Source organism: Hirundo rustica, chromosome 28 (assembly GCF_015227805.2).
Source record: "Hirundo rustica isolate bHirRus1 chromosome 28, bHirRus1.pri.v3, whole genome shotgun sequence".
Lineage (NCBI taxonomy): Eukaryota > Metazoa > Chordata > Aves > Passeriformes > Hirundinidae > Hirundo > Hirundo rustica.
In genome coordinates this window covers 81,016-142,950 of record NC_053477.1, presented here as the reverse complement: position 1 = coordinate 142,950, position 61,935 = coordinate 81,016, and the positions used below count along the sequence as shown (strand labels likewise).

General features: G+C 62.0%; 6 protein-coding genes across 6 annotated transcripts in view; 3 read left to right on the top strand and 3 right to left on the bottom strand.

Moving 5' to 3' along the window:
* C28H2orf42 (chromosome 28 C2orf42 homolog) overlaps positions 1-4,747 on the top strand; it is an 11,071-nt gene extending 6,324 nt beyond the window's left edge. Inside the window, exon 5 of the mRNA XM_040087583.2 lies at positions 4,707-4,747. Within this exon, the coding sequence (XP_039943517.1) occupies positions 4,707-4,747 (41 nt within the window). The remainder of the gene's footprint in view (positions 1-4,706) is intronic.
* Positions 4,748-4,990: 243 nt separating this feature from the next.
* Positions 4,991-8,993, bottom strand: LMAN2L (lectin, mannose binding 2 like). The gene is made up of 4 exons (XM_040087923.2): positions 8,863-8,993; positions 8,658-8,776; positions 6,948-7,065; positions 4,991-5,085 (listed from the first exon to the last, which is right to left on the bottom strand). The coding sequence occupies exons 1-4, from the start codon at positions 8,990-8,992 to the stop codon at positions 4,991-4,993; spliced, it is 462 nt and encodes a 153-aa protein (XP_039943857.1). The 5' UTR covers position 8,993.
* Positions 8,994-10,440: 1,447 nt separating this feature from the next.
* On the top strand, positions 10,441-27,553 carry CNNM4 (cyclin and CBS domain divalent metal cation transport mediator 4). The gene is made up of 7 exons (XM_040087921.2): positions 10,441-11,857; positions 16,265-16,408; positions 16,484-16,621; positions 18,612-18,781; positions 19,522-19,621; positions 23,526-23,704; positions 25,423-27,553. Exons 1-7 carry the CDS (start codon positions 10,441-10,443, stop codon positions 25,630-25,632), a joined length of 2,358 nt encoding a protein of 785 aa, XP_039943855.2. The 3' UTR covers positions 25,633-27,553.
* A 215-nt stretch (positions 27,554-27,768) lies between these two features.
* ANKRD39 (ankyrin repeat domain 39) lies at positions 27,769-30,118 on the bottom strand. The gene is made up of 4 exons (XM_040087922.2): positions 29,758-30,118; positions 29,371-29,474; positions 28,801-29,004; positions 27,769-28,533 (listed from the first exon to the last, which is right to left on the bottom strand). The coding sequence occupies exons 1-4, from the start codon at positions 29,888-29,890 to the stop codon at positions 28,396-28,398; spliced, it is 579 nt and encodes a 192-aa protein (XP_039943856.1). The 5' UTR covers positions 29,891-30,118; the 3' UTR covers positions 27,769-28,395.
* A 1,991-nt stretch (positions 30,119-32,109) lies between these two features.
* On the bottom strand, positions 32,110-49,624 carry SEMA4C (semaphorin 4C). Its single transcript, XM_040087752.1, has 14 exons — positions 49,513-49,624; positions 46,331-46,479; positions 46,185-46,247; positions 44,419-44,517; positions 41,790-41,886; positions 41,594-41,710; positions 40,596-40,747; positions 37,764-37,939; positions 36,381-36,525; positions 34,822-35,044; positions 34,202-34,317; positions 33,960-34,117; positions 33,296-33,366; positions 32,110-32,951 (listed from the first exon to the last, which is right to left on the bottom strand). Exons 1-14 carry the CDS (start codon positions 49,622-49,624, stop codon positions 32,110-32,112), a joined length of 2,520 nt encoding a protein of 839 aa, XP_039943686.1.
* Positions 49,625-56,350: 6,726 nt separating this feature from the next.
* Positions 56,351-61,935, top strand: part of SNRNP200 (small nuclear ribonucleoprotein U5 subunit 200) — an 83,647-nt gene continuing 78,062 nt past the window's right edge. Inside the window, exons 1-3 of the mRNA XM_040087582.2 lie at positions 56,351-56,495; positions 57,948-58,111; positions 61,910-61,934. Coding sequence (XP_039943516.1) covers positions 56,451-56,495; positions 57,948-58,111; positions 61,910-61,934 — 234 coding nt within the window. The 5' untranslated portion in view covers positions 56,351-56,450. The remainder of the gene's footprint in view (positions 56,496-57,947; positions 58,112-61,909; position 61,935) is intronic.

Sequence of the window (61,935 nt, the reverse complement as noted above, 5' to 3'; positions counted from 1 at the left end):
GATCGGCACCCCAGGAACCCCCCGGAGAAACCGGGATCAGCGCCCCAAAAACCCCCTGGAGAAACCGGGATCAGCGCCCCGGGAACCCCCTGGAGAAACCGGGATCAGCGCCCCAAAACCCCCTGGAGAAACCGGGATCAGTGCCACAAAACCCCCCCCGAGGAACCGGGATCAGCGCCCCAGGAACCCCCTGGAGAAACTGGGATCAGCGCCCCGGGAACCCCCCAAGGAACCGGGATCAGTGCCCCAAAAATCCCCCCGAGGAACTGGGAACGGCGCCCCAAAAACCCCCTGGAGAAACCGGGATCAGCGCCCCGGGAACCCCCCGAGGAACTGGGATCGGTGCCGCAAAACCCGCCCCGAGGAACCGGGATCAGGGCCCCAAAAATGCCCGGAGAAACCGGGATCAGCGCCCCGGGAACCCCCTGGAGAAACCGGGATCGGCGCCCCAAAACCCCCTGGAGAAACCGGGATCAGCGCCCCAGGAACCCCCTGGAGAAACCGGGATCAGCACCCCAAAAATCCTGGCAAAATCCCCCGGAGCAGGGAGGGATCAGAGCCACAAAATCCTGGGAAATCCCCCAGAGCAGCCGGGGATCAGCGCCCCAAAAATCCCGGGAAAATTCCCTGGAGAAACCAGGATCAGAGACCCAAAAATTCCGGGAAAATTCCCTGGAGAAACCAAGATCAGTGCCCCAAAAACTCCCCAGAGAAACCAGGATCAGCGCGCCAAAAATCCCAGGGAAATCCCCCGGAGAAACCGGGATCAGCGCCCCAAAAGTCCCGGAAAAATCCCCCAGAGAAACAGGGATCAGCGCCCCAAAAACCTCCCGGAGAAACCGGGATCAACGCCCCAAAAATCCCGGGAAAATGCCGGGAAAATGCCGGGAAAATGCCGGGAAAATCCCGGGAGCGGCGTGGGGCCGGCCCAGCTTCCCTCGGGAACGAAATCCCGCTTTTTATCCTTTCTCAGGGCTTTTTATCCTTTTGGAGGTGTTTTTAGAGCTCTTTTTGGCCTTTTTAAAGTTTTTTTGGCTTTTGGGAGCTCTTTTTGATCTTTCTGGAGGTTTTTTTTTTCCCTTTTTGGAGCTTTTTTTTTTGTTTTTTTAGAGGGCTTTTTTGACCTTCTTGGAGCTCTTTTTTCCTTTCTGGAGGTTTTTTGTCTTGTTTTGAGCTTTTTTCCTTCTTTTTGGAGCTCTTTTCCCACTTTTCGAAGCTCTTTTCCACCTTTCAGAGCTCTTTTCCCACTTTTTGGAGCTCTTTTTGGAGCTCTTTTCCCCCTTTTTGGAGCTCTTTTCCCACCTTCTGGAGCTCTTTTCCCACTTTCAGAGCTCTTTTCCCCCTTTTTGGAGCTTTTTTTCCCCTTTTTGGAGCTCTTTTCCCCCTTTTCAGAGAATTTTTCCCCCTTTTTGGAGCTCTTTTCCCCCTTTCAGAGCTCTTTTCCACCTTTTTGGAGCTCTTTTCCCCCTTTTTGGAGCTCTTTTTCTCCTTTCAGAGCTCTTTTCCCCGTTTTTGGAGCTCTTTTTCTCCTTTTTTGAGCTCTTTTCCCCCTTTCAGAGCTCTTTTCCCTCTTTTTGGAGCTCTTTTCCCCCTTTCAGAGCCCTTTCCCACCTTTTTGGAGCTCTTTTTCCCCTTTTTGGAGCTCTTTTCCTCCTTTCAGAGCTCTTTTCCCTCTTTTTGGAGCTCTTTTCCCCCTTTCAGAGCTCTTTTCCCCATTTTTGGAGCTCTTTTCCCCCTTTTTTGAGCTCTTTTTCCCCTTTTTGGAGCTCTTTTTCCCCTTTTTGGAGCTCTTTTTTTCCTTTTTGGAGCTCTCTTCCCCCTTTTTGGAGGTGGGAACGAGCAGCTGGGAACTTCCCCAGCAGCTTCTCCCAGACCCTGACCCTCCTGCAGCTCCTGCTGCCACATCCCATTAATTATTTCCTCTAATTAAACCCTTCCTGAGCCCCTTTATCCCAGAAAAGCCTTGGAAAAAGCTTTTCCCAGCACAGGGATAAAAGCTGGGAGTTGCTCCAAATACCAAATATCAGGGGGGAAAACGTCGGTTTTTAGGGGAAATCGGGAATCAGGGCAAGGTTTTGGAGCGGGGACGTTTCCAGCAGCGGATTTCCCAGGGAAGCTGAGGCTGGGAAGGTCCAAGGCCGGGCCGGAGCGCCCTGGGGCAGCGGGAGCTGTCCCTGCCCGAGGGCTGGCACCGCTGCCAAGGCCCCTCCGGCTGGATTCACCCCGGAACGACAGCGCTGAATTCCACAGAAATCGGGAGTGTGGCGAGTTTTACACCTTTTCCATAGGAATGACAGCGCTGAATTCCACAGAAATCGGGAGTGTGGCGACTTTCACACCTTTTCCACAGGAATGACAGCGCTGAATTCCACAGAAATCGGGAATGTGGCGACTTTCACACCTTTTCCACAGGAATGACAGCGCTGAATTCCACAGAAATCGGGAATGTGATGAGTTTTAGACCTTTTCCACAGGAATGACAGCGCTAAATTCCACAGAAATCGGGAGTGTGACGAGTTTCACACCTTTTCCACAGGACTCACAGCGCCAAATTCTCCCAAAATCGGGAATGTGACGACTTTTACACCTTTTCCACAGGACTCACAGCGCTAAATTCTCCCAAAATTGGGAATGTGACGAGTTTTACACCTTTTCCACAGGAATGACAGCGCTAAATTCTCCCAAAATTGGGAATGTGACGATTTTTACACCTTCTCCACAGGACTCACAGCACTAAATTCCCCCAAAAATCAGGAATGTGGCAATTTTTAGACCTTCTCCACAGGAATGACAACACTAAATTCTCCCAAAATCACGAATGTGACGACTTTCAGACCTTTTCCACAGGACTCACAGCACTAAATTCCCCCAAAAATCGGGAATGTGGCAATTTTGAGACCTTTTCCACAGGAATGACAGCGCTAAATTCCCCCAAAAATCAGGAATGTGATGACTTTTACACCTTCTCCACAGGAATGACAACACCAAATTCCCCCAAAAATCTGGAATGTGGTGACTTTTACACCTTTTCCACAGGAATGACAGCGCTAAATTCCACAGAAATCGGGAATGTGACGACTTTTACACCTTTTCCACAGGAACGACAGCACCAAATTCCACAAAAATTGGGAATGTGACAACTTTTACACCTTATCCATAGGAATGACAGCACCAAATTCTCCCAAAATCACAAATGTGACGATTTTCAGACCTTTTCCACAGGACTCACAGCACTAAATTCCCCCCAAAATCTGGAATGTGACGACTTTCACACCTTTTTCACAGGACTCGCAGCACCAAATTCCCCAAAAATCTGGAATGTGGCAATTTTGAGACTTTTTCCACAGGACTGACAACACTAAATTCTCCCAAAATCACAAATGTGACGACTTTCAGACCTTTTCCACAGGACTCAAAGCACTACATTCCACAAAAATCAGGAATGTGACGACTTTCAGACCTTCTCCATAGGAATGACAACACTAAACCTCCAAAAATCAGGAATGTGATGATTTTTACACCTTCTCCACAGGAATGACAGCACCAAATTCCCCAAAAATCGGGAATGTGGCAATTTTGAGACCTTTTCCATAGGAATGACAACACCAAATTCTCCCAAAATCACGAATGTGATGACTTTTACACCTTTTCCACGGGACTCACAGCACTAAATTCTCCCAAAATCACGAATGTGACGACTTTCAGATCTTTTCCACAGGACTCACAGCACCAAATTCCCCAAAAATCAGGAAGGTGACAATTTTTAGACCTTCTCCACAGGAATGACAGCACTAAACCTCCAAAAATCGGGAATGTGGCAATTTTTACACCTTTTCCATAGGAATGACAACACTAAATTCTCCCAAAAACACGAATGTGACGACTTTCAGACCTTTTCCACAGGACTGACAACACTAAATTCCCCCAAAAATCTGGAATGTGACAAATTTGAGACCTTTTCCACAGGAATGACAACACCAAATTCTCCCAAAATCGGGAATGTGACAACTTTTACACCTTATCCATAGGAATGACAGCGCCAAATTCTCCCAAAATCACAAATGTGATGACTTTTACACCTTCTCCACAGGACTCACAGCACTAAATTCCCCCAAAAATCAGGAAGGTGACAATTTTTAGACCTTCTCCACAGGAATGACAGCACTAAACCTCAAAAAATCTGGAATGTAGCGATTTTTACACCTTTCCCACAGGACTCACAGCAGTAAATTCTCCCAAAATCAGGAATGTGACGACTTTTACACCTTTCCCACAGGACTGACAACACTAAATTCCACAAAAATCAGGAATGTGACAACTTTCAGATCTTTTCCACAGGACTGACAACACCAAATTCCCCAAAATCAGGAAAGTGACAATTTTGAGACCTTTTCCACAGGAATGACAGTGCTAAATTCTCCCAAAATCACGAATGTGACGATCTTTACACCTTTTCCATAGGAATGACGGCACCAAATTCCACAAAAATCAGGAATGTGACAATTTTTAGACCTTCTCCACAGGACTCACAGCACTAAACCTCCAAAAATCGGGAATGTGGCGATTTTTACACCTTTCCCACAGGACTCACAGCACTAAATTCCCAAAAATCAGCAATGTGACAATTTTCAGACCTTTTCCACAGGAATGACAACACTAAACCTCCAAAAATCAGCAATGTGACGATTTTTACACCTTTTCCACAGGAACGACACCACCAAATCCCCCCCAAAAACCAGCAATGTGACGACTTTCAGACCTTTCCAAGACGCAGAGCAGCACCCTGGAGGAAGTCCAAGCTCCTCAGGCTCTACTCAGTCCCCACTCCTGGTGCAGAACTCCCAGCTCAGCTGGAAAACGCTCTCCCCACAAACCCACCCCACAAACCCACCCCCAGCTCCTCCCTCTTTCCCCGACAAAGAACCTGTGGAAAAGGAACGGGAGGAGGAGGAGGAGGAGGAGGAGGAGGATGAAGAGCCGCGCGTGACGTTCAGGGTCTCACCTCCTGCTGCTTCTCCTCGTTGGGATACGTGTCCACGAACACTCCCAGCCCCAGGAAGTTGTCCTTGCTCCCAAACACAGGTCCTGGCAGGGAAAAGGAAAGCTGGGAGGAGGTCGGGAAGCTCGGGCAAGGAGTTTGTCCCTCGTTATGAGGGGATGTGTTATTGTCATCTACTGCTGGCCCCACGGAGATGTTCCATGAGTCCAGGTGTCCCCAAGCCCTGTCCAAGGTGTCCCAGGTGTCCCCAAGCCCAGTCCCAGGTGTCTCCAAGCCCTGTCCCAGGTGTCCCAAAGCCCTGTCCCAGGTGTCCCCCAAGCCCAGTCCAAGGAGTCCCAGGTGTCCCCAAGCCCTGTCCCAGGTGTCCCAGCTGTCCCCAAGCCCAGTCCCAGGTGTCTCCAAGCCCTGTCCCCAAGCCCAGTCCCAGCTGTCCCCAAGCCCAGTCCCAGGCGTCCCCAAGCCCTGTCCAAGGTGTCCCAGCTGTCCCCCAAGCCCTGTCCAAGGTGCCCAAGGTGTCCCCAAGCCCTGTCCCAGGTGTCCCCAAGCCCTGTCCCAGGTGTCCCCCAAGCCCAGTCCAAGGTGTGCCAGGTGTCCCCAAGCCCTGTCCCAGGTGTCCCCAAGCCCTGTCCCAGGTGTGCCAGGTGTCCCCAAGCCCAGTCCCAGGTGTGCCAGGTGTCCCCAAGCCCTGTCCCAGGTGTCCCAGGTGTCTCCAAGCCCTGTCCCAGGTGTCCCAGGTGTCCCCAAGCCCTGTCCCAGGTGTCCCAGGTGTCCCCAAGCCCAGTCCCAGGTGTCCCCAAGCCCTGTCCCAGGTGTGCCAGGTGTACCCAGGCCCAGTCCCAGGTGTCCCCAAGCCCTGTCCCAGGTGTGCCAGGTGTACCCAGGCCCAGTCCCAGGTGTGCCAGGTGTCCCCAAGCCCTGTCCCAGGTGTCCCAGGTGTCCCCCAAACCCTGTCCAAGGTATCCCAGGTGTCCTCAAGCCCAGTCCAAGGTGTCCCAGGTGTCCCCAAGCCCTGTCCCAGGTGTCCCAGGTGTCCCCAAGCCCAGTCCCTGGTGTGCCAGCTGTCCCAAAGCCCTGTCCAAGGTGTCCCAGGTGTCCCCAAGCCCTGTCCCAGGTGTGCCAGGTGTCCCCCAAGCCCAGTCCAAGGTGTCCCAGGTGTCCCCAAGCCCTGTCCCAGGTGTGCCAGGTGTCCCCCAAGCCCAGTCCAAGGTGTCCCAGGTGTCCCCAAGCCCAGTCCAAGGTGTCCCAAAGCCCTGTCCCAGGTGTCCCAGGTGTCCCCAAGCCCTGTCCCAGGTGTCCCCAAGCCCTGTCCCAGGTGTCCCCAAGCCCTGTCCCAGGTGTCCCCAAGCCCTGTCCCAGGTGTCCAAGGTGTCCCCCAAGCCCTGTCCCAGCTGTCCCCCAAGCCCAGTCCAAGGTGCCCAAGGTGTCCCCAAGCCCTGTCCAAGGTGTCCCAGCTGTCCCCCAAGCCCAGTCCAAGGTGTCCCCAAGCCCTGTCCCAGGTGTCCCAAAGCCCAGTCCAAGGTGTCCCCAAGCCCTGTCCCCAGTGTCTCAGGTGTCCCCAAGCCCTGTCCCCAGTGTCCCCAAGCCCTGTCCCCAGTGTCCCCAGACCCTCTCCCAGTTGCCCCCAGTGTCCCCAAGCCCTGTCCCCGGTGTCTCAGGTGTTCTCAAGCCCTGTCCCCGGTGTCCCCGGTGTCTCCAAGCCCTGTCCCCGGTGTCCCCAAGCCCTGTCCCCGGTGTCCCCAGTGTCCCCAAGCCCTGTCCCCAGTGTCCCCAGGCCCTCTCCCAGTTGCCCCCAGTGTCCCCAGACCCTCTCCCAGTTGCCCCCGGTGTCCCCAAGCCCTGTCCCCAGTGTCCCCGGTGTCCCCAAGCCCTGTCCCCAGTGTCCCCAAGCCCTGTCCCCGGTGTCCCCGGTGTCCCCAAGCCCTCTTCCCGAGGCAGGGACGCCCTTTACCCGGCTGCATCCTGTCCTTGGTGTACCAGATGGCGAAACCGTCCCCGTTCAGGTTCTTCTTGCCTTGCCCGTGGATTTTGAAGTGCACCTGCATCTCCCAATCCCGCAGGTAACAGGGCTGGGAGAGGGGAGGAAAGGTGGGAAAGGAGGAAAGGAGGAAACTCCCTCCCTGCTCCCCTCACCTCCCTTCGCCGTCCTGATCCTGAACCCAGGAGAATTAATCCCAAAAAAATTATCATTTTGGGGATTAATTATCCGTGGATATAGACCCGTTCTTGTGGATCCCAAAAACGTAATAATTAATCCCAAAAAAGCTTCGTTAATCCCAAGGAATTGGTTGTCACCCAAGGGTTGGACACCGAGGGAGCGACTCCAACGAAAGCAACGCTCACACCGGGGAAAGCAAAACTTTAGGAAAAGCAAAACTTTTGGGCAAAACTCAATCCCTTCTCCTGATTGATCACTGCAATTATTGCTCAGCTGCCAATTAATTCCCGGCGCTGAGGGAGTCACAGCGGGTTTGTGGGAAGCAGAATTCCCAAAGGAAGAAGGGTCCCTCTGCGTTTTAGGGCAACCAGAGTTGAGAGCAGGATTGTTTCCCACAGCAATGGATTCCGAAATCCACAGATTTCATGGAACCAGGGAATTCTTTGGGGTTGGAAGACATCATCCAGCTCAGGCTCCCCAAATTGCCAAGGGAAAACGGGGAGCTGAAGCGCTGAAAGCTCCCCATGGTTCCCCCACCCAGCGGTGTGTACCCCATCGGGTCTCCTCCAGCCTCCCCCCTTCTCCTGGTGCCTTTCCTGACCCCAATCCCCTCCTGCCCCAATCCCAACCCTCCCTTCTCCCATTCCAGCGACCCCCTGATCCCAAACTTCTGCTCCAAATCCTGACCCCCTTCTCCAGCTCCCCAAAAACCCATCCTGATGCCATCCCATGGATCCCATCCCATCATTCCCATTGATCCTATCCCATCCCATTGATCCCACTGTGTCCTCCCCGTTCCCAGTTCCCTCTTGTCCCGATCCTGACCCTGTCCTCCAGCTCATCCCATCCCATCCCATCGTTACCCTTGATCTCAGCCCTTGTTCCCATTGATCCCATCCCACCGATCCCACTGTTCCCACTCCGATGCCCACCTCAATCCTGGCCTTTTCCCATCCTAATCCCAGAGCCTCTCCCTCAGCCATCCTGTCCTCCTCCTTATCCCAAAATCCTCCCAATCCCGACCCTCTCCTGCCCTGATCCCCATCCTGACCTTCTCCTGATCTTCCCTCTCTCCTAACCCTAACCCTAGCCCTGCCCCAGCCCCAGCCCCAGTCCCAGTCCTGATCCTGATCATCCCATCCCATCTTCTCCCCGGTCCCTGCCTGTCCCGATCCCAATCCTGTCCCCTCCTTCATTCCCCTGTCCCGGTCCCCTCCTGTCACAAACCCAATCCTGCTCCCTCTTTCCTTCCCCTGCCCTGTCCTGGTCCTTGTCCCCTCCTGTCCCGATCCCGACCCTGTCCCCTCTTTCATTCCCGTGTCCCGGTCCCCTCCTGTCCCGATCCCGACCCTGTCCTCTCTTTCATTCCCGTGTCCCGGTCCCCTCGTATCCCGATCCCGACCCCGTCCCGGTCCCCTCCCGTCCCGATCCCGACCCCGTCCCGGTCCCCTCCCGTCCCGATCCCGCCGCTGTCCCCCGGTGTCCCCGGTGCCCCCCGCTCACCACTCGGTTCCACACGGCTCCCTGCTTGCTCTGCACGTCGGGGGTGAGGCGGATGAACTGGGTCATGACCATGGCGTTGCCCAGCAGGTCCCACAGCCCCGAGCTGGCCGAGCCCACACCTGCGGCCCACACGCACCGTCGGCACCGGGCACCGGCACCGGGCACAGGGCACCGTCCGCCAGCGCCGCCCGCCCGCCCCGCTCACCCTGGTACGGTTTGGACAGCGAGTGCTCGCGTTTGAGGTGCTCCTCGGTCTGCTCGGCCCCCGCCCCGCCGAGCGCCAGCGCCACGGCCAGCAGCGCCAGCCCGGCCCGCCACCGGCCCGCCGCCGCCATCTTCCCCCGCCGCGCCGGGCCCCGCCCCACGGGCCCATTGGCGGATCCTCACCGCCGTTCCCGCCCACTGGCAGGAGCTGCCAATGCTGATTGGTCGCTTGAGCTGTCTGTCAACTGGGGTGCGCGAGGGGTGATGGGTAATGAAGTTCCGCCGCCGGGTGATGGCAGCCGCCACTGAGCCGTGTGACCTCCTTCTCCAGGGTCCTAGTGCCACCCCCCGGAGCTCCTGGTGTCACCCCAGGTCCTAGTGCCACCCCCGGGAGCGCCTGGTGCCACGCCGGGTCCTAGTGCCCCTCCATCGGGTCTTCGTGCTCACCTTCGCGTCTTAATGCCCTCCCCTAGGTCCCGGTGCGCCCCCAGCCCCCGGTGCTCCTCAAAATCCTGATGTCCTCCAAGTCCTGGGGCTCCTCAAGATGCTGATGTCCCTCAGATGCGGGTGTTCCTCAAAATCCTGATATCTCCTAGGTCCTGGCGCTCCTCAAGACACCGATGTCCCTCAGGTCCTGATGCCCCCCTCAGGTTCTGGTGCCACCCCAAGTCCTGGTGCCCCCCTATGTCCCATTCCCCCCCCGGATCCCGGTGTTCCCACAGATCCGCTAACCTGATTCCGCACCCCCCACCAGACCCCAGCGCCTCCTGTCCCATCTTTGGGGCCGCCCTCCGGAGCCACGCCGCCATCGGCCCCTTTAAGACGCGGGCTGAGGGGCGGGGCCAGGGGGTGACACCCCCAAGGGTGGAGCGGGCGAGGTCACGTGGGTGGTGCAATGGAGGGGCGTGGTCACGTGTGAGTGCCCCGTGGGGGCGTGGGTTTTGTGTGATGTCATAAAGGGGCGTGAGAATCCATACTGAAAAGGGGCGTGGTAGTGTGCGTGTGACGTCACGCGGGGCGTGCCCTTGTCTGTGCCCCCCCCCGGGAGCGTGGCCAGCCACGTGACTGCCCCAACATGGGCGTGGTCTGCCAGGTGACGTCACGCAGGGTTGCCCCCCAAGCTCGCTCCCCCTTGCTGAGAGGCGGAGCCCAGGGGCTGTGACGTCACATCAAAGCTGTCACCGAGGGGGTGCGGCCAGAGGGGCGACCAGGGGCGTGGTCCCGTGTGTGACGTCACATCTGGGAGAGTACCCCCGCAGTAGTCCCGCCCATGGGGCGCAGTCACGGTCACTGCACCCCGCGGGGAGGGGACGCGTCTCTGTGTGACGTAGCCCCCGGGGGCGTGGCCTGTGACATCTGGGGCGTGGCCAGAGCGTCCCACTTCTGGGGCGCGTTCTCCGTGTGACGTCACCCTGGGCGTGACCTCACCGCCCCCTCCGGGGCGTGCCGGAGTGACGTCACCCCGGGGGGGGAAGGCGTGTCCCAGAGCGCGCGCCTCTCCGGGAGGGGCGTGCCCCTCGGGCGTGACGTCACCGCGTGGGCGCGTCCGCCGTGCGTGACGCTCCCGCCAGTGCCCAACATGGCGGCGGGCGGCGGCGGCGGCGGGAGCGCCGGCGGCGGCTGCGGCGTCGCCCCGCTCTCCCCGGGCCCGTTCCTGCCGCCGCTGCTGCTGCTGCTGGCGCTGCCCGGCGGCGCCGTGCCCGCGGCCGACACCGTGGTGCTGGGGCTGCGCCTGGAGGAGAGCACGAAGCCCGCGGCGGCGGCGGCGGCGGGGGCGGCCCGCGGGCCCATCCGCCTCACGGAGGGCAGCGAGGCCCTGCTGCGGCTCTACGGGCTGGGGCTGGGCCCGCGGGCCGCCGAGCGCGTGGCCTTCGCCGAGCTGCGGCCGGGCGGCAACGCCTCGAGCGGCAACGCCACGTGCCAGGAGCGCTCGCAGGACCTGGTGGTGCGGCCGGGCCCCGCCGAGCCCCGCGACACCTCGGCGCTGCTGCGGGTGCGGGTGCAGCCGCTGCGCAAGGACGAGCGGGCCAAGACCTACGTGCTGTGCTCGCAGCGCCGGCCCGGCCAGCCCTGGCTGCCGCACCAGGGGCCCGACGGGCACGTGCTGGTGCTGGAGGAGAAGAAGTCGCTGCTGCCGCTGTGGCTGCAGGTGATCCTGATCGCGGGGCTGCTGGTGCTGTCGGGGATGTTCAGCGGGCTCAACCTGGGCCTGATGGCGCTGGACCCCATGGAGCTGCGCATCGTGCAGAACTGCGGCACCGACAAGGAGAAGCGCTACGCGCGCAGGATCGAGCCCATCCGCAGGAAAGGGAACTACCTGCTGTGCTCGCTGCTGCTGGGCAACGTGCTGGTCAACACCACGCTCACCATCCTGCTGGACGACCTGACGGGCTCCGGCATCGGCGCCGTGGTGGCCTCCACCGTCGGCATCGTCATCTTCGGAGAGATCGTGCCGCAGGCGCTCTGCTCCCGGCACGGGCTGGCCGTGGGCGCCAACACCATCGTGGTCACCAAGTTCTTCATGCTGGTGACGTTCCCGCTGTCCTACCCCATCAGCAAGCTGCTGGACTGCGTCCTGGGCCAGGAGATCGGCACCGTCTACAACCGGGAGAAGCTGGTGGAGATGCTGAAGGTGACGGAGCCCTACAACGACCTGGTGAGGGAGGAGCTCAACATGATCCAGGGAGCGCTGGAGCTGCGCACCAAGACGGTGGAGGACGTGATGACCCCGCTGCAGAACTGCTTCATGATCAACAGCGACGCCATCCTGGACTTCAACACCATGTCCGAGATCATGGAGAGCGGCTACACGCGCATCCCGGTCTACGAGGACGAGAGGTCCAACATCATGGACATCCTCTACGTCAAGGACCTGGCCTTCGTGGACCCCGACGACTGCACGCCCCTCAAGACCATCACCAAGTTCTACAACCACCCCGTGCACGTCGTCTTCCACGACACCAAGCTGGACGCCATGCTGGAGGAGTTCAAAAAGGGTGAGGAGGGCTCGTGGAGCTGCTGCTTCCTTCTTTCCTTCCTTCTTTCCTTCCTGGTGGAAGCAAAAATCCGGGGGGTTTTCTCCCCCCGGAGCTGGGGCTGGCCGTGCCGGGGGTCTCCAGAGCGATCTCGCCATCCCAAGGGAATGAGGGACACGGGCAGGGAGGGGTCACCAAACTTTAATCCCAAACCCAGATTTCCTGGATTTGGAGCTTTGCTTGCTCCTCGGTTTTGGCTATTAGCCCCGGAGGCTTTTGGAGAGGTGCTGGACAACCTCTGGGCTCCTGGATTTGGGTTTGGCTCCCTCCTCCGGGCTTTTTTCCCTGGAGCTGGGAGCAGCCGGGGCTGCTCGGAGCCGGCTCCGTCCTCGCTCCGCTTCCCGAAAAGCGGGAGCAGGAGGGAGGAGTGGGATGCGGGCTGCCTGTGGGAGGCTCCCAGGTGGGGTTTCGCCCTTCCCGGGGTCTTTTCCCAAGGTTTTCCAGCTCCTGCGCCGGGCGGGGATGAAGGGAAGCTCCCGGCTGTGGAGCAGCTGTGCGAGCCGTGACCCCGGGCGCTCCGCGGCTCCCGGGAGGCTCGGACGGAGCTTTGTGCCACGTTCCCGGGACGTTTAGGGATTCCTAAACCCCTCCTGCGGCAGGAGCTGGGCTCCAGCCTGATGGGGGGAGATTTTGGGAGACGCTGGCGGGGCTGGAGTTATCCCGGCTGCTGGCAGCGGCTTTTCCCTGCCCAGATCCCGATTAAGGGATTTAAGCTCCCTCCTTCCTTCCGGGCACAAAGCCTGGCGCTGTTATTTTTCCACGGCCGGCTCAGGAGCCGGGAATTTGCGGGGCTGGGCTTTGGAGGTGAGCCCCGCAAATTCCTGCTGGGTTCAGGACCTGGTCGCCCCGGTCAGGACCTGGATCGTCGGAGGCAGGAGATGCGTCCCGAGGGAATCATTAGCAGGCTGTGCTAATTGCGGGGTTCGAGCTCTGCCCAGGGCCACGGGGATGTGCCAGGTGCTGCCCTCGGGGTGACAATTCCCACACCCGGCCCCTTCCCGTCTCGGCTGTGCCCGGAGCGAGGCTTTGAGCGGGGAAATTCCCTCTGGGAATGTTCACCTGGAGAAGGGAAGGATCCGGGGAGAGCTCAGAGCCCGGAGGGGGCTCCAGGAGAGATGGAGAGGGGCTGGGGACAAGGGATGGAGGCACAGGACACAGGGAACGGCTTCAGATGGAGAAATGGAGGTTTAGATGGGATATTGGGCAGGAATTCCTGGCTGGGATGGAATTCCCAGAGCAGCTGTGGCTGCCCCTGGATCCCTGGCAGTGCCCAAGGCCAGGCTGGAGCACCCTGGGACGCTGGGAATTGTCCCTGCTCATGGTGGCACTGGATGAGCTTTGAGGTCCTTTCCACCCCAAACCATTCCAGGATTCCACGTGCTGGTTTAGATGGGATTTTGGGAAGGAATTCCTGGCTGGGCTGGAATTCCCAGAGCAGCTGTGGCAGCGTCCCCAAGGCCAGGCTGGAGCACCCTGGGGACAGTGGGACCTTCAGGGGGTGGCACTGGATGAGCCCTGAGTTCCCTCCCAGCCACTCCAGAATTCCGTGGGGAGCCCAGACCAGCGGGGTTTGGAGCTTCTGGAATCCCCTGGCGGCATCTCCAACCCAGGGACCCCCGGCAGTGTCCCCAAGGCCGGGTTGGAGCCGCGCTGGGGACAGTGGAACGTTTAGGGGGCGGCACTGGGGGAAGCCCTCAGATCCCTGCCGACCACCCCGGCGTTCCGTGATGCCCAGGTCGGGGCGCAGAGCCGTGTCCCCCCGCCCCGGGTGACCCCATCCCGGCCTCCCGGTGCCCTTTGGGCTGGTGGGGCCGTGTTTGCCGTGCCAGGGCCGCTCCCTGCCCGCTCCCCCCGCGGGGAGCAGCTCCTGACTCACCTGTCCCCAGACACCCCACCCAGGGCACGGGGTCGCCGCCTTGTCCCGGCGCCGCGGCGCGGGAGCGAGGGAAAAGGGGATCTGGGAGCGCCGGGCCCTAAAGGAGCTGGGCCCTGGGCGAGCAGGAGCCCCTGGGTGCTGGCTCTGGAGCTAGAGAGTGCGGAGCGTCAGCGAGGGCAGGAGTGGGGTGAGGGCAGGACACGGGGGACAGCCTGGAGGAGGGAGAGGGGGTTTGTTTTGGGATGGAGCTGGAGCAGGACAGGGTCAGGACACTCTGGGAAAAGCCTTGAGGAAGCAGAGTGGGTTTATTTTGGGGTGAGGGCAGGTTTGGGATGGGGTCAGGACACTCTGGGAAAAGCCTTGAGGAGGGAGAGTGGGTTTATTTCGGGGTGAGGGCAGGTTTGGGATGGAGCTGGAGCAGGACGAGGTCAGGACACTCTGGGGAAAGCCTTGAGGAAGCAGAGTGGGTTTGTTTTGGGATGGAGGCAGGTTTGGGATGAGGTCAGGACACTCCGGTGGAAGCCTTGAGGACAGAGAGTGGATTTAATTTGGGCTGAGGGCAGGGAGGTGCCTCAGGTTCTCCCAGGCTAAGGATACCACTCCTGTGGGTGCAGTTTCCCACGTGCCTCCTTCTCCCTGGAGCAGAACTCCTCCCGAAATTCCCGTCGATTTTGGGAGCAGCCAGGAGCCGAGGAGGGTCGGGGTTGAGGCGGATCCAGCCCCGCTCCGTCCCGCCAGGGCGAGGCTCCCGGACCCGGGGCTGGAAGGTTCTGCTGCCATCCTGGAGCCTCGGTGGGATGTTCTGGCTCCGGGTGTCCCCGAGTGTCCCCTGCAGCCTGGCACGGGGAGCTGGCACAGAGCCAGGGTGTCCCCAGGGCCCGGTGACATCCCGGGAGTGCCAGGACAATCCCAGGGCAGCTCCAGGAGCCTCGCTGGCGCCTCTGCCCCAGCCTTAATGGGCTTAATGAGCGTCATTACCCTGGGAGTTAATTAGTGCCATTACCCGGGGAGTGAGCGCTCAGCCCCGGGGCTCGTTTAGGTTTTAATGAGTTTATTGCTCCAGGGAGGGACTGGATGGGCTGGGACTTCCAGGAGACACCCCAGGGCTGGGGACATCCAGGGAACACCCCAGGGCTGGGGACACCCCAGGGCTGGGGACATCTGGGGACACCCCAGGGCTGGGGCATCCAGGGGACATCCCAGCGCTGGGGCATCCAGGGGACATCCCAGCGCTGGGGACATCCAGGGGACACCCCAGGGCTGGGGACACCCCAGGGCTGGGGACATCTTGGGACACCCCAGGGGTGGGGACACCCCAGGGCTGGGGCATCCAGGGGACATCCCAGGCCTGGGGACATCTTGGGACATCCCAGGGCTGGGACATCCAGGGCTGGGGACATTTTGGGAGATCCAAGGGACACCCCAGGGCTGGGGACATCTCAGGGCTGGGAGATCCAGGGGACATCTTGGGACACCCCAGGGCTGGGGACATCTCAGGGCTGGGAGATCCAGGGGACATCTTGGGACATCCCAGAGCTGGGGACATCCGGGAGATGTCCTATAGCTGGGACATCCAGGGGACATTCTGGGGGCATCATGGGGACATCATGGGGACATCCCAGGGCTGGGACATCCCATGTCTGTGACATTCAGGGGACACCCTGGGGACATAATGAGGTGGGGACACCTGAGGGCTGGGACATCCCAAGGCTGGGACACCCTGGGGACATCCCATGGTTGGGGACTTCCCAGGGCTGGGATTTCCTGGGGACATCCTGGGACACCCCATGGCTGGGACACCCTGGGGAGATCATGGGGACATCTTGGAACATCCCAGGGCTGGGACATCCCATGGTTGGGGACATCCTGGGGACCTCCCAGGGCTGGGACCTTCAGGGGACATCCAGGGACGCCCCAGGGCTGGGACATCCTGGGGATCTCTCAGAGGTGGGATTTCCTGGGGACATCCTGGGGACCTCCCAGGGCTGGGACCTTCAGGGGACATCCAGGGACATCCCATGGCTGGGGACACCCTGGGGACATCATCGGGACATCCAGAGGCCATTTCATGGTTGGGGACACCCTGGGGCCACCCTGGCACCATCCCATGGCTGGGGACACCCTGGGGCCATCCCATGGCTGGAACACCCCAGGGCTGGGACACCCTGGGGACATCATGGGACATCCCAGGGCTGGGACACCCTGGGGACATCATGGGACATCCCAGGGCTGGGACATTCAGGGGACATCATGGGACATCCCAGGGCTGGGGACACCCTGGGGACATCATGGGACACCCCAGGGCTGGGACACCCTGGGGACATCATGGGACATCCCATGGCTGGGGACACCCTGGGGACATCCAGGGACACCCCATGGCTGGGGACACCCTGGGGACATCCAGGGACACCCCACGGCTGGGGACACCCTGGGTCCGACACCCCGGTGCCCCCCTGGTGCCGTCCCATCCCGTGCCCCGTCCGTGCCCACAGGGAAATCCCACCTGGCCATCGTGCAGAAGGTGAACAACGAGGGCGAGGGCGACCCCTTCTACGAGGTGCTGGGGCTGGTGACGCTGGAGGACGTCATCGAGGAGATCATCAAGTCGGAGATCCTGGACGAGTCCGACACCTACAGTAGGTTCTGGGGCCCGTCCCCGTCCCCGGGGGGTTCCCCGTGGCGGCCCCGCGCGTGACGCCCGCTCCCCGCAGTTGACAACCGCAGCAGGAAGAAGGTTTGCAACCAGAAGAACCGCCGGGACTTCTCGGCCTTCAAGGACCCCGACAACGAGCTGAAGGTCAAGGTGTCGCCTCAGCTGCTGCTGGCCGCCCACCGCTTCCTGTCCACCGGTCAGTCGGGCTCGCCGCGGGCGGGAGGAGCGCGCGGGGTCCCCGCGGGCCGCTGCGGCGCTGGGCGCTTGGGGCGCTTCGTGTTGTGTGCGCCAGACGTGGGGCGGGAGGGGACGAGGCTGGGATGGGGGTGCTGGAGTCCTGGAGTCATGGTGTCCTGGAGTCCTGGAGTTCTGGAGTCCTGGCATCGTGGTGTCCTGGAGTCCTGGTGTCCAGGCGTCCTGGTGTCTGGGTGTCCTGAAGTCCTGGTGTGCTGGTGTCTGGGTGTCCTGGTGTGCTGGTGTCCTGGTGTCTGGGTGTGCTGGTGTGCTGGTGTCCTGGTCCCGTGGGGCTTGATGGCTTCTTTGGGATCGCTGGGGTGGGAATGGTGATCTTTGGAGTGCTCCAGGGTGGGAATTCATCCCTTTGGAGTGCTCCAGGGTAGAAATTCCAGACACTTGGAGTGCTCCAGGGTGGGAATTCAGCGCTTTGGAGTGCTCCAGGATGGGAATTCATGCCTTTGGAGTGCTCCAGGATGGGAATCCAGCCCTCTGGAGTGCTCCAGGGTGGGAATCCAGCCCTTTGGAGTGCTTCAGGATGGGAATCCAGCCCTTTGGAGTGCTCCAGGGTGGGAATCCAGCCCTTTGGAGTGCTCCAGGGTGGGAATCCAGCCCTTTGGAGTGCTTCAGGATGGACATTCCAGCCACTTGGAGTGATCCAGGGTGGATATTCCGGCCACTTGGAGTGCTCCAGGGTGGGAATCCAGCCCTTTGAAGCGCTCCAGGATGGACACTGCAACCCTTTGGAGAGCTCCAGGGTGGATATTTCAGCCCTTTGGAGAGCTCCAGGGTGGATATTTCAGCCCTTTGGAGTGCTCCAGGATGGGAATCCAGCCCTTTGGAGTGCTCCAAGATGGAAATCCAGCCTTTCGGAGTGCTCCAGGATGGGAATTCTAGCCACTTGGAGTGCTCCAGGATGGGAATCCAGCCCTTTGGAGTGCTCCAGGATGGGAATTCAGCCCTTTGGAGTGCTCCAGGGTGGGAATCCAGCCCTTTGGAGTGCTCCAGGGTGGGAATCCAGCCCTTTGGAGTGCTCCAGGATGGACATTCCGGCCACTTGGAGTGCTCCAGGGTGGATATTCCGGCCACTTGGAGTGCTCCAGGGTTGGAATCCAGCCCTTTGGAGTGATCCAGGATGGACATTCCAGCCACTTGGAGTGATCCAGGGTGGGAATCCATCCTTTTGGAGTGCTCTAGGGTGGACGTTCCATCCCTTTGCAGTGCTCCAGGATGGGAGTCCAGCCCTTTGTGTCTGCCACACCATCTCAGGATGGACATTTTCAACCCCAAGGGTCCCCCACACCATCCCAGGATGGGAATTCCAGCCCCACAGGTCTCCTAGACCACCCCAGGATGGACATTCCAGCCCTTTGTGTCTCCCACACCATCCCAGGATGGGAATTGTGGTCCCCCAGGGTTCTCTCACACCATCCCCGGATGGGAATTCCAGCTGTTTGTGTCTCCCACACCATCCCCAGATGGGAATTCCAGCTGTTTGTGTCTCCCACACCATCCCCAGATGGGAATTCCAGCTGTTTGTGTCTCCCACACCATCCCAGGATGGGAATCGTGGTCCCTCAGGGTTCTCCCAAACCACCCCAGGGTGGACATTCCGACCCTTTGTGTCTCGCACACCATCCCCGGATGGGAATTCCAGCTGTTTGTGTCTCCCACACCACCCCAGGATGGACATTCCAGCCCATTGTGTCTCCCACACCATCCCAGGATGGGAATTCCATCCCCAGGGTTCTCCCACACCATCCCAGGATGGGAATTCCAGCTGTTTGTGTCTCCCACACCATCCCAGGATGGGAATTCCAGCTGTTTGTGTCTCCCACACCATCCCAGGATGGGAATTCCAGCTGTTTGTGTCTCCCACACCATCCCAGGATGGGAATTCACTTTCACCTGGAGGCATTCCAGCCGTCCCTGACCCTTTCCCCCTTTTCCAGAGGTGACGCTCTTCACCCCCAGCTACATCTCGGAGAAGATCCTGCTGCGGCTCCTCAAGTACTCGGACGTCATCCAGGAGCTGAAGTTCGACGAGGAGAACAAGAAATCCCCGCGGCACTTCCTGTACTGCAAGAACAAGGCAGCGGATTATTTCATCCTCATCCTGCAGGTGCCGGGATCTGGGGAACGCCCTGGGATCTGGGGAAATCCCCTGGGAACTCGGGGATCCCCTGGGATCTGGGGAACTGCCCTGGGATCTGGGGAGTGCCCTGGGATCTGCTGGGGAATGCCCTGGGAACTTGGGGATCCCCTGGGAACTTGGGAAATCTCCTGGGATCTCTGGGAGTGCCCTGGGATCTGGGGAGTGCCCTGGGATCCCAGGGAAATGCCCTGGGAACTCGGGAAATGCCCTGGGATCTGGGGAATGCACTGGGATCTTGGGGAACCCCCTGGGATCTGGGGAACGCCCTGGGATCTCGGGGAACACCCTGGGATCTCGGGGATCCCCTGGGAACTTGGGAAATCTCCTGGGATCTGGGGAACGTCCTGGGATCTGAGGAATACCCTGGGATCTCAGGGAATGCCCTGGGATCTGGGGAATGCCCTAGGATCTTGGGGAATGCTCTGGGATCTTGGGGAATGCCCTGGGATCTGGGGAGTGCCCTGGGAACTCGGGGATCCCCTGGGATCTTGGGAAATCCCCTGGGATCTGGGGAATCCCCTGGGGTCTGGGGACCACCCTGGGATCTGGGGAATCCCCTGGGATCTGGGGAACACCCTGGGGTCTGGGGAACAGCCTGGGAACTCGGGGATCCCCTGGGATCTGGGGACCACCCTGGGGTCTGGGGAATCCCCTGGGATCCCGTCCCCCGGGGTCTGGATGTGCATCCCCGCGGCGTTTCCCGGCAGGGCAAGGTGGAGGTGGAGGCTGGCAAGGAGTGCATGAAGTTCGAGGCGGGGGCGTTCTCCTACTACGGGGTGATGGCGCTGAGCCCCCCTGCTGGAGCTGGTGAGAGCCCCCAGACCCACCCCGGGGGGATTCCAGAGATTCCCAACCCCATCAGTGTCCCCAGACCCCCCCCGGGGGGGATTCCAGAGATTCCCAACCCCATCAGTGTCCCCAGATCCACCCCGGGGGGATTCCAGAGATTCCCAACCCCATCAGTGTCCCCAGACCCCCCCCGGGGGGGATTCCAGAGATTCCCAACCCCATCAGTGTCCCCAGAGCCCCCCCAGGGGGGATTCCAGAGGTTCCCAACCCCATCAGTGTCCCCAGAGCCACCCCAGGGACAGCAGGAGTGGTTGGGAGGGACCCCAGCGCTCCACGGGCAGGGACAGCTCCCAGGTGGCCTTGGGGACACTGCCAGGGGTCCCTGGGTTGGAGCTGCCATTGGAAATGGGGGATTCTGGATGTTCCCAACCCCACCAGTGTCCCCAGAGCCACCCCAGGGGACAGCAGAGCTCCCCATGGAATTCTGGAGTGGTTGGGAGGGACCTCAGGGCTCCTCCAGTGCCGCCCCTGAAGCTCCCGCTGTCCCCAGGGTGGCTCAAACCCGTCCTTGGGGACACTGCCGGGGGTCCCTGGGTCGGAGCTGCCCCGGGAACGGGAGATTCCGGCGGTTCCCAACCCCGTCAGTGCCCTGGAGCTGCAGCTCCGTGTCCGAGTGGCCGATCGCAGGATTTGGGGGTGTTGGGATTCTTGTTAAACCCGCCCTGGTAGGAAGAGTTTAACTTCTACAATCCCAGCCTAAACCTAAACTGAAACCTAAACCTTCACAAGGGAATCCCAGAAACCCCTTCTGGCTTTAGAACGGGGTGGAAAATGGGATTCTTGTTAAACCCGCCCTGGTAGGAAGAGTTTAACTTCTACAATCCCAATCTAAACCTAAACCTAAACCTGCATGAGGGAATTCCAGAAACCCCTTCTGGCTTTAGAACAGGGTGGAAAATGGGATTCTTGTTAAACCCGCCCTGTTAGGAAGAGTTTAACTTTTACAATCCCGCCCTAAGCCCAAACCTAAACCTGCACAAGGGAGTCCCAGAAACCTCTTCCGGCTTTAGAACGGGGTGGAAAATGGGATTCTCGTTAAACCCGCCCTGTTAGGAAGCGTTTAACTTCTACAATCCCAGCCTAAACCTAAACTGAAACCTGAACCTTCACAAGGGAATCCCAGAAACCCCTTCTGGCTTTAGAACGGGGTGGAAAATGGGATTCTTGTTAAACCCGCGCTGTTAGGAAGAGTTTAACTTCTACGATCCCAGCCTAAACCTAAACTGAAACCTAAACCTTCACAAGGGAGTCCCAGAAACCTCTTCCGGCTTTAGAATGGGGTGAAAGCTGCCTCGTTAGGAAGAGTTTAACTTTTATAATCCTGCCCTAAATTGAAACCTAAACCTCCAGAAACCTCCAGAGGGAATTCCAGAAACCCATTCCACCACCAGAACAGATCTGGCTTTAGAACAGGGTGGAAAATGGGATTCTTGTTAAACCCGCCCTGGTAGGAAGAGCTTAACTTTTATAATCCCGCCCTAAGCCCAAACCTAGACCTAAACTTGCACGAGGGAATTCCAGAAACCCCTTCTGGCTTTAGAATGGGGCGGAACCTCCCCTATTAGGAAGAGCTTAACTTTTACAATCCCACCCTAAACCCAAACCTCAAACCTCCACGAGGCAAATCCCAGAAACCCGAAGCAAATCCCAGAAACCCAAAGCAAATCCCATAAACCCAAAGCAAATCCCAGAAACCCGAGTTAAATCCCAGAAACCCGAGGCAAATCCCAGAAACCCGAAGCAAATCCCAGAAACCCGAGTTAAATCCCAGAAACCCAAGGCAAATCCCAGAAACCTGAAGCAAATCCCAGAAACCCAAAGCAAATCCCAGAAACCCGAGGCAAATCCCAGAAACCCGAGTTAAATCCCAGAAATCCAAGTTAAATCCCAGAAACCTGAGGCAAATCCCAGAGACCCGAGGCAAATCCCAGAAACCCGAGTTAAATCCCAGAAAACTGAAGCAAATCCCAGAAAACTGAAGCAAATCCCATAAACCCGAGGCAAATCCCATAAACCCGAGGCAAATCCCAGAAACCCAAAGCAAATCCCATAAACCCAAAGCAAATCCCAGAAGCCCAAAGCAAATCCCAGAAGCCCAAAGCAAATCCCAGAAACCCAACCCGAGGCAAATCCCAGAAACCCGAGTTAAATCCCAGAAACCCAAAGCAAATCCCAAAAACCCGAAGCAAATCCCAGAAACCCGAGTTCAATCCCGGAAACCTGTGGCAAATCCCAGAAACCCAAAGCAAATCCCAGAAACCCAACCCAAGGCAAATCCCAGAAACCCAAAGCAAATCCCAGAAACCCGAAGCAAATCCCAGAAACCCGAGTTAAATCCCAGAAACCCGAGGCAAATCCCAAAAACCCAAAGCAAATCCCAGAAACCCAAAGCAAATCCCAGAAACCCAAAGCAAATCCCAGAAACCCAAAGCAAATCCCAGAAACCCGAGGCAAATCCCAAAAACCCAAAGCAAATCCCAAAAACCCAAAGCAAATCCCAGAAACCAAACCCGAGTTAAATCCCAGAAACCCGAAGCAAATCCCAGAAACCCGAGTTAAATCCCAGAAACCCGAGTTAAATCCCAGAAACCTGAGGCAAATCCCAGAAACCCGAGGCAAATCCCAAAAACCCAAAGCAAATCCCAGAAACCCGAGGCAAATTCCAGAAACCAAACCCGAAGCAAATCCCAGAAACCCGAGGCAAATCCCAGAAACCCGAAGCAATCCCAGAAACCCAAAGCACATCCCAGAAACCCGAGTTAAATCCCAGAAACCTGAGGCAAATCCCAGAAACCCAAAGCAAATCCCAGAAACCCGAGGCAAATCCCAGAAACCCGAGTTAAATCCCAGAAACCCGAGGCAAATCCCAGAAACCTGAGGCAAATCCCAGAAACCCAAAGCAAATCCCAGAAACCCAACCCAAGGCAAATCCCAGAAACCCGAGGCAAATCCCAGAAACCCGTGTTAAATCCCAGAAACCCAAAGCAAATCCCAGAAACCAAACCCGAGTTAAATCCCAGAAACCCGAGTTCAATCCCAGAAAACTGAAGCAAATCCCAGAAACCCAAAGCAAATCCCAGAAACCCAACCCAAGGCAAATCCCAGAAACACAAAGCAAATCCCATAAACCCGAGGCAAATCCCAGAAGCCAAACCCGAGTTAAATCCCAAAAACCCAAGGCAAATCCCAGAAACCCGAGGCAAATCCCAGAAACCCAAGGCAAATCCCAAAAACCCAAGGCAAATCCCAGAAACCTGAAGCAAATCCCAGAAACCCAACCCAAGGCAAATCCCAGAAACCTGAGGCAAGTCCCAGAAACCCGAGTTCAATCCCGGAAACCCGAGGCAAATCCCGGAAACCCAAAGCAAATCCCAGAAACCCAACCCAGATACCGGAGGCAAATCCCAGAAACCCGAGTTCAATCCCAGAAACCCGAGTTAAATCCCAGAAACCCAAAGCAAATCCCAAAAACCCAAAGCAAATCCCAAAAACCCAAAGCAAATCCCAGAAACCCGAAGCAAATCCCAGAAACCCGAGTTAAATCCCAGAAACCCAACCCAAAGCAACTCCCATAAACCCAAAGCAAATCCCATAAACCCGAGTTCAATCCCATAAACCCGAGGCAAATCCCAGAAACCTGAGGCAAATCCCAGAAACCCAAAGCAACTCCCATAAACCCGAAGCAATCCCAAAAACCCAAAGCAAATCCCATAAACCCGTTCCGCCTCCCGAAACGGGGCGAACCCCCCCAGCAATTCGTGGCCGGGCTCTGGCGGGGCGCGCTCCTCGGGGATCGCAGCACAAACCCCCCCGCCCCGGGGGGACGCGCGGGGGCCGCGGCCGACCTGTGGCGCTCCCGCAGAGCCGCGCTCGCCGTCGCACGGGAGCGGCCTGAACCGCTCGGCCTCGCTGAGCTGCCACGAGCGCTCCGACTCGGGCTCGTCGCCGGCCAGCGGCAGCAACAACCAGCTGGGCGCGGGCGGCGCGCAGTACGTGGCCGACTTCAGCGTGCGCGCCCTCAGCGACCTGCAGTTCGTCAAGGTGAGCCCGGGAAAGGGGCCGGGGGTTCGGGGCGTGGGGGTTCCGGGGTTTCGGGGGAGGGAGTCTGATGGTTTGGGGGCTCCTGCGCATCCAGAGGTGGGAATTCTGACACTTTGGGGGCTCCTGCCCATCCAGAGATGGGAATTCCAGAGCTTCGGGGGCGGGATTCTGACACTTGGGAAGCTCCTGCCCATCCCGAGGTGGGAATTCCGGAGCTTTGGGGGCTCCTGCCCATCCAGAGGTGGGAATTCCGGGGTTTCGGGGGAGGGAGTCTGATGATTTGGGGGCTCCTGCGCATCCAGAGGTGGGAATTCTGACACTTTGGGGGCTCCTGCCCATCCCAAGATGGGAATTCCAGAGCTTTGGGGGCAGGATTCTGATGATTTGGGAGCTCCTGTCCATCCCGAGGTGGGAATTCTGACACTATGGGAGCTCCTGCGCATCCAGAGGTGGGAATTCCAGCATTTTGGGGGCAGGATTCTGATGATTTGGGGGCTCCTACGGCATTTTGGGATGGGAATTCCATCCCTTTGGGGACTCCTACGCTGTTTTGGGATGAGAATCCCGACACTTTGGGGGCTCCTGCCCATCCAGAGGTGGGAATTCTGACACCTTGGGGGCAGGATTCTGATGATTTGGGGGCTCCTACGGCATTTTGGGATGGGAATCCCGACGCTTTGGGGGCTCCTGCCCATCCAGAGATGGGAATTCCGGAGCTTTGGGGGCAGGATTCCGACACTTGGGAGCTCCTGCCCATCCCGAGGTGGGAATTCTGACACTTGGGGAGCTCCTGTCCATCCAGAGGTGGGAATTCTGACACTATGGGAGCTCCTGTCCATCCAGAGGTGGGAATTCCGGGGTTTCGGGGGCGGGAGTCTGATGATTTGGGGGCTCCTGCCCGTCCAGAGGTGGGAATTCTGGAGCTTTGGGGGCGGGATTCGGATGATTTGGGAGCTCCTGCCCATCCAGAGGTGGGAATTCTGACACTTTGGGAGCTCCTGCCCATCCAGAGGTGGGAATTCCGGAGCTTTGGGGGTAGGATTCTGATGATTTGGGGGCTCCTACAGCATTTTGGGATGGGAATTCCATCCCTTTGGGGACTCCTACACCGTTTTGGGATGGGAATCCCAACGCTTTGGGAGCTCCTGCGCATCCAGAGGTGGGAATTCTGGAGCTTTGGGGGCAGGATTCCGATGCTTGGGGGCTCCTGCCCATCCAGAGGTGGGAATTCCGGAGCTTTGGGGGTAGGATTCTGATGATTTGGGGGCTCCTACAGCATTTTGGGATGGGAATTCCATCCCTCTGGGATGTCCCACCCCATTTTGGGATGGGAATCCCGACACTTTGGGGTCTCATACACCATTTTGGGATGGGAATCCAAAGACTTTGGGGGCTCCTACCCATCCAGGGATGGGAATTCCATCCTCTGGGATGTCCCACCCCACTTTGGGATGGGAATTCCATCCTCCAGGGTGCCCCAGGCCATTTTGGGATGGGAATCCCGACACTTTGGGGTGTCCCACCCCACTTTGGGATGGGAATCCCATCCCTCTGGGGTGTCCCACCCCACTTTGGGATGGGAATCCCATTTCTCTGGGATGTCCCACCCCACTTTGGGATGGGAATCCCATCCCTCTGGGATGTCCCCCCCCACTTTGGGATGGACCCCCTCCGCCCCGTGGCGCCCCGGCGCACTCCCCGCTCTTTTCCCGGCGCAGATCACGCGGCAGGAGTACCAGAACGGCCTGCTGGCCTCGCGCATGGACAGCTGTCCCCAGTCCCCCGACAGCAACGCTCCGCGGCCGGAGCCGGGCGTCCCGGACAGAGCGGAGCCGCCGGCGCCGGCCGACGAGACCACGAGCTTGCTCAACGAGAGGAACTGCCTGAGCCGCCGGAGCAACCACAGCGGCCTGGAGAATTCCATCTGAGCCCGGCGCGCGCCCGCTGCGCCCACCCGCTCCCGGCAGGAGCCGCAGCGGCGCCGGGTGAGCCGGGATCGGCTGGGATCGGCCGGGATCTGCTGGGATCTGCTGGGATCCGCCGGGATCTGCTGGGATCCGCCGGGATCCGCCGCCGCCGCCGCTGCTTTTCCGGGCTGGCTCCTTCTGGCATCGACGGAAGCGGCGCGGGCGACGCCATCTCCGCCGGCACGGCGCCGACGGCTCAGGGAGCTTCGGGTCCCGGTCTGCCCCACCTGGGGACCCGGGCGGGGCGGGGACCCCAAACCTGCCAGGGGACCCGGGGCGGGGACCCCAAACCTGCCAGGGGACCCGGGGCGGGGACCCCAAACCTGCCAGGGGACCCGGGGCGGGGACCCCAAACCTGCCAGGGGACCCGGGGCGGGGATCCCAATCCTAGAGGAGATCTGGGGCGGGGACCCCAAACCTGCCAGGGGGCCCAGGATGGGCATCTCAATCCTACAGGAGATCCAGGATGGACACCCCAAACCTGCCAGGGGACCCGGGGTGGGGACCCCAGTCCTAGAGGAGATCCGGGATGGGCACCCCAAACCTGCCAGGACCCTGGGATGGGCACCCCAAACCTGCCAGGAGATCCGGGATGGGCACCTCAACCCTGCCAGGGGACCCGAGATGGGCACCCCAGTCCTGCCAGGACCCTGGGATGGGCCTCCCAACCTTTCCAAGGTCCATCCCAACCCCTCCGGGACCCCTGGGATGGGAATCCCGTCCCTTTCGGGATCCCTGGGATGGGAATCCTGTTCCTTTTGGGACCCCTGGGATGGGAATCCCATCCCTTTTGGGATCCCTGGGATGGGAATCCTGTTCCTTTTGGGATCCCTGGGATGGGAATCCTGTTCCTTTCGGGCCCTGGGATGGGAATCCCGTCCCTTTTGGGATCCCTGGGATGGGAATCCCGTCCCTTTTGGGATCCCTGGGATGGGAATCCCATTCCTTTTGGGATCCCTGGGATGGGAATCCCATTCCTTTTGGGATCCCTGGGATGGGAATCCCATTCCTTTCAGGACCCCTGGGATGGGAATCCTGTCCCTTTTGGGATCCCTGGGATGGGAATCCCGTTCCTTTTGGGATCCCTGGGATGGGAATCCTGTTCCTTTCGGGATCCCTGGGATGGGAATCCCGTTCCTTTTGGGATCCCTGGGATGGGAATCCCGGTCGCTCAGAGCTCCGACACCATTTGGGGATGGAATTTCCATCCCTGTGGGGTCTCCTGCTCCACTTGGGGGTATCCTGGGACGGGAATCCCGACCCCTCTCCGGTGTTTTTGGGGTCCCCAGGATAAGTCCTGACCCCTCTCCGGTGTTTTTGGGGTTCCTGGGATAACTCCCAACCCCTCTCCGGTGTTTTTGGGGTTCCTGGGATAACTCCCGACCCCTCTCCGGTGTTTTTGGGGTTCCCGGGATAACTCCCGACCCCTCTCCGGTGTTTTTGGGGTGCCCAGGATAACTCCTGCCCCCTCTCCGGTGTTTTTGGGGTCCCCAGGATAACTCCCGACCCCTCTCCGGTGTTTTTGGGGTCCCCAGGATAAGTCCTGACCCCTCTCTGGTGTTTTTGGGGTTCCTGGGATAATTCCTGCCCCCTCTCCGGTGTTTTTGGGGTTCCCAGGATAACTCCCGACCCCTCTCCGGTGTTTTTGGGGTCCCCAGGATAACTCCCAGCCCTTTCCCCGTGCCCTCCCCCCTTTCCCCGCTGGCCCGGGGGGTTCCGGGGGACACGGGGACAAAGTTGGGGACCCTCAGAGTTCTGGGGACGCCCCAAATCCCGGCGGGGTCTCGGGGCTCTGGGTTTTGGGGTGACGCAGCGCTAGTGACCAAAGTTGTACAGGCAGGAGGGGGCTGAGGGTCCCCCCGAGCCCCCCGGGACCCCCCGACCCCACCCCAAACCCCACGGATAAGCACAAGTTCCCCCCGGGGTGAACTCCTGTAAGTTATTGGGAGAAGGTTTAATTATTTTTGTTAATCACATCTCGACGATCAGTTTCCTAGGTCTTTCCGCGCGGGGGAGATTTTTAGAAATAATAATAATAATTAATAATAATAATAATAATTAATAATAATTAATAATAAGCCAGGAAAGAAAGAAAGAAAGAAAAAAAAAAAACCAACAACTTTTTTTATTAAATCTTCCTCTATGCAAAACCCCTCCTTTTCCTCCCCAACCCCCCCGGGAATTCCTATTTATTGTTCAGGTTTGATTTGTATTCCTGGGGGGGGCCGGGCCTCCCCCTCCCGGTTCTGCCCCTCCCCTTTTCCTCCCCCCCGGTGTGAAACCCACCGTGGAATTTGATTTCAGGGGGCTTTTTTCAGGGTTTTTTTTTTTTTTTCTGCCAGATGGGTTAATAAAAATTCTATATCTGTACCTGGGCGTGCTCGGTGCCGCGCGGGGCTCCCGGGTACCGGGGCCGCTTTAAAGGACGCGGCGCCTTTAAATCCCCCCCCAACACGGGTTGTTTGTACGGCGAGGCTCCGCCCCCGCGGGGCAGCGCGGGCGGTGATTGGCTGCGCTGGCCCGAGGGGCGGGACCGCCTAAAAGGCTGGCGGTGATTGGCTGAGGGGGGGAGGGAGACGGGACCTCGGAGGAAGGCGGGAGGTGATTGGTTCAGAGGGCGATGGGCGGGGCGCGGTGGCGGAACACGGAAGCGGGAGCGGCGTGAGGCGGCGGGACCGGAACCGGGACAGTGACCGGGCCCAGGCCCGGCTGTCCCGGGTCCCCTCAGGTGTCCAGCAGGTCGCACACGGCCGGGTGGGCCCCGTCCCGCGGGCTGCGGCCCCGCGCATCGCGGACGGCGGCGAGGTCCGGGCGGTGGCGCAGGAGGAGGGCGCAGAGCTCGCGGTGCCCCTGCTCGGCCGCCTGGGGGGCAGCGGTGTCACCCCCGGGGAGACACGGGGACCCCCGAGACCCCCACCCACCACCCTGTGAGAGGAGAACCCGGTGCCCTCCCCCCAGTTTGGGCGGGGGGATCCCCCCGTGCCTTCCTAGCCGGTACGGGGGTTGGTCCATGCCCCCATCCGGTACCGGGATCCCCCACCCGGTACCGAGATCCCCCCCATGCCCCCACTCGGTACCGGGATCCCCCCGTGCTCCTCCACCCGGTACCGGCTCCCCCCGTGCCCCCACCTTGTGCAGGCCGGTTCTGCCGTCGCTGTCCGTGGCCGCGGGGTCGGCGCCGTGTGCCAGCAGCAGCTCGGTGACGGCGCGGTGGCCGCAGTAGCAGGCGCGGTGCAGCGGCGTGGCCCCGCCGGGGGTGCGGGCGTCGCACGGAGCCCCCCGCTCCAGCAGCAGCCGGCACACGGCCAGGTGCCCGTTCCGACTGGCGTAGTGCTGCGGCCACGGGGCGGTGGGCAAGGGCTCCGGCTGCCCGGGACCCCCGGGACCCCCGCGCCAGGGCCGTGAACCCACCCCAGCTCAGGACCCTCAGGATCCCCCCGTTTCCCCGTACCAGGGCAGTGTACCCCTCCTGCTTGGGACTCTCCCCGTTCCCCCGTTTTCCCGTTCCCCCGTACCAGGGCCATGTACCCCTCCTGGTCAGGACTCTCCCCGTTCCCCGGTTCTCCCGTAACAGGGCCGTGTACCCCTCCTGGTCAGGACTCTCCCCGTTCCCCGGTTTCTCGGTTCCCCCGTACCAGGGCCGTGTACCCCGCCTGGTCAGGACTCTTCCCCGTTCCCCGGTTTCCCGGTTCCCCGTACCAGGGCCGTGTACCCCGCCTGGTCGGGCTCCGCGGGGTCCCCGCTCCGCTCCAGCAGCTGCAGCACCCGCGCCTCGTCCCCGTCCCGCGCCGCCGCCCAGATCCCTGCGGGCAGCGGGGCGGGCTCAGGCGGGAACGGAGCCCCGGGACCCCCCGAGACCCCCGGGCCCTGCCCGGACCCCTCCGGTACCGTTACCCCAGAGCTCCCCGCGCGCCCCTCCGGTAGCGCTGCCCCAGAGCGGCCCTCGTGCTCCCTCCGCCACCCCAGCCACAGCCCAGAGTCCCCGGTGCCCCTCCGGTACCGGGTACCCCAACAGAGTCCCCTGAGCTCCGCCGGTAGCGGTGACCCGGCCCTCCTGCCCCCTCCCGCCCCCGGAGCCCCCCGGACCCCGCTCGAAGTCCATCTCGGACAGGCTCTGGTGCACGCTGGGCACGGCCACCCGCCCCGGGCAGCACGGAGCGGGCATCGCCACCCGCCCCGGGCAGCACGGAGCGGGCGGAGAGCGGCGACCGCCGGCCATCGCACCGGCACTGAGGGGAGCGGGCGGAGAGGGCCGAGAGGGCACGGAAAGGGCCGAGGGGAGGCGGAAAGGGACGAGGGGAGGACGAAAGGGACGAGTGAGGACGGAAAGAGCCGAAAGAGGATGAAAGAGGCCGGGAAGGGCCGAAGAGAGCCGAAGGATCCCTCTCGCCCCGGTTTTGGCGCATGCGCACTTTCCACATTTCCCCTGCAGAGCCCCAGTGCCTCCGCCAGGGGGCGCCAGCGGCCGCACAAAGCCCCCAAATGGCGGGGGGGGGCGGGTTTCGACCCTATGGGGGCTCGGGGTTCGTGTCCCCCTCCAGTTTTGGGGTCCCCAAGCCCCAGCCCCATCGGCAGTGGCAGTCGCGGGGCTCCAGCTCCCCATGGAGGGGTCCCAGGGCTCCCATCCTACCCCGCTTCCAGGGATCACACCCATGGGGTCCCGGGGCTCCCCCGGCCGCCGTGGGGTCCCCCCGTCCCCGGGGTGGGTGTCCCCGATACTGGGGTGTCCCCGGGCTCCCCCCGTCCCCGCGGTGGCATTCCCAGCGCTGCCCCCATTTCCCCCGATCCCATTTCCCACGGCCCCGGGCCCGTTCCCAGCGCCCCCCCCGCAGCCCCCCGAGCGCATTTCCTGCGGTTTTCCCAGCAGAGCTTCCCCGGGGACCCCCCCGCGCTGACCCCCAGCATCCGGGGAGGGCAGGGGGGAGCGGGCCCGGCCCCCCCGCCTGGGAACGGCTCCGCTTTGCCCATTTTTAGCCCCGCTGGAGCTTTTTCCATGAGCTCAGCACCGCGGGGAGGAGGGGGGAGCCCAAAAACCCCCCAGAACCCCCCCAGAACTCCCGCGGGCGGCGCTTTGCAAAGAGAGAGAGAGAGAGAAAGAAAGAAAAATCCCGGATTTTTTTTTTTTTTTTTTTTTTTCTGGAAGTCCTTTTATTATTAATATAAAAATACTCACGTATTTACAGCAAATAAATATATTTCGGTAACAAATAAATTACACTGGGTGGGGGTTATACAAAAGGGGAGGGGGGCGTGCAGGGACTGGGGGGGGACAGGCGGGGAGGGAGGGGACAAACAGCCAGGGCAGGGTGGGGACAGAGCCCTGGGAAAGGGACACGGAGGGACGGGGTGGAGATAGAAAAGTTGTCAGGAAGAAAAACCCGAAATCAGCCCAAAAAACCCCCCAAAAACGTCCCGCGGTCACCGCCCCGGGCGGGCACGGGGCCCGGGGGTGTCCCCAAATCTGTCCCCACACGGGGACACGGTACCGAAGGCGGGGGCGGTGACCGGGAGCAGCTGCGGGGCCCGAGGCGGGCACCGGGAGCCCGGAGTGACACGGTGGCACGGCCCCGGGGCAGGGCGGGGGGACGGCGGCGTCCCCACGGTGCCACCCGTGTCCCCAGGGCAGGTGTCAAAGCGACAGTCCTGTCCCCAAGGGTGGGAGTCCCAGCCCCAAGGGAGATACCGGTGCCAGGGTGACACTGCTGTCCCCACAGTGGGCAGCAGTGCCAGCGTGTCAGTCCCAGGTGGGCACTGGCTCTGGGGTGACACTGCTGTCCCCAGGGCAGGTGCCAGGGTGACACTGCTGTCCCCACAGTGGGCAGCAGTGCCAGCGTGTCAGTCCCAGGTGGGCACTGGCTCTGGGGTGACACTCTGTTTCCAGGGTGGGTATTGGGGCGACACTGCTGTCACCAAGGTGGGTGCTGGGGTGACCATCCTGTCCCCAAGGTGGGCACCACTGCCAGCGTGTCAGTCCCCAGGGTGGACACTGGCACTGGAGCCATCATCCTGTCCTCAGGGCAGGTGCTGTGGTGACACCGCTGTCCCCAAGCCGGGTACTGGGGTGTCACTGCTGTCCCCAGGGCAGGTAGCAGCGTGACAATCCTGCCCCCAAGCCGGGTGCCAGTGCCAGCTGTCCATCCACAGCCGGGTGTCAATGCCAGATGTCCATCCCCGGCTGAGCGCCGGTGCCAGCTGTCCATCCTCAGCCAGGTCTGGTGCCAGATGTCGGTCCCCAGCTGGGTGTCAATGCCAGCTGTCGGTCCCCAGCTGGGTGTCAATGCCAGCTGTCCATCCCCAGCCAGGTCTGGTGCCAGCTCTCGGTCCCCAGCCAGGTCCAGTGCCATCTGTCCATCCCCAGCCGGACCCGGTGCCGGTGCCGGTGCCGTGCCGCGCCCCGCGGCGCCCGTGCCAGGCGCCGGCTCCCGAGCTCGGCGCGGCTCACACCGACGACTCCTCGGGGTTGGAGTCGGGCAGGGGCTGGCGCTGCTGCAGCTTGCGCCGCAGCTCCTCGGCCAGGTCGGCGCAGGCCGGGCGCTCCTCGGCGCCCAGCGCCAGCCGGATGTACCCGTTGGAGGCCGAGCCGCGCAGGGGGCCCAGGTGGATGCGGGTGGGCGAGTGCAGCGGCTGCCCGGGGATGGCGGCGGGCGGCGAGCCGGCCCCGGGGCCGCCGTTGCGGCAGCAGGCGCCTCCGGCCGCCCCGGCGTGGCCGGGCACGATCTTGAGCGAGCCGTCCGAGTAGTAATAGCCGGAGGGGTCCCAGAGCTTCTCGTCCGAGTCGGAGGCGGCGCTGGAGGCGAAGCGCGGGCTGGGCGGCTCCTTGGGCAGCTCGATGGGGTACACCAGCGTGCTCTCCACCGCCTTGGCGCCCCGGCCCAGCTCGCGGCGCAGCCGGCGCCACAGCGACAGCACGGCCAGCAGCAGCAGCAGGCACAGCGCGCCCAGGCACACGGCCAGCGCCCAGGCCGCGCCCGGGCCCTCCGGCGGCGCCCGCGTCTCCAGCGGCGCGCCCGGCCCCGCCAGCACGGCCACGCGGTACTCCTGCGCGGGCAGGCGCGCGCCCTGCTCCTCGGCCAGGCAGCGGTACGTGCCGCTGTGCTGCGCGCCCGCGCCCGGCACCACCAGCGCCCGCAGCCGCGCCTCGCCCAGCACCAGCACCCGCTCGGCCGCCAGCGCCCGGCCCTCGAAGGTCCAGAGCGCCCGCGCCAGGTTGGAGCCCAGGCGGCACGTCAGCACCAGGTCCGTGCCCGCCACCACCGTCACGTTCTTGGGGGTCAGCGGCCCTGCGGGGAGCGGGCGGTCAGCGGGGACGGGGGGTGGGATCCGTGGGGTGGGGTGGGATGGGGTCCGTGGGATGGGATCCATGGAATGGGATCCATGGAATGGATGGGATGGGGTCCATGGGATGGGATCCATGAAATGGGATCCATGGAATGGATGGGATGGGGTCCATGGGATGGGATTCATGGGATGGGATGGGATGGGGTCCATGGGATGGGATTCATGGGGTGGGATTCATGGGATGGGATGGGGTCCATGGGATGGGATGGGATGGGGTCCATGGGATGGGATGGGATGGGGTTCATGGGATGGGATGGGGTCCCGCGTGGCACCAGTAGGGTCTCACCTTGCTTGGCCACCTGCGGCACGGAGCAGGCGCCGGTGTCGGAGCTCAGCAGGTCCTGCACCAGGTGGGACCTGGGGGAGGAGGGCACAGTGAGGGCACAGTGAGGGCACAGTGAGGGCACAGTGAGGGCAGGACCTCGTGGTGTCCCCTCCAGAGAGCCACAGGGATCACTGATCCCAGCCCTGGACATGCACACACCCCAAATTCCCACCCTGTGAGCAGGGGGCCCTGCACACACACCCCAAATTCCCACCCTGGCCCTGCACACACACCCCAAATTCCCACCCTGTGAGCTGGGATCCCTGCACACACACCCCAAATTCCCACCCTGGGATCCCTGCACACACACCCCAAATTCCCACCCTGTGAGCTGGGATCCCTGCACACACACCCCAAATTCCCACCCTGGGATCCCTGCACACACACCCCAAATTCCCACCCTGGCCCTGCACACACACCCCAAATTCCCACCCTGGCCCTGCACACACACCCCAAATTCCCACCCTGTCCAAGCTCTCTGGAGCTGTGGCGGCCTCGGGGCCGTGCCCGTTCCCTGGGCAGTGCCAGCACCCTCTGGAGAAGAGCCTTGCCCCACATGCACCCTGTCGCTGTCCCCGCTGTCCCCGGTGTCCCTGGTGCCCCCGGTGCCCCCGGTGCCCCGTACCCGTTGTGCCCGTCGGTGTGGACGCAGGCGCTGCCGTTGCGGCTCCAGGCGCAGTAGGGGTCCCGTGCCAGCACGCAGTCGGTGCAGGACTGGTAGCGCCCGCAGTCTGCCAGGGGCAGCTGTGCCACCTGCAGCCGGGACCCGGCGAACAGCAGCTTCTGCCGGGAGGGGACGGCGGTGAGGGACGCCCGGGTGACGCCCGGGGGACGCCGTGGCGCCGCCGCCGCCCCCGCCGCGCTCACCTTGGTGCCCGCCAGCACCAGGCTCTCCACGGGCTGCGCCGGCTCGAACACCTGCAGCTCCTCCACCAGGTGGATGCGGGAGCCCAGATCCAGCGCCTTGTGCACCCAGCCGTCACCTGCGGGCGGGCACGGCGGGCACTCAGCGACGGGGCACCGCGGGGGCTGTCCTCCGGTGTCCTGTCCCATGGTGCCCTGTCCTGCGGTGCCCTGTCCCCTGGCGTCTTGTCCCCACGGTGTCCTGACCTCCAGTGCCCTGTCCCCATGGTGCCCTGTCCCCATGGCACCCTGTCCCCATGGTGCCCTGTCCTGCGGTGCCCTGTCCCCTGGCGCCCAGTCCCCTCAGAGCACTATTCCTCAGGGCTCTGTCCCCATGGTGCCTGTCCCCTCTGTCCCAGTCCCCGTGTCCCCTGGTGTCACCTGTGCCGATGAAGAGCACCTCGTAGGTGGCCCCGTCCAGCCCTGCCACGCGGTGCATGGCACCCTGTCCCCATGGCACCCTGTCCCCGTGGCACCCTGTCCCCATGGCACCCTGTCCCCTGTGTCCCCTGTCCCCATGGCACCCTGTCCCCGTGGCACCCTGTCCCCGTGTCCCCCATGTCCCCCGTGTCCCCTGGTGTCACCTGTGCCGATGAAGAGCACCTCGTAGGTGGCCCCGTCCAGCCCTGCCACGCGGTGCACCACCAGCTGGGTGAAGTTGGCGTCCCTCTTGAGCAGCAGCGGGCGCCCGCGCTGCGGCGGCACCGGCTCGTCCATCAGCGGGTGCTTCTTGGCGAAGCTGAGCGTGTTGTCGGGCAGCTCCAGGGAGCTGCCGAAGCCGTTCTGCCGGTGCCAGTCCGTGATGCACTGCACGGGAGGGCGCCGTCAGCGCGGGCACCGGCACGGGACACGGCCGGGCACAGACGGGCCCCAAATAATCCCCCTCGGGATGGCACAGACGGACACCAAATCCCCCTCGGGATGGCAGAGATGGACCCCAAATCCCCCTCGGGATGGCAGAGACGGACCCCAAATCCCTCTCAGAGGGCACAGATGGACCCCAAATCCCCTCAGGATGGCAGAGATGGAGCCCAGATCCCCTCAGGATGTGCCACAGATGGATCCCAACCCCTGGGGGGCAGCTCCAGCCCCACAGACAGATCCCAATCCCAATCCCTTGGGGCAGCTCCAGCCCCACAGACAGATCCCAATCCCAATCCCTTGGGGCAGCTCCAGCCCCACAGACAGACCCCAACCCCAATCCCAGCCCCTCGGGGGCAGCTCCAGCCCCACAGCCCGATCCCAATCCCAATCCCAGCCCCTGGGGGGCAGCTCCAGCCCCACAGACAGATCCCAACCCCAACCCCTCGGGGGCAGCTCCAGCCCCACAGACAGATCCCAACCCCAACGCCTCAGGAGCAGCTCCAGCCCCACAGACAGATCCCAACCCCAATCCCAATCCCTCAGGAGCAGCTCCAGCCCCACAGACAGATCCCAACCCCAATCCCAATCCCTCAGGAGCAGCTCCAGCCCCACAGACAGACCCCAATCCCAATCCCAGCCCCTCGGGGGCAGCTCCAGCCCCACAGCCCGATCCCAATCCCAACCCAGCCCCTGGGGGGCAGCTCCAGCCCCACAGCCCCGATCCCAATCCCAATCCCAGCCCCTGGGGGGCAGCTCCAGCCCCACAGCCCCGATCCCAATCCCAATCCCAGCCCCTCGGGGGCAGCTCCAGCCCCACAGACAGATCCCAATCCCAACCCAGCCCCTCAGGGGCAGCTCCAGCCCCACAGACAGACCCCAACCCCAATCCCAGCCCCTTGGGGGCAGCTCCAGCCCCACAGACAGACCCCAACCCCAATCCCAGCCCCTCGGGGGCAGCTCCAGCCCCACAGACAGACCCCAACCCCAATCCCAGCCCCTCGGGGGCAGCTCCAGCCCCACAGACAGACCCCAACCCCAATCCCAGCCCCTCGGGGGCAGCTCCAGCCCCACAGACAGATCCCAGCCCCTGGGGGGCAGCTCCAGCCCCACAGACAGATCCCAACCCCAACCCCAACCCCTCGGGGGCAGCTCCAGCCCCACAGACAGATCCCAATCCCAGCCCCTCGGGGGCAGCTCCAGCCCCACAGCCCGATCCCAATCCCAACCCAGCCCCTCGGGGCCCGCGGTGAGCCCGGAGCCGCCGTGTGCCCGCACTCACCGCGCCGGGCCGCGGGCTGGGCACCTCGCCCGAGTAGCGTCCCCATCGCTGCGCCTGCTCCCGGTACTCCTTGTAGGGCCCCTCAAAGGCCTTCTTCACCTCCAGGATGTGGTAGCGGCAGATGGCAGAGACGTCCACGTCCCCCCTGCGGGCACAGAGGGCTGTGGCGGGCAGCGGGCACCCCGACAGGGCCACCAAGGGCAATGGGACATGGCCACCATGGGCATCATGGGCACCAGGACATGGGCACCATGGGCACCAGGACAGGGCCACCATGGGCAACAGGACACGGCCACCATGGGCACCATGGGCACCAGGACAGGGCCACCACGGGAAACGGGACACGACCACCATGGGCACCATGGACACCATGGATACCAGGACAGGGCCACCATGGGAAATGGGACACGGCCACCATGGGCATCATGGGCACCAGGACATGGGCACCATGGGCACCCCCACAGGGCCACCATGGGCAATGGGACATGGGCACCATGGGCACCAGGACAGGGCCACCATGGGAAATGGGACACGGCCACCATGGGCACCATGGGCACCAGGACAGGGCCACCATGGGAAATGGGACACGGCCACCATGGGCACCATGGGCACCAGGACAGGGCCACCATGGGAAATGGGACATGGCCACCATGGGCACCATGGGCACCATGGACACCCCAACAGGGCCACCAAGGGCAATGGGACAAGGCCACCATGGGCATCAGGTCAAGGCCACCATGCGCTTGGGGACAGAGCCACCATGGGCACTATGGGCACAGGGACACAGCCACCATGGTGACCATGGGCAATGGGACAGGGCCACTGTGGGCACAGGGACAAGGCCACCATGGTGACCATGGGCACAGGGACACAGCCACCACGGGCACAGGGACACAGCCACCATGGTGACCATGGGCACAGGGACACAGCCACCATAGTGACCACGGGCACAGGGACACAGCCACCACGGGCACAGGGACAAGGACACCATGGTGACCATGGGCACAGGGACAAGGCCACCATGGGCACAGGGACACAGCCACCATGGTGACCATGGGCACAGGGACAAGGCCACCATGGTGACCCCGGGCACCGGGCCCCAGCCGCCCTGGGCACAGGGACACAGCCACCGTGGTGACCATGGGCAATGGGACAAGGCCACCAAGGGCACAGGGACACAGCCACCATGGTGACCATGGGCAATGGGACAAGGCCACCACGGGCACAGGGACACAGCCACCATGGTGACCATGGGCACAGGGACACAGCCACCACGGGCACAGGGACACAGCCACCATGGTGACCCCGGGCACCCGGCCCCAGCCGCCCTGGGCAGAGGGCCGCCGTGCGCTCAGGGCCGCAGCGGGCACGGCGGGCACTGACCAGCGGGCCTGGAAGACCCCGAAGAAGGCGGTGTCCTGCCAGCGCGCCCCGGGCAGCGTGAACACGGCCTGCAGGCGGTTGAAGTGCAGCTGCTGCTCGGGCGCCGAGCACACCAGGCGCGCCTTCAGGAACGACGTCCACTTCTTCTGCAGCGTCCGCGCGCCGCCCACGTCCCCCTGCGCGGGGACACCACACCGTGGGCACCACGGGCACCGTGGGCACTGGGCCAGGACACCGTGGGCACCGGGACAGAACACCGTGGGCACCATGGGCACCGTGGGCACCACGGGCACCGTGGGCACTGGGCCAGGACACCGTGGGCACCGGGACAGAACACCGTGGGCACCATGGCATTGGGGCAGGGACACCGTGGACACCATGGGCACCAGGCAGGGACACCACGGGCACCGTGGGCACCAGGACACAGCCATCATGGTGACCATGGGCATCAGGACAAGGCCACCATGGGCACCGGGCAGGGACAACGTGGACACCATGGGCACCAGGCAGGGACACCATGGACACCATGGGCACCAGGACACAGCCATCATGGTGACCATGGGCATCAGGACAAGGCCACCACGGGCACTGGGACATGGCCACCGTGGGCACTGTGGGCACCATGGGCACCAGGACACAGCCACCATGGTGACCATGGACACTGGGACCGGGCCACCGTGGGCACCAGGACAGGGACACCGTGGTCACCATGGGCACCAGGACAAGGCCACCACGGGCACCGGGACACGGCCACCATGGTGACCATGGACACTGGGACCGGGCCACCATGGGCACCAGGACACAGCCACCATGGTGACCATGGGCATCAGGACAAGGTCACCATGGGCACCGGGACACAGCCACCGTGGGCACCGGGACATGGCCACCATGGTGACCATGGACACTGGGACCGGGCCACCATGGGCACCAGGACAAGGACACTGTGGTGACCATGGACACTGGGACCGGGCCACCACGGGCACCGGGACATGGCCACCATGGTGACCATGGACACTGGGACTGGGCCACCGTGGGCACCAGGACAGGGACACCGTGGTCACCATGGGCACCAGGACAAGGCCACTGTGGGCACCTTGGGCACCACATGCAGGAGGACAAGGCCACCACGGGCACCGGGACACGGCCACCACGGTGACCATGGGCACTGGGACACGGTCACCATGGGCACCAGGACACAGCCACCGTGGGCACCATGGGCACCATGGGCACCAGGACAAGGCCACCACGGGCACCGGGACACGGCCACCATGGGCACACCCTAGTGTATCCTGGGGTGACTGTGGGTTATCACACCCCAATAATCACATAACAATTCTAATAACCTATGCAATCACAATAAATATAGAATGACTTTTATATCATTATATATATGTGAAACCAGTGAGTATTATTATTGTTCTTACTAAAATTATTACATTATTTTTATATATTTTATTATACTGCATTATATTATATTATATTATGTTATATTGTGTTGTATTATATTGTATTATATTATATTATATTATATTGTATTTATTCTATTGTATTCAATTCTATTCTGTTTCTATTATATTCTACTATATTGTATTATATTAATTATATTATATTATATCATATAGTAGCATATTATATTGCAATACATTATGTTACATTATATTATATTAATTGTATCACTTTATATTATGTTGTTTTGTTATTGCTATTGTTATTCTTATAAGGGAATTAATAAAAGTGCCTTGGTTTCATGATGATGATCGTTATATGTTACACATGAAAAAATAACTAATAATCATGAATAACGGGATAATTATTAATGGAGTAGAATAATAGAACGGTTAATAGAAATGCATTAATTCTGCAAGGATAATAATGAAAATATTAGTAGAAACGTCAATTTCACGGTGATAATAGAAACGAAAATATTAGAGGCCTATTATTTTCATGATAACGTGCATGAAAATATTATTATAAACGCATTGATCTCATTAGGGTGATAATAGTAACAAAAATCCTGATAGACCCGCATTGACTCCACACCCATCCCCTGCTGTGCTGGGCACTGCTGGCACACTGAGGTGCCCAAAGCCACGCCCAGGCGTCCCCAGGTGTGCACAGGTGTCCCCAGGTGTCCTCAGTGTACCCAGGTGTGTCCCCAGGTATGCCAGGTGTGCCCAGCTGTCCCCAGGTGTGCCTAGGTGTCCCCAGTCTCCTCAGGTGTCCCCAGGCACTCCCATCTGTCCCCATCTGTCCCATCTGTCCCCAGCTGTCCCCAGGTGTGTCCCCAGCTGTCCCCAGGTGTCCCAGCTGTCCCCAGGTGTGTCCCCAGCTGTCCCCGGGTGTCCCCAGACGTCCCAGGTGTGTCCCCAGCTGTCACAGGTGTCCCCAGTGTCCCCAGGTGTCCTCAGGTGTCCCAGGTGTCCCCATCTGTCCCCAGCTGTCCCCAGGCATTCCCAGGTGTCTCCCCATCTGCCCCCAGGTGTCCCCATCTGTCCCCATCTGTCCCCAGGTGCCCCCAGGTGTCCCCATCTGTCCCCATCTGTCCCCAGGTGCCCCCAGGTGTCCCCATCTGTCCCCATCTGTCCCCATCTGTCCCCAGGTGCCCCCAGGTGTCCCCATCTGTCCCCATCTGTCCCCAGGTGCCCCCAGGTGTCCCCATCTGTCCCCAGGTGTCCCCATCTGTCCCCAGCTGTCCCCAGGTGTCCCCATCTGTCCCATCTGTCCCCAGGTGTCCCCATCTGTCCCAGGTGTCCCCAGGTGCCCCCAGGTGTGTCCCCAGGTGCCCCCAGGTGCCCCCAGGTGTCCCCATCTGTCCCCAGGTGCCCCCCGTACCTTGCAGACCCGTGCCACGCGTGCCACCACCTGCTCGGCGTAGCAGTCGTACTCGACGGCGCGCTCGCTGAAGAAGAAGTAAACCTTGTCGTCGTCGCCGCTGCCGCTGCCCGCGCTCTCGGGCACGAAGGCCGACGCCACGAAGTGGGGCTCTGCGAAAGCACGGGGTCACGGCTGCGCCCCCCTGCCCTTCCTGCGCCCCCCTGCCCTTCCTGCGCCCCCCTGCCCTTCCTGCGCCCCCCAACCCCTTCCTGCGCCCCCTGCCCTTCCTGCACCCCCTGGGCTCTCCCTGAGCCCCCTGGGCTCTCCCTGCGCCCCCCTGCCCTTCCTGCGCCCCCCTGCCCTTCCTGTGCCCCCTGCCCTTCCTGAGCCCCCTGGGCTCTCCCTGCACCCCCCGGGCCCTCCCTGTGCCCCCTGGACCCATCCTGAGCCCCCCGGCCCCTCCCTGTGCCCCCTGCCCTTCCTGAGCCCCCTGGGCTCTCCCTGCACCCCCCGGGCCCTTCCTGAGACCCCTGGGCCCTTCCTGAGCCCCCTGGGCTCTCCCTGCACCCCCCGGGCCCTCCCTGAGCCCCCTGGACCCATCCTGAGCCCCCTGGCCCCTCCCTGTGCCCCCCGGCCCCTCACTGCTCCCCCCAGCCCCTCCTTGCGCCCCCGGCTGTCCCCCGCGCCCCCCGGCCTCTCCCCATGCCCCCCAGCCCATTTCTGAGCCCCCCAACCCCTCACTGCACCCCTCAACCCCTTCCTGAGCCCCCTGGCCTCTCTCTGAGCCCCTCCAGGCCCTCACTGCACCCCCTGACCCCTCCCTGTGCCCCCCGGCCCTTCCCTGCTCCCCCCAACCCCTCCTTGTGCCCCCCAACCCCTTCCTGTGCCTCCTGGGCCCTCCCTGCTTTCCCCGGGTCCTTCCCTGTGCCCCCTGACTCCTCCCTGCGCCCCCCGGCCCCTCCCCGTGCCCCCCGTGCCCCCCGTGCCCGCCATGCCCCCCATTCCCGCGGCCCCACCGTTGAGCCAGGAGGTGAGGTGCTCGGTCTTGACGGAGTAGTGCGGGCCCAGGTTGCGCAGGATGACGGGCTCGGTGCCCAGGAAGTTGTTGAAGGTGGCCGAGTAGAGCTCCCCGTCTGCGGGGCAGGGAGTTAACGGCGGGCACGGCGGGCACGGCGGGCACCGCCCCGGGACCCCGGGGGTGGCGTCACCTACCCACGATGAGGCCCGTGTGGCCCTTGGTCGGGTCGTAGGGACATTTGCCCTTGCCGTCCTCGAACGCCACCGCGTCCAGGGTGAAGCCGGACAGCTCCTGGGGGGCACGGGCACGGGCATGGGTACGGGTGGGGGCCCTACGTCGTGTCCCTGCCACCCAGACAGGCCCCAGGGACAGGGACAGCATGAACTGATCCTCCTGGGGACAGGGACAGCCTGGGACACGCTGGGACACCCTGCTGGGACAGGGACAGCCTGGGACACCCTGCTGGGACAGGGACAGCCTGGGACACCCTGCTGGGACAGGGACAGCATGAACTGATCCTCCTGGGGACAGGGACAGCCTGGGACACCCTGGGACACCCTGCTGGGACAGGGACACCCTGGGACACCCTGGGACACATGACAGGGACACCCTGGGACACCCTGCTGGGACAGGGACACCATGAACTGATCCTCCTGGGGACAGGGACAGCCTGGGACACCCTGGGACACCCTGCTGGGACAGGGACAGCCTGGGACACCCTGCTGGGACAGGGACACTCTGGAACACCCTGCTGGGACAGGGACACCCTGGGACACCTTGCTGGGACAGGGACAGTGTGGGACACCCTGCTGGGACAGGGACAGCCTGGGACACCTTGCTGGGACAGGGACAGTGTGGGACACCCTGCTGGGACAGGGACAGCCTGGGGCACCCTGGGACACCCTGCTGGGACAGGGACACCCTGGGACACCCTGCTGGGACAGGGACAGCCTGGGGCACCCTGGGACACCCTGCTGGGACAGGGACACCCTGGGACACCCTGCTGGGACAGGGACACCCTGGGACACCCTGGGACACCCTGCTGGGACAGGGACAGTGTGGGACACCCTGCTGGGACAGGGACAGCCTGGGACACCCTCCTGGGACACACGACAGGGACATCATGAAATGATCCTCCTGGGGACAGGGACAGTGTGGGACACCCTGGGACACGTGACAGGAACACCCTGGGACACACTGCTGGGACAGGGACAGCCTGGGACACACTCCTAGGGACAGGGACAGCCTCAAGGAGGGACAGGGACACCCCCCAGCTGATCCTTCTGGGACAGAGACAGCCATGAACAGCCCATTAGGGAGACAGGGACACCACGAAATGATGTTCCTGGGGACAGGGACAGCCTGGATGAGGCTCCTGGGGACAGGGACATCCCTAAATGTCGCTCCTGGGGACAGGGACAGTCCTGGGTGATCCTTCTGGGGACAGGGACAGTCCTGGGTGATCCTCTGGGGACAGGGACACCACTAAATGATGCTCCTGGGGACAGGGACAGTCCTGGGTGATCCTTCTGGGGACAGGGACACCACTAAATGACGCTCCTGGGGACAGGGACACCCCTGGGTGATCCTTCTGGGGACAGGGACACCACTAAATGACGCTCCTGGGGACAGGGACACCCCTGGGTGATCCTTCTGGGGACAGGGACACCACTAAATGATGCTCCTGGGGGCAGGGACACCCCTGGACCACTCTGCTGAGGATCACCCCTGGATGATGTTCCCAGGGACAGGGACACTTCTAGATAACCCATTCTGGGGACAAGGACACCCATCCATGATCCTCTGGGACATGGGGACACCCCTGGGTGACCCATTCTGGGGACAGGGACATCCCTGGACCACGCTGGGGACAGGGACCCCTCCAAGATCACCCACCCAGTGCACAGGAGACACAAAACCACCCTAGATACCACCTCTGGGAACATCTGGGACACCCCAAGAACACAGGAGACACCAAACCACCCTAAATGCCACCTCTGGGGACATCTGGGACACCCCCAGTACACAGGAGACATGCCCAGTGTGCCCGCACAGACACCAAACCACCCTAAATGCCACCTCTGGGGACATCTGGGACACCCCAAGTGCACAGGAAACACAAAGCCACACTAGATGCCACCTCTGGGGACAGGGCCACCCCCAGTGTGCCCTCACAGACACAAAGCCACCCTAGATGCCACCTCTGGGGACATGTGGGACACCTCCAGTGTGCCCTCACAGACACAAAGCCACCCTAGATGCCACCCCTGGGGACATGTGGGACACCCCCAGTGTGCCCTCACAGACACCAAACCACCCTAAATGCGCCCCTGGGGACATGTGGGACACCTCCAGTGTGCCCTCACAGACACAAAGCCACTCTAGATGCCACCCCTGGGGACATGTGGGACACCTCCAGTGTGCCCTCACAGACACAAAGCCACCCTAAATGCCACCCCTGGGGACATGTGGGACACCTCCAGTGTGCCCTCAGACACCAAGCCACCCTAGATGCCCCCCCTGGGGACATGTGGGACACCCCCAGTGTGCCCTCACAGACACAAAGCCACCCTAGATGCCACCCCTGGGGACAGGGCCACCCCCAGTGTGCCCTCACAGACACAAAGCCACTCTAGATGCCACCCCTGGGGACATGTGGGACACCTCCAGTGTGTCCTCAGACACAAAGCCACACTAGATGCCACCCTTGGGGACAGGGCCACCCCCAGTGTGCCCTCACAGACACAAAGCCACCCTAGATGCCCCCCCTGGGGACAGGGCCATGGGGGAATTGGGGACGGCCGCGTTTCGGCCCCCACTCACGATGTAGGTGCACTTGGGCTGGAAGGCGTAGGTGCCGCAGGCGTAGAGGTGGGAGCTGTTGTAGCTCTGCAGGAAGCGCACGTAGTTGAAGCAGTCGGTCTGGGAGGGGACACGGGGGACATTAACGGGGTGACAACGCAGCCGGGGTGTGTGGGGACAAGGGACACAGCACGGGGACAGTGGCACAGTAAAGGTGTGGGGACAAGGGACACAGCACAGGGACAGTGGCACAGCAAAGGGGTGGGGACAAGGGACACAGCACAGGGACAGTGGCACAGCAAAGGGGTGGGGACAAGGGACAGCACGGGGACAGGGGCACAGCAAAGGGGTGGGGACAGGGGACAGCACGGGGACAGTGGCACAGCAAAGGAGTGATGGTCCCAGGCATGGGGACAGTGGCACAGCAAGGGGGTGGGGACAAGGGACACAGCACGAGGACAGTGGCACAGCAAAGGTGTGGGGACAGGGGACACGGCACTGGGACAGTGGCACAGCAAAGGAGTGATGGTCCCAGGCATGGGGACAAGGGACACAGCACGGGGACAGTGGCACAGTAAAGGGGTGGGGACAAGGGACACGGCACGGGGACAGTGGCACAGCAAAGGTGTGGGGACAAGGGACAGCATGGGGACAGCGGCACAGCAAAGGGGTGGGGACAAGGGACACAGCACGGGGACAGTGGCACAGCAAAGGAGTGATGGTCCCAGGCATGGGGACAGTGGCACAGCAAGGGGGTGGGGACAGGGGACATGGCACTGGGACAGTGGCACAGCAAGGGGGTGAGGACAAGGGACACAGCACTGGGACAGTGGCACAGCAAAAGGGTGGCAGCCCTGAGCAGGGGGACAAGGGACATGGCACAGGAACGGTGATGATGGTCCCAGGCATGGGGACAGGGGACACGGCATGGGGACACTGGCACAGAACAGGGACAGGGGACACTGCCACCACATGCGGACAGGGGAATGGGGACACCGGGCATGACACGGGGACAGGGATGCCAGAGCTGGCATGGCACAGGGACACAGAGACAGGGACAGGGACACCGAATCCAGCATGGCACAGGGACACAGGGACAGGGACAGGGACAGGGACACTGAAGCCAGCATGGCACAGGGACACAGGGACAGGGACACCGAATCCAGCATGGCACAGGGACACAGGGACACAGGGACACAGGGACAGGGACACTGAAGGCAGCATGGCACAGGGACACAGGGACAGGGACACTGAAGCCAGCATGGCACAGGGACACAGGGACACTGAAGCTGGCATGGCAGGGGGACACAGGGACAGGGACACTGAAGCCAGCATGGCACAGGGACACAGGGACACAGGGACACACAGGAACACACAGGGACACAGGGACAGGGACACCGAAGCCAGCACGGCACAGGGACACAGGGACACAGGGACACTGAAGCTGGCATGGCAGGGGGACCCAGGGACACAGGGACAGGGACACTGAATCCAGCACGGCACTGAGACACGGGGACACTGAAGCCAGCACGACACAGGGACATAGGGACACAGGAACACAGGGACACACAGGGACAGGGACACAGGGACAGGGACACTGAAGCCACCATGGCACTGAGACACAGGGACACAGGGACACAGGGACAGGGACACCGAAGCCAGCATGGCACAGGGACACAGGGACACAGGGACACTGGAGCTGGCATGGCACGGACACACAGAATATAGGACAGAGACACGGGAGCTGGCACGGTGCCCCACTCCCCGGCAGCCCCGCCTGTGCCCACCTGGTTGTTCTTGCCCTTCTGCACGCACTCCGCTTTCTTCTCCACGGGCGCCTCCCAGGAGATCTGCGGGCGGCAGAGGGGTCAGGGGCTGGGCTGCCAGCCTCACCCCAAACCCCCGCCCGGTTTCGGGGTGCCCGGGGCCTCACCGCCGCCTTGAGCTCCACGGTGCCGGTGGCCAGGGCGAACACGGCCTCGCGGGCGCCCACGTAGAGCAGCGCCTCGGCCTCGTCCAGCGTCAGCGTCACGTAGTGCGACACCCCGCCCTGAGAGAAGCGCTTGGCCGCGTCCCGCAGCTCTGTGGGGACAGGGGACACTGCTGGGAACCCACCACAGCTCTGTGGGGACAGGGGACACTGCTGGGACCCACGGCTCTGTGGGGACAGGGGACACTGCTGGGAACCCACCACAGCTCTGTGGGGACAGGGGACACTGCTGGGACTGACACACAGCTCTGTGGGGACAGGGGACACTGCTGGGAACCCACCACAGCTCTGTGGGGACAGGGGACACTGCTGGGACTGACACACAGCTCTGTGGGGACAGGGGACACTGCTGGGACTGACACACAGCTCTGTGGGGACAGGGGACACTGCTGGGAACCCACCACAGCTCTGTGGGGACAGGGGACACTGCTGGGAACCCACCACAGCTCTGTGGGGACAGGGGACACTAGTGCCACAGCTCTGTGGGGACAGGGGACACTGCTGGGAACCCACCACAGCTCTGTGGGGACAGGGGACACTGCTGGGACTGACACACAGCTCTGTGGGGACAGGGGACACTAGTGCCACAGCTCTGTGGGGACAGGGGACACTGCTGGGACTGACACACAGCTCTGTGGGGACAGGGGACACTGCTGGGACTGACACACAGCTCTGTGGGGACAGGGGACACTGCTGGGACTGCCCCATGCCTCTGTGGGGACAGGGGACACTGCTGGGACTGACACACGGCTCTGTGGGGACAGGGGACACTAGTGCCACAGCTCTGTGGGGACAGGGGACACAGGGCTGGCACCCCCCCCACTGCTCTGTGGGACTTGGGGTCCCCCCCACGCTGCCCGCGCTGGGGACACAGCTCTGCGGGGACACGGGGACCCAGGGCAGGACCCCCGCTCACCCCCGCCCCCGCCGGACCCCCCCGGAGCCCCCGGCCCGGTGGCACACAAAGGTCCCTTTGTCACCGGCGGCGCTGGCCGAACACAGTGGCCTTTGCAGGGACCCCGCGCCCCCCCCGCGCCCCCCGGCCACCCCCGGGCCCCGCAGAAAGGAACCATTGAGGGACAGCGCCAGCGCCCCGGGCGGGGACAGGGACACGGGGCTGGCACGGCACGGGGGCGGCACGGGGACAGGGACATGGCCCAGGGTGAGGGTCCTGGTGTGGGGACAAGGGACACGGCACAGGGACAGTGGCACAGCCGAGGGTGGGGGTCCTGGTGTGGGGACAAGGGACACGGCACAGGGACAGTGGCACAGCCGAGGGTGGGGGTCCTGGTGTGGGGACAAGGGACAGCACGGGGACAGTGGCACGGCACGGGGGCGGCACGGGGACAGGGACATGGCCTAGGGTCCTGGTATAGGGACAAGGGACATGGCACAGGGACAGTGGCACAGCCCAGGGTCCTGGTATAGGGACAAGGGACACAGCACAGGGACAGTGGCACGGCACAGGGTCCTGGTGTGGGGACAAGGGACATGGCACAGGGACAGTGGCACAGCCCAGGGTCCTGGTATAGGGACAAGGGACGCGGCACGGGGACAGTGGCATGGCCAAGGGTCCTGGTGTGGGGACAAGGGACATGGCACAGGGACAGTGGCAAGGATGAGGGTGAGGGACCTGGTGTGGGGACAAGGGACATGGCACGGGGACAGTGACATGGCCAAGGGTCCTGGGCATGGGGACAAGGGACATGGCACAGGCGTGGGGATGATGGTTCCAGGTGTGGGGACAGGGGACATGGCATGAGGACAGCAGGGGGACAGTGGCACAGCGAAGGGACCAAAGTCTCAGGCACGGGAGCGCGGCAGAGCAGAGGGGTGGAGTGCGGCTCAGGGACAGGGGACATGGCATGGGGACACTGGCACAGGACAAGGGGCACTGCCACCACACGGGGACAGCGGAATGTGGCACAGCATGGGGACGCAGGGCATGGCACGAGGACGGGGACACTGGAGCTGGCACGGCACGGGGACACAGGGTGACAGCGCAGGGCAGGGACACAGGGCATGGCACGGGACAAGGACAGAATCTCAGGGTGCTGGCACGGCACGGGCACAGGGCACAGGGATGGGGACATAACAAAGGGATGGGGACACAGGACATGGCTGTGACGGGACAGGATGATGGCAGGGCGTGGGGACAGGAAACGGCAGAGGGATGGGACAAGGGACACGGCAGACGGATGGGACGGGAGGGTGGCAGGGCGTGGGCACGGGGGACATGGAGGAGGGACGGGACAAAGGACCTGGCAGGGGATGGGGACAGGGCACTGGGGACAGGGATGGGACAGGGGACAGGGCAGAGAGATGGGGACAGGGCAGAGAGATGGGGACAGGGGACACGACACAGGGGACAGCGATGGGACAGGGGACAGGGCAGAGAGATGGGGACGAGGCAGAGAGATGGGGACAGGGGACACAGGAATGGGGACAGGGGACAGGGCAGAGAGATGGGGACAGGGGACACGACACAGGGGACAGCGATGGGACAGGGGACAGGGCAGAGAGATGGGGACAGGGCAGAGAGACGGGGACAGGGGACACAGGAATGGGGTCAGGGGATACAACACAGGGGACAGCGATGGGACAGGGGACAGGGCAGAGATGGGGACAGGGCGGAGAGATGGGGACAGGGGACACGACACAGGGGACAGCGATGGGACAGGGCAGAGAGATGGGGACAGGGCAGAGAGATGGGGACAGGGGACACGACACAGGGGACAGCGATGGGACAGGGGACAGGGCAGAGAGATGGGGACAGGGGACACAGGAATGGGGACAGGGGACAAAACACAGGGGACAGGGATAGGACAGGGGACAGGGCAGAGAGATGGGGACAGGGGACACAGGACTGGGGACACAGCACAGGACAGTGGCCCCAGGCACTGGCACAGGACACAGAGCAGCACCCCTGCCTGTCCCCCCCATGCCCCCACAGCCCCCAGCTTTGGGGACCCCCCCTCCCCCCGCCCCACAGCGCTGCCAAACCCTGAGTGGGTGACAAAAGCCACCCGAGGCGGTGACAACAACCACCGCCACATCGCCCCACCGTGACGAGGGACACAACCAACGCGCCCCCGCCGTCCCCGAGCCCCCCGCCTGGCACTCACCCGCGTAGGGGACGGTCCTCCTGGGCACAGCGCTCCACGATGCCCCCGCGGCGGTGGCGGCGGTGACCAGGGCCAGCAGCGCGGCGAGGGCCAGCGGCCGGCCGGGGGCCATGGCGCCGGGGCGGAGGGCACAGCGCGGGGTCCCTGCGGGGGGACGCGGCCGCGCCGGGGCCCGGTCAGCGCCGCGGGGCAGCGGCGGCGTCGGGCGGGCGGAGCGGGGACAAGGCGGCATTGAGGCAGCGCCGTCACGAGGCCGGGGGCACCCCACGCCCCGCGGGACACCCCGACCCTGCCCTCCCCGACCCCTCCTTCCCCGGGGGGGGGACAGCCCACCGAGCGGGGAAACCGAGCCCGGCCGCTTCCCACCCACCCCGCGCCCCCGCCCGGCACCCGCCGGTGCCCTCGGGGCTGCCCCCGCCGCGCCCCACAGCCCCGGTGCCCCGCGCCGGGCAGGATGCGGCCGGGAATTGTTCTGCCCTGCCCGGCGGGAAGCAGGAAGTTGGGGGGGCTCGGGGGGGGCCCCCGGTGACGGCTCGGGAAGGATTTCCGGGAGGGTGGGGGGCCGGGAATGGCTGTGGGAATGGGGGACACCCCGGCCGGGCTTCCTGGGGAGGAGGGTGGGAAGGGAACAGCCGGGGTGTGATGGGCACAGCTGGGGTGTGATGGGCACATCTGGGGTGTGATGGGCAATGCTGGGGTGTGATGGGCACAGCCGGGGTGTCACGGGCACATCTGGGGTGTGATGGGCACTGCTGGGGTGTGATGGGCACTGCTGGGGTGTCACATGCACATCTGGGGTGCCACAGGAACAGCTGGGTGTGATGGCAAAGCTGGGGTGTGATGGGCACTGCTGGGGTGTGATGGGCACTGCTGGGGTGCCACAGGAACAGCTGGGGTGTGATGGGCACATCTGGGGTGTGATGGGCACTGCTGGGGTGTCACAGGCACAGCTGGGGTGTCACATGCACATCTGGGGTGCCACAGGAACAGCTGGGTGTGATGGGCACTGCTGGGGTGTCACATGCACATCTGGGGTGCCACAGGAACAGCTGGGTGTGATGGGCACTGCTGGGGTGTGATGGGCAATGCTGGAGTGTGATGGGCAATGCTGGGGTGTCACAGGCACATCTGGGGTGCCACAGGAACAGCTGGGGTGTGATGGGCACTGCTGGGGTGTGATGGGCAATGCTGGGGTGTCACAGGCACAGCTGGGGTGTCACAGGCACATCTGGGGTGCCACAGGAACAGCTGGGTGTGATGGGCACTGCTGGGGTGTGATGGGCAATGCTGGGGTGTCACAGGCACATCTGGGGTGCCACGGGAACATCTGGGGTGCCACGGGCACAGCCGGGGTGTGATGGGCACAGCTGGGGTGCCACAGGCACAGCTGGGGTGCCATGGACACAAGTGGGGTGCCACGGGCACAGCTGGGGTGCCACGGGCACAGTTGGGGCGTCAGCAGTGCAGCTGACGTGCCACGGGCAAAACTGGGGTGCCACGGGCACAGTCAGGGCGCAACAGGTAAATCTGGGGTGCCAGGGACACAGCTGGGGGTCACAGGAACATCTGGGGTGCCAGGGACACAGCTGAGGTGCCACAGGGAGAGTCGGGGTCCCACAAGCAAAGACGGGGTATCACGGGCACGGCCAGGGTACCACGGGCAAATTCGGGGCGCCACGGGCAAAATCGGGGCACAAGAGGTAAATCCGGGGCGCCACAGGGCAATCTGGGGTGCCACAGGCACGGCCAAGCTGCCGCGGGCAGGGCCGGGGTGCAACAGGCACGGCCGGGGTGCAACAGGCACGGGGACAGGGACAAAAGCACAGCGACGCTGCCACGGGCCACGGCCGTGCCCGGGGCGTCCGGGGCACCATCGGCGTGCCACGGGCAAAGCCGGGGCGCCCCGGGCACGGCCGGGGTCCCCAAAGCGGGGACAGGCACCCTCAGGGTACAGCAGGCAGGCCGGTGTCCCCGAGGTCCCCAAGCGCGGCGCTGGACACCCGGGAGCGCCCTGAGGGGCCCGGGGTACCGCGGGCCCGGGCGGGGGGGTCCCCACGACGGTGTCACCCGGGGTCCCCAGGACGGTGCCCCCCGGGGTCCCCAGGACGGTGCCCCCCGGGGTCCCCAGGACGGTGCCACCCGGGGGTCCCCACGACGGTGCCACCCGGGGGTCCCCACGACGGTGCCACCCGGGGGTCCCCACGACGGTGCCCCCCGGGGTCCCCAGGACGGTGCCACCCGGGGTCCCCAGCACGCTGCCCGCCCATCCCGGGCTCCCCCCGCGGCCCCGCTCCCCCGCTGCCCGTACCGTGCGGGGGGGCTCCCGGTGCACCGACGGCTCCCAGCGGCGGAGCGGGGGGATCCGGCCCCCCCATCGACGGGCGGGGGGGAGCCGGCGGCGATCCCCGGTACCGGGAGGAACAAAGCGCCTCCCCCTCCTCCTCCTCCCGCCCCCGCGGCTCCGCCACAACAATACCGGGGCGGGGCGGGGGGGGGGCGGCCCGCACTCACCTCAGGGCGCGGCGGCGGCGGCGGCGGCGGCGGGGCGGGAGGCGGCCGTGAGGGGCGGGCGGGGGTTCGGGGGGGCCCCAACCGGGGCGGCGAGCGGCGGGGAGGCGGCGGCGGGCGGCGGGGGCCCGGGCGGGGCGGCGCAGGGAGGCGGCGGAGCGGGGCGGGGGGGCGCGGGGGGGCCCGGCCGGGGCGCGGGAGGCGGCGGCGGCCGTGAGGGGCGGCGGCGGGAGCGCGCCGCGCGGCCCCGCCAGGCCCCGCCCGCCCGTGACGTCACGAGCCCCCCTCAGCCGAGTCGGGGCGCGGGTCGGGTCGGGTCAGCTCGGAACCGCTCGGGTCGGGTCGGGTCAGCTCGGAACCGCTCGGGTCGGGTCGGGTCAGCTCGGAACCGCTCGGGTCGGGTCGGGTCAGCTCGGAACCGCTCGGGTCGGGTCGGGTCAGCTCGGAACCGCTCGGGTCCGCCCCCGTAGGATCGGAAGTGTTCGGGACCGCTCGGGTCAGATCGGAACCGCTCGGGGTTAGCCGGACCTCGGTCCGCTCGGAACCGCGGCCGCTCGGAGCTGCTCGGCTCAGATCGGCTCAGAACCGGTCTGGTCTTACTGGTACCAGTTGGATCAACCAGGCTCAGCCCAGTCCAGCTCGGCTCTGTTTGGGTCGGATCCAGAACCAGTCAACCCAGTGCAGCCCCACTGGCCAGGCTTGGCTCAACCAGGCTCAGCCCAGTTTGTATTGTCCCAGTTGGGCTCAGCCCGGTTCAGCCCAGTTCAGCCCCACTGGCCAGGCTCGGCTTAACCAGGCTCAGTTCATACCAGCTTGGCCCAGTTCTCGGTTCAGTCCAGTTTGGGGTGTCCCGGTTGGGCTCAGCCCAGTTTGGGGTGTCCCAGTGGGGCTCAGCCCGGTTCAGCCCCACTGGCCTGGCTCGGATCAACCAGTCTCGGCCCAGTTCGGAGTGTCCTGGCTGGGCTCAGCCCAGTGAACCTGGTTTGGCTCAACCCAGCCTGGTTCAACTCGGCTCAGCTCAGCCTGGTTTTACCACCCCAGTTTGGCTCAGTTCAGCCCAGCTTAACCAGGCCAGGCCCATCCCAGTTCAGCTCAGCTCAACCCAGTTGAGCCCAGTTTGACCAGTCCCAGTTGAGCTCAGCTCATCCTGTCCCAGTTGAGCCCAGCTTGGCCAGTCCCAGTTCCGTTCTTCTCTTTTCGGGTCCCTGGTGCCACTCCCAGTGCCACTCCCAGTGCCACTCCCAGTGCCATCCTCAGTGCCATCCCCAGGATCCGTTCCTGGGAATCCTGCCCGGGATGCTTTCCTGGGGTTCCAGCTCAGGAATCCTGCCTGGAATCCTCGCCCAGGATCCCTTTCCCAAGATCCCTGTCCAGGATCCTTTCCTAGTAACCCTTTTCCGAGATCCCTTCCCAAGAATCCCTTTCCCAGGATCCCTTTTCCAATGATCCCTTTCCCAGGAATCCCTTTCCCAGGATCCTTTCCCAGGAATCCCTTTCCCAGGATCCCTTTCCCAAGATCCCTTTCCCAGGATCCTTTCCCAGGATCCCTTCTCAAGATCCCTTTCCCAGGAATCCCTTCTCAAGATCCCTTTCCCAGGATCCTTTCCCAGGAATCCCTTTCCCAGGATCCCTTTTCCAATGATCCCTTTCCCAGGATCCCTTCTCAAGATCCCTTTCCCAGGATCCCTTTTCCAATGATCCCTTTCCCAGGATCCCTTTTCTAATGATCCCTTTCCCAGGATCCTTTCCCAGGATCCTTTCCCAGGATCCCTTTCCCAGGATCCCTTTCCCAGGAATCCCTTTTCCAATGATCCCTTTCCCAGGATCCCTTTTCCAATGATCCCTTTCCCAGGATCCCTTTCCCAGGATCCCTTTCCCAGGATCCCTTTCCCAGGAATCCCTTTCCCAAGGATCCCTTTCCCAGGATCCCCTTTCCCAGGACCCTTTCCCAGGAATCCCTTTTCCAATGATCCCTTTCCCAGGATCCCTTTTCCAATGATCCCTTTCCCAGGATCCCCTTTCCCAGGATCCCCTTTCCCAGGATCCCCTTTCCCAGGATCCCTTTCCCAGGATCCCTTTTCCAATGATCCCTTTCCCAGGATCCCTTTTCCAATGATCCCTTTCCAATGATCCCTTTCCCAGGATCCCCTTTCCCAGGATCCCTTTCCCAGGATCCCTTTTCCAATGATCCCTTTCCCAGGATCCCTTTTCCAATGATCCCTTTCCAATGATCCCTTTCCCAGGATCCCCTTTCCCAGGATCCCTTTCCCAGGAATCCCTTTCCCAGGATCCTTTCCCAGGATCCTTTCCCAGGATCCCTTTTCCAATGATCCCTTTCCCAGGATCCCTTTTCCAATGATCCCTTTCCAATGATCCCTTTCCCAGGATCCTTTCCCAGGATCCTTTCCCAGGATCCCTTCCCAGGATCCCTTTCCCAGGAATCCCTTTTCCAATGATCCCTTTTCCAATGATCCCTTTCCAAGATCCCTTTCCCAGGCTCCCTGTCCTGGAGAGGATGGCGAAGGAGAGGATGAGGACGAACCCCAGGTGGCACCAGCCCAGCGGGGTCACCTCCAGGGACAGGCCAAGTGACACGTGTGACACCCCTGCCGGGATGAGCTGGCACGGCCGGCGGGCACCTCTCCAGGCGCTGGCGCCGCGCCGCGCTAATTAACGGGGCAGAGATAACGAGGGCACGCGCGGCGGGCGCCGCACCGGGCACGTGGCACCGAGCCGCGTCCCCGGAGCCAGCGTGGAGGTGACACCGGGGACAGGGAGGCTGTGTCCCCTGTCACCCCGAAATACCCGGGGACACAACCATGGGTGGGCACTCTGGGACCCCCAATGCCCAGGGACCCCACAGTGCCCAGGGACCACCCGTGCACAGGGTCAACCTGATGCCCAGGGACCCCCAATGTCCAGGGACCACCCGTGCACAGGGACCCCCAATGTCCAGGGACCCCCAATGCCCAGGGACCCCCAATGTCCAGGGAGCCCCAATGCCCAGGGACCACCCATGCACAGGGACCCCCAATGCCCAGGGATCCCACAGTGCCCAGGGACCCCGTGCACAGGGACCCCCAATGCCCAGGGACCCCCCACAGTGCCCAGGGTCCCCGTGCACAGGGTCACCCCGATGGCCAGGGACCCCCCACAGTGCCCAGGGACTTCTCAATGCCCAGGGACCCCACAGTGCCCAGGGACCCCCCCAATATCCAGGTGTCCCCTGATACCCAGAGACCCCCCCCCCCCCCCGCCCTGTGCCCAGGTACCCTCCATGTCCAGTGATGCTTCCTGATGCCCAGGGACCCCACAGTGCCCAGGGATCCTAAAGTGCCCAGGGATCCCCCAATTCCCAGGGACCCCTCGGCACCTCACAGTGCCCAGGTACCCCTCAATGCCCAGAGACCCCTCCCTGCCCAGGGACCCCAATACCCAGTGAGGAGGTGACCGGAGCCCCCCTTGGGACACAGGGAGATCCTTAGGGACAATTTGGGGGTGACCGGAGCCTCCCTTGGGGCACAGGGAGATCCTTGGGGACAATTTGGGGGTAACCGGAGCCCCCTTTGGGGCACAGACAGATCCTTGGGGACAATTTGGGGGTAACCGGAGCCCCCTTTGGGGCACAGAGAGATCCTTGGGGACAATTTGGGGGTGACCGAAGCCCCCCTTGGGGCACAGGGAGATCCTTGGGGACAATTTGGGGGTGACCGGAGCCTCCTTTGGGGCACAGGGAGATCCTTGAGGACAATTTGGGGGTGACCGGAGCCCCCCATGGGACACAGGGAGATCCTTGGGGACAATTTGGGGGTGACCGGAGCCCCCCATGGGACACAGGGAGATCCTTGGGGACAATTTGGGGGTGACCGGAGCCCCCTTGGGGCACAGGGAGATCCTTGGGGACAATTTGGGGGTGATCGGAGCCCCCTTGGGGCACAGGGAGATCCTTGGGGACAATTTGGGGGTGACCGGAGCCCCCCATGGGCACCACGCGTGGCCTCACCGGAAAGGGGCGCGGTCCGAGACGGAGGCGTGGCTTTCGCAGAAACAACCAATAGGAAGCGGCGGAAGTCGAGCTGGCCCCGCCCCCTTCCCCGCCCCGCCGCTTTCCACCCCCTCAGGCGCTCAAACGTCAATCAAAGCGTGGCGGGCTGGCAGCCAGGCCAATCACAGGCAGCTCTCGGGGTGAGGGCGGGACTTAGCGGGTATCAACCAATCAGAACTAAGGTTGGGCGGAGCGTCTCTCCCGGGATCGGCGCACTTCCGGCTCGCGCCGCCGTTTCCGCCTGACCCGGAGGTTCCGCTGTGGGAACTTCCGGTGCGACTGCGGTGCGGCCTCGTCGGGCTCCGCTCCCGCTCCCGTTCCCGGCCCCGTTCCCGACCCCGCTCCCGTTCCCGGCCCCGTTCCCGGCCCCGCTCCCGGCGCAGCCATGGCGGACGTGACCGCCCGTAGCTTGCAGTACGAGTACAAGGCGGTGAGTGCGAGCCCGGTGCCGTGAATCCCCTTCCGTTAGCGTGAAGCCACCCCGGTAGCGTGAGCTCCCTCCACCCCAGTTTTGGGGCCCACTTCGGGACCCTCGGAGCTTCTTCAGCCCTATAGGGGATCCCTCAGGCCCATTTTGGGACCCCCCTGGACTGGTCCCAGCCTCATTTTGGGATTCCCAGGCCTCTTTCAACCCCATTTTGAGACCCTCAGTCCCATTTCCGGATGCTTCAGCCTCTTTTTGGGATTCCCCAGCCCCATTTTGGGACCTCTTGAACTTGCCCCAGCCCCATTTTGGGATTCCTCAGCCCCATTTTCAGCCCCCTGTGCCTTCTCCCAGCCCATCTGACCCCCCCAGCCCCATTTTGGGACCCTGAGCCCCATTTTCAGAACACCCCCAGCCCCATTTTGAGACCCCCAGCCCCATTTTCGGACCCCTGTGCCTTTTCCCACCTCATTCTGAGACCCTCTGTGACTTGTCCCAGCCCATCTGATCACCCCAGCCCCATTTTGAGATTCCCTTGTCCCATTTTCAGCCCTCTGTGCCTTCTCCCGGCCCCATTTTGTGATTCCCCAGCCCCATTTTGAGCACTCTGTGCCTTCTTCCAGCCCCATTTTGGGACCCTGAGCCCCATTTTGGGACCCTGAGCCCCATTTTGGGACCCCCCCCCCGGCCCCATTTTGGGACCTTGAGCCTCATTTTGGGACCCTGAGCCCCATTTTCAGACCCCCCCAGCCCCATTTTGAGCCCCCTGTGCCTTCTCCCACCCCGTTTTGAGACCCCCCCAGCCCCATTTTGAGACCACTGTGATTTGCCCCAGAACCATTTTGGAATTCCCCCAGCCCCATTTTCAGACCCCTGTGCCTTTTCCCACTCCATCTGAGACCACCCCCAGCCCCATTTTGGACTTGTTCCAGCCCCATTTTGAGACTTCCCTCAGCCCCATTTTCAGCCCCCCCAGCCCCATTTTCAGCCCTCCCGCCCCATTTTCAGCCCCCCCAGCCCCATTTTCAGCCCCCCCAGCCCCATTTTCAGCCCCCCCAGCCCCATTTTGAGCCCTCTGTGCCTTCTCCCAGCCCCATTTTGAGCACTCCCAGCCCCATTTTCAGCCCCCCAGCCCAATTTTCAGCCCCCCCTGCCCCATTCCCATCACCCCCAGCCCCATTTTCAGCCCCCCCACCCTGTTCCCATCACCCCCCCGCCCCATTTTCAGCCCTCCCGCCCCATTTTCAACCCCCCAGCCCCATTTTCAGCCCCCCCAGCCCCATTCCCATCACCCCCATTCCCATCACCCCCCAGCCCCATTTTCATCACCCCCCAGCCCCATTTTCAGCCCCCCCAGCCCCATTTTCAGCCCCCCCAGCCCCATTTTCAGCCCCCCACCCCGTTCCCATCGCCCCCCCGCCCCAGACCGTGCCCCACTTTCCCCGTTTCTCCCCCCAGAACTCCAACCTCGTGCTCCAAGCCGACCGCTCGCTGATCGACCGCACGCGCCGCGACGAGCCCACGGGCGAGGTGCTGTCGCTGGTGGGGAAGCTGGAGGGGACACGCATGGGGGACAAGGCCCAGAGGACCAAGCCCCAGATGCAGGAGGAGAGAAGAGCCAAGTGAGCGGGGAACTGGGAGTTCTCATCCCCGGGAAAACGGCGCTGGGGGGAGCTGGGAGAGGCCGGGGGCGCTGCCTTGGGGTTGGGTGCCAGGTCTGGGAGAGCTGCTGGTGCTGGTGTCTGATTTTCCAAAAAAGCTGTGGATTCTGGTGCAGAATATCCCAAAAAACTGGTGCAGAATATCCCCAAAAAAGCTGTGGATTCTGCTGCATAATATCCCAGGAAAACTGCTGTTCCTGGTGCCTGATTTTCCCAAAAAAAGCTGTGGATTCTGGTACCAAATATTCCAAAAAAGCTGTGGATTCTGGTGCCGAATATCCCCAAAAAAACTGTGGATTCTGGTGCAGAATATCCCAAAAAAAGCTGTGGGTTCTGGTGCCAAAAATCCCCAAAGAAAGCTGTGGATTCTGGTGCCAAGTATCCCCAAAAAAGCTGTGGGTTCTGGTGCCAGATATCCCCAAAAAAGATGTGGATTCTGGTGCCAAGTATCCCAAAAATGCTGTGGATTTTGGTGCCAAATATCCCCAAAAAAGCTGTGGATTCTGGTGCCGAATATCCCAAAAAAAAGCTGTGGATTCTGGTGCAGAATATCCAAAGAAAAGCTGTGGGTTCTGGTGTCAAATATCCCCCCCAAAAAGCTGTGGATTCTGGTGCAGAATATCCCCAAACAAAGCTGTGGATTCTGGTGCCAAATATCCCAAAAACTGTGGATTCTGGTGCAGAGTATTCCCAAAAAAGCTGTGGATTCTGGTGCAGAATATCCCAAAAAAAGCTGGGGGTTCTGGTGCCAAAAATCCCCAAAGAAAGCTGTGGATTCTGGTGCCAAATATTCCAAAAAAGCTGTGGATTCTGGTGCAGAGTATCCCAGAAAAGCTGCTGTTCTTGGCTCCTCATATCCCACAGAAGCTGTTTTTCCTGTTACCCAATTTCCCAGGAAAGCTGCTTTTCCTGGTGTTTAATTTCCCACAAAAGCTGCTTTTCCTGGTGTTTAATTTCCCACAAAAGCTGCTTTTCCTGGTGTTTAATTTCCCACAAAAGCTGCTTTTCCTGGTGTTTAATTTCCCAGGAAAGCTGATTTTCCTGGTGTTTAATTTCCCACAAAAGCTGATTTTCCTGGTGTTTAATTTCCCACAAAAGCTGATTTTCCTGATGTTTTATTTCCCACAAAAGCTGATTTTCCTGGTGTTTAATTTCCCAGGAAAGCTGATTTTCCTGGTGTTTAATTTCCCACAAAAGCTGATTTTCCTGATGTTTTATTTCCCACAAAAGCTGATTTTCCTGGTGTTTAATTTCCCACAAAAGCTGCTTTTCCTGCTGTCTGATTTCCCAGGAATGTTTTGGCTGGAAGAGATTTTAAAGATCCTAAAATCCATCGAGTTCCCGGATTCCAACCCGGCCTTGGGCACTGCCAGGGATCCAGGGGCAGCCACAGCTGCTCTGGGAATTCCAGCCCAAAATCCCACTGCAATCTCCAGTTCCCATTTCCCTGTTCCCTCCATCCCCAAATCCCACTGAAATCTCCAGTTCCCATTTTGCTGTGTCTCCATCCCCAAATCCCAGTGAAATTTCCAGTTCCCATTCTCCTGTCCCTCCATCCATGAAATCTCCAGTTCCCATTTCCTGTCCCTCCATCCCCAAATCCCACTGAAATCTCCATTTCCCATTCTCCTGTCCCTCTATCCCCAAATCCCAGTGAAATCTCCAGTTCCCATTTTCCTGTCTCTTCATCCCCAAATCCCACTGAAATCTCCAGTTCCCATTTTCCTGTCCCTCCATCCCCAAATCCCACTGAAATCTCCAGTTCCCATTTTCCTGTCCCTCCATCCCCAAATCCCACTGAAATCTCCAGTTCCCATTTCCTGTCCCTCCATCCCTTATCCCAAAATCCCACTGCAATCTCCAGTTCCCATTTCCTGTCCCTCCATCCCTTATCCCAAAATCCCACTGCAATCTCCAGTTCCCATTCTCCTGTCCCTCCATCCCCAAATCCCACTGAAATCTCCAGTTCCCATTTCCCTGTTCCCTCCATCCCCAAATCCCAGTGCAATCTCCAGTTCCCATTTCCCTGTTCCCTCCATCCATTAAATCTCCATTCCCCGTTTTCCTCATCCATTATCCCCAAATCCCACTGCAACCTCCATTTCCCATTCTCCTGTCCCTCCATCCCCAAATCCCACTGCAATCTCCATTTCCCATTCTCCTGTCCCTCCATCCCAAATCCCAAAATCCCACTGAAATCTCCAGTTCCCATTTCCCTGTTCCCTCCATCCCCAAATCCCACTGAAATCTCCAGTTCCCATTCTCCTGTCCCTCCATCCCCAAATCCCACTGAAATCTCCAGTTCCCATTCTCCCGTCCCTCCATCCATCATCTCTCCTGGAGCCCCTCCAGGCTCTGAGCTCTCCCTGGAGCTTTCCCTTCTCCAGTTCAGGGTTTTTGGGAATATTTGGAGGTGAGGCCCCAAACCCACCCAGCTCGGAGCTGCCGGTGCTCGGGAAATCGTCACGGGGAAGGGGAACAACCAAATTTTCTCTTTAATTTGGGAATAAAGGGGTCAGGAAGGAGCAGGATTTGGGCTGTGAGAGCCTGTGATGCACAGAGTCCATCCTAAACTGGACACAGAGCTCAGAGTCCGTCCTAAACTGAGGGACAGAGCTCAGAGTCCATCCTAAACTGGACCCAGATCTCAGTGGCCATCCTAAACTGAGGGACAGAGCTCAGTGTCCATCCTAAACTGAGGGACAGAGCTCGGTGTCCATCCTAAACTGAGGGACAGAGCTCAGAGTCCATCCTAAACTGAGGGATAGAACTCAGTGTCCATCCTAAACTGAGGGACAGAGCTCAGTGTCCATCGTAAACTGAGGGACAGAGCTCAGTGTCCATCCTAAACTGGACCCAGCGCTCAGTGTCCCTCCTGGGCTGGCCCCAGCACTCAGTGTCCATCCTAAACTGAGGGACACAGCTCAGTGTCCGTCCTAGACTGGACCAAGCACTCACTGTCCATCCTAGACTGGACACAGAGCTCAGAGTCCGTCCTAAACTGGACACAGAGCTCAGTGTCCATCCTAAACTGAGGGACAGAGCTCGGTGTCCATCCTAAACTGAGGGACAGAGCTCAGTGTCCATCCTAAACTGAGGGATAGAACTCAGTGTCCATCCTAAACTGAGGGACAGAGCTCAGTGTCCATCGTAAACTGAGGGACAGAGCTCAGTGTCCATCCTAAACTGGACCCAGCGCTCAGTGTCCCTCCTGGGCTGGCCCCAGCACTCAGTGTCCATCCTAAACTGAGGGACACAGCTCAGTGTCCGTCCTAGACTGGACCAAGCACTCACTGTCCATCCTAGACTGGACACAGAGCTCAGTGTCCAGCCTAAACTGGCCCCAGCGCTCATGTCCATCCTAGACTGGCCCCAGCACTCAGTGTCCATCCTAGGCTGGCCCCAGCACTCAGTGTCCATCCTAGACTGGCCCCAGCACTCAGTGTCCATCCTAGACTGGCCCCAGCACTCAATGTCCATCCTAGGCTGGCCCCAGCACTCAGTGTCCATCCTAGACTGGCCCCAGCGCTCAGTGTCCATCCTGGGCTGGCCCCAGCGCTCAGTGTCCATCCTAGACTGGCCCCAGCACTCACTGTCCATCCTAAACTGGCCCCAGCGCTCAGTGTCCCTCCTGGGCCAGCCCCAGCACTGAGCTGTGCCCTCGGCCGTGCCCAGCCCGTGCCAGCAGTGCCCTCCCTGTTCCTGCCGGCCCCAGTGTCCCTGAGCCCCTCTTTTCCCTCTGTTCCCCGTTTTCCGCAGGAGGCGGAAGCGCGACGAGGACCGGC

Bases quoted from the DNA above. Each gene is read 5' to 3' on its own strand.
- SEMA4C (XM_040087752.1), bottom strand. From the start codon at position 49,624: ATGGCCCCCGGCCGGCCGCTGGCCCTCGCCGCGCTGCTGGCCCTGGTC. The intron at 44,518-46,184 runs GTGGGCACAGGC...GTCCCCTCCCAG, and splicing joins AGAAGGGCAAGAACAACCAG to ACCGACTGCTTCAACTACGT. The intron at 35,045-36,380 runs GTGAGTGCGGGC...CCTCCCGTGCAG, and splicing joins CCAGCCCGCGGCCCGGCGCG to TGCATCACGGACTGGCACCG.
- LMAN2L (XM_040087923.2), bottom strand. From the start codon at position 8,992: ATGGCGGCGGCGGGCCGGTGGCGGGCCGGGCTGGCGCTGCTGGCCGTG. The intron at 8,777-8,862 runs GTGAGCGGGGCG...TGTGGGCCGCAG, and splicing joins GCTGTCCAAACCGTACCAGG to GTGTGGGCTCGGCCAGCTCG. The intron at 5,086-6,947 runs GTAAAGGGCGTC...TTTCCCTGCCAG, and splicing joins CAAGGACAGGATGCAGCCGG to GACCTGTGTTTGGGAGCAAG.
- CNNM4 (XM_040087921.2), top strand. From the start codon at position 10,441: ATGGCGGCGGGCGGCGGCGGCGGCGGGAGCGCCGGCGGCGGCTGCGGC. The intron at 16,622-18,611 runs GTCAGTCGGGCT...CCCCTTTTCCAG, and splicing joins CCACCGCTTCCTGTCCACCG to AGGTGACGCTCTTCACCCCC. The intron at 23,705-25,422 runs GTGAGCCCGGGA...TTCCCGGCGCAG, and splicing joins GCGACCTGCAGTTCGTCAAG to ATCACGCGGCAGGAGTACCA.
- ANKRD39 (XM_040087922.2), bottom strand. From the start codon at position 29,890: ATGGCCGGCGGTCGCCGCTCTCCGCCCGCTCCGTGCTGCCCGGGGCGG. The intron at 29,475-29,757 runs GTCCGGGGGGCT...CGCTGCCCGCAG, and splicing joins CGAGATGGACTTCGAGCGGG to GGATCTGGGCGGCGGCGCGG. The intron at 28,534-28,800 runs GTGGGGGCACGG...GCTGCCCCCCAG, and splicing joins GCAGAACCGGCCTGCACAAG to GCGGCCGAGCAGGGGCACCG.